The sequence below is a fragment of the Sciurus carolinensis genome, chromosome 16, assembly GCF_902686445.1.
Source record: "Sciurus carolinensis chromosome 16, mSciCar1.2, whole genome shotgun sequence".
Taxonomy (NCBI): domain Eukaryota; kingdom Metazoa; phylum Chordata; class Mammalia; order Rodentia; family Sciuridae; genus Sciurus; species Sciurus carolinensis.
In genome coordinates this window covers 36,199,236-36,262,699 of record NC_062228.1, presented here as the reverse complement: position 1 = coordinate 36,262,699, position 63,464 = coordinate 36,199,236, and the positions used below count along the sequence as shown (strand labels likewise).

Below are 63,464 nucleotides of genomic sequence, written 5' to 3'. Positions count from 1 at the left end.
GAGATGGATATAGGTGGCAAGTTGACAAGTAGTGGATTATAATGCATATATCAACTTGAATAGGCTATTATCTCCAGTTATTCAAACACTAATCTAGGTATTTTTTTTTAACTGTAAACAAATGGGATAAATGTTGTTTCTCTGTTTGTACATGGCGTAAAGGCATACCATTTGTGTAATCATACATTTACATAGGATAATGTTGTTTGATTCATTCTGTTATTTTTTCCCTTTCCCCCCACCCCTCCCACCCCAATCTGGGTATTATTGTGAAGATATTTTATAGATGTGATTAAAGCCCATGATTAGACTTCTAGTTTCAACTCTGACATATAAAGAGCTTAGAATTCAGCACTTCTATTCTTGTAGGAAAGAGCTAAACAACTGAAAAAATCCCATCCCTTTTCGTGGGCCTATCAGAGAACTGCAGTACTAAGTCATCTGAAATCTGGAGATAGAGGCACATTCAGAAAATCACAGTCCAGATCTGCTTTCCTGAGGCAGAAACTTCTGGGGCCATAAATAAATAGAATACTTAAATGGTAATTTGGATCAATGCTGGATGCTGGGACTAGTATGACTGTGAGAAACTTCCAGAAACTGGAGTCTTGAAAGGAGGGAGGCACACTTATGTAGTTACTCCAATAATATCATTAGGTTCTAAAGATTAAGAACCAAGGATAAAAAACCTTCATATATCTGATAAGGGGAGGAAAAAAATAACTGTTTTGAAATACACCTAGATCATTTTCTATAACAAAGGCCTACTATTCAGAGGAAAACCCTTTACCAGATTCTCATTCACTAGAGGATAGGCTACTTATCGAACATCTCCCCTCTAAAGCCTTCCTATCTTAAGTAAAGGGGGGTGGGGATAGCCAAGAAACACTTAAGAAGGTAATGCAAGGGGCACTGTCCCTCTACTAAGATTGAGATTTAGTCTGAAGATTTTAGAAAGTTTCCTTTTCCCTACACCTTATCACATCAACAGGATTCTAGTATGATAATAGCAGATTACAGCTGAAAGAACTCAAGGTTTAAGCTCTATTTAAGGAGGAGTTCTCAGGGAAATCTAATTGTGGAGATAAAAATAAGAATACAACTACAGCAAACATTAAACAGCCCAATTCCTAATAAAATTTTAAAAAGAAAGAACACCTCATATTTAAGAACGCTTATAGGAAAAAGTTACAAAACATGCTATAAAGCAAGAAAAGGCAGTTTGAAGAGACAATGGAAGCATTCAGAATAAACTCAGATATGACAAACTTTAGAATTACCAAACAGGGAAATAAGTATAGCTATTATTTTAAAGCCTTTAATGGAAAATGTACACAATATGCAAGAAAAGATGGGTAACATAAGTGCAAATATGGAAATTCTAAGAAAGAATCCAAAGGGGATTTTACATAATTCAAAAAACAGTATAACACAAGTGAAAAATGACTTTGATAGGCTCGTCATTAGATGGGACAAAACTGGCCCTAGGAAATCATCGCTGAATTTAAAAAGTCTGTCAACAGGAACTCCCAAAATTGTTATGCAAAGATGGGAGGGGAGGTAGAGAACTATTTAGTTCTGAGTACTGAGGAATATTTCATAAAGGTAACAAAAAAGTATAATTGGAATACCTGCCAAGAAATGGGGATGGGGATGAAGATCAGTAAGTCTGTGTGTATATGTATGTATGTATTTAGTAAAAATGACTGAGAATTTTCCAAAACTAGTGACAGGCACCAAGATACAGGAAGGTTGGAGAACACCAAGCAGAATAAATATCAAAAAATTTAGCCCCCTTGGAAAGAGCAAAAGAAAAAAAAACAAACACAAAATCTTGAAATAAACCATGGGGGCGGATGGGGGGAAACACACCTTACCTATAAAGGAACAAAGGTAAGAATTATAGCAGATTGTCAGAAAATAAGGAACAAGAGTGTGGAGTGAAATATGTAAGTATTACAATTAAAAATAACAACTAGAATTCTATACCAGTCAAGTTAGCCCTCACTAGTGAAGGAGAAATACTTTTCCAAACAAAAACTGTAGGAATTCACTACCAAGAGACATGCCTAGCAAGAAATGTTAAAAGTTCTTCAGGGAGAAGAAATATGACATAGGTCAGAAACCTGAATATATAAAGACAATAAGCACTTTGGAAAAGGAATAAATGAAAGTAAAATAAAATGTTTTATTTTTCTTATTCTTAATTGATCAAAAATGTATCTACTTAAGTAACAATATACTGTGTGATTAAAGCATATAAATAAATGAGACAAGTCAAAGTTACAAAGGTACAAGAAGGAAGAATTGGGAATACTGCTATATCTGTACCACACATGAACTGGTAGAGTATTATTTAAAAATGGACTCAGAATACTGTGAATTTATACTGCAAACTCTAGGGTAACCACTAAAATTATTAGTAATATTATTGGAGATAAAGACTCACTATGCTGCCCAGGCTGGCCTTAAACTTCCAGGATCAAACAATCATCCTGCCTCAGACTCCCAAGTAGTTGGGACTACAGGCATGTGCCACCATGCTCAGTCACTAAAATTAATTAAAATTAAGTTTAAATGAAGTATAATTGATATGCTAAGAGAGGAAAGAAAACAGTCACATAAAATAATCAGAGAGACTTACTGTGACTTTGGGAGGTCATCAAACCATGCTCTAAAGAGAGCATGGCAGGGCTAAATTCTCTGACTTTCCTTCCTTGGGGACCTTTGGGAGCTCTCCTGGTAAAATCTGACCACATCATTCAGCATACTGAGCAAAACTCTTCCTTCTAGTAAGCCTAGTGCTTTTAAAATCATAGACTTGGGTTTCAAGATGGTGGACTAGGGGGCGGCTGCATTTCACGTTGCTCCAGGACGCAAGATTCAAAAGAGGAGATAGTGAGAGACTTGGGACCAACTCAAAGCCGCTGGGTGAGTCTCTCCCATTGGGGAGGTGTCCCAGATGGGGCGGTAGCCCTGGAATGCAGGGAACTTTGTGAAGTAGAGTTGCCCGGCAAGACGCCCCTCCCCCCGCTGGAGCTGTAAACACGGACAACTGGGATCATCGTAGAGGACGCGGCTCAGCACAGCGCTTGGACTTGGAGCAACCACTGGGGCTCCGGGCGGCTGCCTGAGGAGGAGCTGCGTGGCGAGCTGTTTAGACCCACAACGACCGCTTCTGAACACCGGGGGGTTGCCCGGAGGAAGAGGAGGAGCGCGGCGGGTCACTTGACCTAGGAGTGACTGCATCAGAGCCACAGGAAGTTGCCAGAGGAGGAGCTGCGTGGCGAGCTGTTTGAACTCAGAACGACCGCTCCTGAACACCGGGGAGTTGCCCGGAGGAAGAGGAGAAGTGCGGCGGGTCTCTTGGTCTAGGAGTGACTGCATCAGAGCCACAGGCGGTTGCCAGAAGAGGAGGCGAGTGGTGAGTTGATTGGACTAAAAGCAACCGCTCCTGAACACCAGTGGCCTGCCTGGAGGAGGAGAGTGGTGGGTCACTTGGTCTCGGAGCCACCGCTCCTGAACACCCGGGGGCTACCCCAAGGAGGAGGAGGAGGAACAGGGCGGGTCACATGGACTCGGAGTGACTGCCTAGGGCTACGGGCGGTTGGCGGGAGGAGGAGACGCGAAGTGAATTCCTTGGACTCCTAGTAACTGCATCGGAAACCCGGCCGCTGTCCGGAGGAGGAGGTGTGTGCCGGGTCTCTGGGTATCAGAGCTATTGTACGGGGCTCCAGGTGGCGGCTCAGAGGAGGGGCCGCATAGCCAGGCAATTAGGTGCAGAGCATGGTCCCAGGAGCTAGGTGGCTTCTTGCTGGAAGAGCCGCACAGAGACATGCCTAGGGGCAGAGTGAAGTTTCCAGGACTGCGGGCAGATTCTCTGGGAGAGGCAGCCTAAGGAGACTCGCCTGCGAAGGGTGAGGCTCCCAGGCCCAGGAGGTAGGTCCGGGCCCCTGGGAACGTTGCAGAGGAAGACAGCCCAGCCCAGGTGGTAGATGTAGATTGAGGGGAACCTCTAGGAGGGGAACTGATCAGCAAGACGTCCCCACCGAGTGAGTCTTCCCTGCCGGGTGAGGTTTTCCCACAGGGATGGTAAAACCAGAGACATAGGCACAAACAGGCCTTGCCCCAGACTGCAGCCTAGTTCCCCATTGGATGACCATTGGTCAACAAGTGGAGGCACCTCTGCCCACTAGCAGGGAATATACGCCACCTGAGGGTCACCACCCCTAGAGAGGCAGCTTCTTCGTGGAGCTCTGCAGGCTACTGAAGGATAAGAGGGGATATACTAGCAATCTTCAGAGACATTATAAGTCGATAGAGGAAATCTGCAATATCTTAATGACCCACTGATTCCTGAACAATATGAGAAAACAAGGGAAGAAAATGCCCCAAACAAATCTAGATGTTACATCAATAAAATCCAATGACAGCATGGCAGAAGAAATGACAGAAAGGGAGTTCAGAATGTACATAATTAAAATGATTAGGGAAGCAAACGATGACATGAAAGAGCAAATGCAGGCATTCAATGATGAGATGAAAGAGCAAATGCAGGCATTGAATGATGAGATGAAAGAGCAAATGCAGGCATTGAATGATAGCACCAATCGACAGTTAAAAGAGCAAATACACGAAGCAAAAGATCATTTCAATAAAGAGTTAGAGATATTGAAAAAAAAACAAACAAATCCTTGAAATGAAGGAAACAATAAACCAAATTAAGAACTCCATAGAAAGCATAACCAATAGGATAGAACACCTGGAAGACAGAACTTCAGATATTGAAGACAAAATATTTAACCTCAAAAGCAAAGTTGAACAAACAGAGAAGATGGTAAGAAATCATGAACAGAATCTGCAAGAACTATGGGATATCATGAAAAGGCCAAATTTGAGAATTACTGGGATTGAGGAAGGCTTAGAGAAACAAACCAAAGGAATGAATAATCTATCCAATGAAACAATATCAGAAAATTTACCAAATCTGAAGAATGAAATGGAAAATCAAGTCCAAGAGGCTTATAGGACTCCAAATACACAAAATTACAACAGACCCACACCAAGGCACATTATAATGAAAATACCTAACATACAAAATAAAGACAGAATTTTAAAGGCTGTGAGAGAAAAGAACCAAATTACATTCAGGGGGAAACCAATACAGATATCAGCAGATTTTTCAATCCAGACCCTAAAAGCTAGAAGGGCCTGGAACAACATTTTTCAAGCTCTGAAAGAAAATGGATGCCAACCAAGAATCTTATACCCAGCAAAACTTACCTTCAAATTTGACGATGAAATAAAATCATTCCATGATAAACAAAAGTTAAAAGAATTTACAAAAAGAAAGCCAGTATTACAGAACATTCTCAGCAAAATATTTCATGAGGAAGAGATAAAAAACAAAGAAGCATATCAGCAAAGGGAGGAATTACCCTAAAGGAACTGTCAAATAAAGGAGGAACCAAGATGTGTCAAAAAATAAATAAATAAATAAATAAAATTTTAGATATGAACCAAATGACCGGGAATACAAATCATATCTCAATAATAACCCTGAATGTTAATGGCCTGAATTCATCAATCAAAACACATAGACTGGCAGATTGGATTAAAAAGAAAGATCCAACAATATGTTGCCTGCAAGAGACTCACCTCATAGAAAGAGATACCCATAGACTAAAGGTGAAAGGATGGGGAAAAACATACCATGCACATGGACTCAGCAAAAAAGCTGGAGTATCCATCCTCATTTCAGATAATGTGGACTTCAAGCCAATGTTAGTCAGAAGGGATAAAGAAGGACATTTCATAGTGCTTAAGGGAAGCATAAATCAGCAAGATATAACAATCATAAACATCTATGCCCCAAACAGTGGCTCATCCATGTATGTTAAACAAATCCTTCTCAATTTTAGAAACCAAATAGACCATAACACAATAATACTAGGTGATTTTAACACGCCTCTCTCACCACTGGACAGATCTTCCAAACAAAAATTGAACAAAGAAACCATAGATCTCAATAACACAATCAATAATTTAGACTTAACAGACATTTATAGAATATACCATCCAACCAAGAGCGAATACACTTTCTTCTCAGCAGCACATGGATCCTTCTCTAAAATAGACCATATATTATGCCACAAAGCTAATGTCAGCAAATACAAGAAGATAGAGACACTACCTTGTATTCTATCAGATCATAATGGATTGAAGTTACAAATTAATGAAAGAGTAAAAAACAGAAACTACTCCAACACCTGGAGATTAAACAATATGCTATTATATGATGAATGGATAACAGAAGATATTAGGAAGGAAATTAAAAAATTCTTAGAGGTAAACGAGAACAAAGAAACATCATATCAAAATCTCTGGGGCACTATGAAAGCAGTACTTAGAGGAAGATTTATTTCATGGAGTGCATTTAATAAAAGAAGTAAAACTCAAAAAATAAACGACCTAACACTACAGCTCAAAGCCCTAGAAAAAGAAGAACAGACCAACACCAAAAGTAGTAGAAGACAGGAAATAGTTAAACTCAGAGCTGAAATCAACGAAATTGAAACAAAAGAAACAATACAAAAAATTGACAAAATAAATAGTTGGTTCTTCGAAAAAATAAACAAAATTGATAAACCTTTAGCCACACTAACAAAGAGAAGACGAGAGAAAACCCAAATCACTAAAATTCGGAATGAACAAGGAAATATCACAACAGACACGACTGAAATACAAAACATAATTAGAAGCTATTTTGAAAATCTATACTCCAACAAAATAGAAAATTTCGAAGACATCAACAGGTTTCTAGAGACATATGAATTGCCTAAACTGAACGAGGAGGACATACACAATTTAAATAGACCAATTTCAAGTAATGAAATAGATGAAGTCATCAATAGCGTACCAACAAAGAAAAGTCCAGGACCAGATGGGTTCTCAGCCGAGTTCTACAAAACCTTTAAAGAAGAGCTCATTCCAATACTTCTCAAAGTATTCCATAAAATAGAAGAGGAGGGAACCCTCCCAAACTCATTCTATGAAGCCAATATCACCCTGATACCTAAACCAGACAGAGACACATCGAGGAAAGAAAATTTCAGACCAATATCCTTAATGAACATCGACGCAAAAATTCTCAACAAAATTTTAGCAAATCGCATACAAAAACATATTAAAAAGATAGTGCACCATGATCAAGTGGGTTTCATCCCAGGGATGCAAGGTTGGTTCAACATCAGGAAATCAATAAATGTCATTCACCATATCAATAGACTTAAAGTCAAGAATCACATGATTATTTCGATAGATGCAGAAAAAGCATTTGATAAAATACAGCACCCCTTCATGCTCAAAACACTAGAAAAAATAGGGATAGTGGGAACATTCCTTAACATTGTAAAGGCCATCTATGCTAAGCCCATGGCTAATATCATTCTAAATAGTGAAAAACTGAAAGCATTCCCCCTTAAAACTGGAACAAGGCAGGGATGCCCTCTTTCACCACTTCTTTTCAATATCATCCTTGAAACTCTAGCCAGAGCAATTAGACAGACCAAAGAAATTAAAGGGATACGAATAGGAAAAGAAGAACTCAAACTATCCCTATTTGCTGATGATATGATTGTATACTTAGAGGAACCAGGAAATTCCACCAGAAAACTTTTAGATCTCATAAGTGAATTCAGTAAAGTAGTGGGATATAAGATCAATGCACATAAATCTAAGGCATTTTTATACATAAGCGATGAATCTTCAGAAAGAGAAATTAGGAAAACTACCCCATTCACAATAGCATAGAAAAAAATAAAATACTGGGGAATCAATCTCACAAAAGAGGTGAAAGACCTCTACAATGAGAACTACAGAACACTAAAGAAAGAAATTAAAGAAAACCTCAGAAGATGGAAAGATCTCCCATGTTCTTGGATAGGAAGAATTAATATTGTCAAAATGGCCATACTACCAAAAGTGCTATACAGATTCAATGCAATTCCAATTAAAATCCCAATGATGTACCTTACAGAAATAGAGCAAGCAATTATGAAATTCATCTGGAAGAATAAAAAACCCAGAATAGCTAAAGCAATCCTCAGTAGAAAGAGTGAAGCAGGGGGTATCGCAATACCAGATCTTCAACTCTACTACAAAGCAATAGTAACAAAAATGGCATGGTATTGGTACCAAAATAGAAAGGTGGATCAAAGGTACAGAACAGAGGACATGGACACAAACCCAAATAAATACAATTTTCTCATACTAGACAAAGGGGCCAAAAATATGCAATGGAGAAAAGATAGCCTCTTCAACAAATGGTGCTGGGAGAATTGGAAATCCATATGCAACAGAATGAAACTAAACCCATATCTCTCACCATGCACGAAACTAAACTCAAAATGGATTAAGGATCTCGGAATCAGACCAGAGACTTTGCATCTTATAGAAGAAAAAGTAGGTCCAGAGCTTCAACATGTCGGCTTAGGACCAGACTTCCTCAACAGGACTCCCATAGCACAAGAAATAAAAGCAAGAATCAATAACTGGGATAGATTCAAACTAAAAAGCTTTCTCTCAGCAAAGGAAACTATCAGCAATGCGAAGAGCGAGCCTACAGAGTGGGAGAAAATCTTTGCCAATCATACTTCAGATAGAGCACTAATCTCCAGAATCTATAAAGAACTCAAAAAACTCTACACCAAGAATGCAAATAATCCAGTCGACAAATGGGCTAAGGAAATGAATAGACACTTCACAGAAGAAGATCTACAAGCAATCAACAAACATATGGAAAAATGTTCAACATCTCTAGTAATAAGATAAATGCAAATCAAAACCACCCTAAGATTCCATCTCACCCCAATTAGAATGGCGATTATCAAGAATACAAGCAACAACAGGTGTTGGCGAGGATGTGGCAAAGGTACACTCTTACATTGCTGGTGGGGTTGCAAATTAGTGCAGCCACTCTGGAAAGCAGTGTGGAGACTCCTTAGAAAACTTGGAATGGAACCACCATTTGATCCAGCTATCCCACTCCTTGGCCTATACCCAAAGGACTTAAAATCAGCATACTACAGATACAGCCACATCAATGTTCATAGCTGCTCAGTTCACAATAGCCAGATTGTGGAACCAACCTAGATGTCCTTCAATTGATGAATAGATAAAGAAACTGTGGTATATATATATAGAATGGAATATTACTCAGCCATAAAGAATGATAAATTTATGGCATTTGCAGCAAATGGATGAAATTGGAGAATATCATGCTAAGTGAGATAAGCCAATCTCAAAAAAAACCAAAGGACAAATGATCTTGCTAAGCGGATGATGACACATAATGGGGGGTGGGAAGGGGGCAAGAATGGAGGAAGGAGGGAATATATAGAGGGAAAAGAGGGGTGGGGGGAAGGAAAAAATAACAGAATTAATCAAACATCATCACCCTATGTAAATGTATGATTTCGCAAACGGTATGCTGTTACTCCATGTACAAACAGAAACAACATGTATCCCATTTGTTTACAATAAAAATAAATTAAAATTAAAAAAAAGAAAGAAGATAATAATTCCTTGAGATGCAATCTACTCCTGGTGAAGAATGCTATGTTCATTGTTGAAATGGCAATAAAGGACTTAGTAATGTTACATAAACTCAGTTAATAAAATGGTCACAATAATTGGAGGATTGACTCCAATTTTGAGGGAAGTTCTGTTAGGGGTAAAGTGCTATCAAACAGCATCACATGCTATGGAGACTTCTTTTGTGAAAGGAAGAGTCAAAAGACAAAGCAAACTGTGTTGTCTTAAGAAAATGTTACAGCCATTCCAGCCTTCAGCAGACACCAACATCAAGAAAAGACCCTCCAACAACAAAAAGACTATGACTCGATGAAGGCTTAGATGATCATTAGCATTTATTAGCAAAATTTTTAGATCAAGGTATTACTACAATTTTTAGACAATGCCATTACAGTAAAGACTATGATATAATGTCAACATAATTTTTATAAGCACCGGGAAACCAAAAAATATTAGATTAACTTTATTGCAAAATTAATTTTATTATAGTGGTCTGGAACCAAATCTGCAACACCTCTGAGGTATGCCTATAATTTTCAACAAGAACACTAAGAAGACACAACAGAGAGAGTTTCTTCCAGAAATAGGGCTGGGAAAATTAGATAATCAGCATGCAAATTAAACTGACCCCTTTTGTCATATACAAAAATCAACTCAAAATGGATTAATAACATTAATGTAAGACTAAAATTATTAGAAGAAAAGTGGGAACAAGCTCCTTTATATTTCAAGGCTTTGGCAATGATTGGGTACCACAGGCAACAAAATCACTTACAATAAGTGGCACTATGTCAAACTAAAGAGTTTCTGCAAAGGAAGCAACAACAAAATGAAAATGCAACCCACAGAAAGGGAAAAAAATATTTGCAAGACATCTATGTAAGGGGTTAATATTCAAAATACATATGGAACTCATCTTAAGATGAGAAATAATTCAGTTTTTAAATGGGCAAAGAAATTGAGCCCAGTGGTACACACCTGTAACCCCAGTGACTTAGGAGGCTGAAGCAGGAGATTGCAAGTTCAAGGCCACCCTCAACAACTTGAGACCTGGTCTCAAAATTTGACAAGGTAAAAAATAAAGTGTCCTACACAGACACTTCTCAAAAGAAGATACTAATAGACAACAGGTATATGAAAAGATGCTCAATATCACTAATCATCAGGGAAATGAAAATCAAAACCGCAATCATCTCACACCTGTTATGATTGCTATTACCAAAAAAAAAAAACAAAAAACAAAAAACCTGAAGATAACAAGTGTTGGCAAAGATATGGAAAAATGGGAACCCTGTACACTGTAATGGGAATATGAATTAGCCCAATCATTTTGGAAAACAAGGTTACTCAAAAAGCTAAAAATAGAACTACCATGGGATTCAGAAATCCCACTTCTGCATATACATCCAATAAAAATGAAGTCAGTATGTTGAGGAAATATCTACACTTCCATGTTTATTGTAGAACTATTCACAGTAGCCAGTTATGGAATCAGCCTATGTGTTCAACAATGAATAAAGTGTGGAATGTGAAAAGAAGGGAATACTATTCATTCCTTAAAAAGAAGGCAATCCTGGGCTGGGGATATAGCTAAGTTGGTAGAGTGCTTGCTTCACAAGCTTAAGGCCCTGGGTTCAATCCCCAGCACTGGGGGAAAAAAAAAAAAAAGAAAAAGCTATCCAGCCCTTTCTCTTCCTGGTTTCCCCCTCAGCCTGCAGATACCTTGTGGTGGCTGCTTCTGGTAGGAATGCAGTGCAAGGCGAGCTGGTTTCAGTTCCTTGTCATGTCCTACAGTCCCTCAGACATGTACCAGAACCTGGGGTACTCCGGGACTTCAACAGCGTCATGCAGACATGCAAGCAGCAACATTCAGTGGATCAGCCAACCCAAAATTCAGATAAAGAAATTTGATGAGCCAACTAGGAACTAAGTAGGACTCAAGCAAGCAACAGGGAAATCTGCAACAGTTGCAGCACTCAACTAATCAGCTTGCCACAGAAACAAATGAATTGCTGAAGGAATTAGGGTCCTTGCCCCTTGTCTTATCTACTTCATAATAGTGCCAGCAGAAACTTCAGAAAGAATGCCTCATGAATGACTTCTCTGCAGCCTTAAATAATTTCCAGGCTGTGCAGAGAAGGGTATCTGAAAAGGAAAAGGAGAGTATTGCCAGAGCAAGAGTTGGACCTCGTCTTTCTGCAGAAGAGAGGCAAAGAGAGGAGCAGCTCATTTCATTTGACAGGAAAACAAAGCAGCCATCACTGAGCAGGATCTGGAACTCATTAAAGAGAAGGAAACAGCTATTCAGCAGCTGGAGACTGACATTTTGGATGTTAATCAGATATTTAAAGATTTGGCCATGATGATCCATGACCAAGGTGATCTGACTGATAGCATAGAAGCCAATGTGGAAAGCTCAGAGGTGCAAGTTAAAAGCCTCTGATCAGTTACAGCGAGCTGCTTACTATCAAAAACAGTCTTGCAAAAAGATGTGTATCCTGGTACTTGTCCTGTCAATGATTATTACAGTCTTGGCATTTTTTATCTAGCTATTTTCTAAATGAAGAGCCTTTGCCTGCTGAGTTGTTTTCAAGGGCAAGAGCTTGTTGTAGTCTTGCCAGAACAAACTGATCACAAGAGCGCATACATCAGAATGTCCTATAATAATTTAGTTAGAAACTAATTACTAACTAGTCCTTGGAATTAGTGACCTACAGAGACAGATTTATCAATTTATGTATACAATTTATTGATTTCTCAAATTAGGAATTAACTTATATGAATTTTGCTTTCTCTTATATTCTGATTGCCCTTCATTCCAAGTGTTTACTGAAAATTCCATTCTACATATTTTTTTGACAGGTGACACTTAGTCTCATAATATTGTCTTTTTAATGTGTAAATAAAATTTATCTTTTTACCAGTAACTGAGATGAATTACTTTCTGGCACCCATATATATACTGGAGTCTGTCAAAAAAACTACAATATGTCAGCAATTTTTATTTAACATTTTAATTTGAATTTATATGAAGTCTTGTTTTGTTTTGCAGGATTTTGGCACTATATTTAACTGGAAAGTAACAAAATACACCTGTGTTTTAAACTAAATGAGAAAAAAAGATGAGAAACATCTATTTGAACTGGCTGGTTGCTGGGTATGTATTATAATCTGGTTTTGAAGTTTACATTATCTAGTTTATATGCCAGTGTCATCCACAGAAGTTCATCCTCATATACACTAAGTCATCTTGCTCCCTTTTCAAAGAGGTTAATTCAATCAATAATACTATACTCTATGGGTCCTTCTCCCACTTGTCTGCAAAGAGAGGGAGAATTAGCAAACAGGAATTGTTTGGAATGATTTAATCTTTCTGTTTTTTTTTTTTTTTTTTTTAACTTGTGGCTTTACATTCCTGGTGAATGATGAATTTGCTGTCAAAAGGCTGCCCCTACCCTGTAGGGGTTTCTGGGCACTTTATAGCAGGAAGATTTTAAAAATCGAACTGAAGTTGGGTTTAAAACTTAGTCCTGTGAACCTGGTGATAACGCAGAGGTTCGTTTTTATAAATAATACTGGTTTGGTATAGTGATGTTAGACTCATCCTAATTTATGAATAAGAGGTTAATCTCTCCACTCATAGTTTTAGACAAAAAAGATTCAATAAAAGATTGCTGTCCTGTAATATAAATGTTGTCCACTTCCCTTTTTCACAGGTCCCAAGCAGTTAATTAAAGGGAAAATAAATGTGAACAGAGCCAACAATTTTAGTTCATCCTTTAGTAAATTCAAAGATTTGGCTACTTGGTATATATTTATGTTCATTTCTTTGATTGTCCTTAATATTACTTAATTTCTTGTACTAAATTAATGTGAAAAAGCAGGGAAACACGATCCCAAATGCATAATTTTCTTACTATTGCACCATTCTACCTACTTAATACAAATAAAAATTTGAAAAGAAAAAAAAAAAAAAAAGCAATCCTACAAGTTGTGGCAATAGGGACAGAATATTAGGTGAAATAAACCAGGCACAGACAGACAAATACTCTAATCTCATTAAAATGTGAAATCTAAAAAAAGCTGAACTTACAGAATCAGACAGCAGAATGGTAGTTATGGAGGTGGGGCTAGATCAGGGAAACATTGATGGAAGTATATAAAATTTCAGTTATCTAAGAGGAATAACTTCAAGGAATCTATTGTACATCCTGGTGCCTGTAGTTAGTAACAATAGATACATGCAAATTGCTAAGATAGTACATTTTAAGTGTTATATATTCACTAAAAATAAGTGTATGTGGTAGAATACATGTTCATTATCTTGATTTTAGCCATTTCACAATGTACACATATATCAAAACATGTTACCTACTACAAATACAATTTTTATGTCAATTTAAATACTTAAAAATGAAAGAAATCGATAGCACCTCTAAGAGAAAATAACAAAAGTCTAACATTTTGTGTCACTGGACTCTCAGAAGAGAGAAAGTGGAACAGAAAAAAATACCTAAATGGTTGAAAACTTCACATATTAGGTCAAAGACATGAACATTAAGTTCAATTAGCCCCAAACAGGATAAATCCAAAGAAAGCCTATATACAGGCACATCATAATCAAACCAATAAAAACAAAAGACAAAGTCTCCTGAAAACAGAGAAAAATAAGGTTTCATGTAAGGGAAGAATTATTTGAATGGATGTACATTTCTCATCAGAAATCACTAGACGCTAGAAGGACATGAAAGAACTTTTTTAATGTGTTGAAAGAACACAAAGTTAATGGTCAGCCAAAATACCTTACATGAGGTAAAGTAAAATAAGGATATTCTCAGATACAGGAAAATTAAGATAATTAACAATCAGCATACCAGCTCTAAAAGAAATGCTGAAAGAAGTTTTCCAGATGGAAAGATCGTGACACCAATGCAAACTTGGAACATCAGGAATTTAGGAAGAATAAGAGAAATAATAAATATCTGGGTAAAAATGATGGGAGTGTTCTCTTGAATTTAAAAAATCTGTAATAGATGAAAGCAAAACTTACAATATTGCTAATTCTACTTAAACTTGTAAAATACTGATTTTAAGTAAATTGTAAACATTAAGCTTCTTTATGGTAATCTCCAGAGCAAACACTAAAAAAATTATAGATACATTTAAAAATCACAATAAATTAATATACTATGAAATGTTCAAAAAACTCCAGAAGACAAAAGGAGGAAGGAGAAAAACAAAAGAACAAAGAAGAGAAGGATCATACAAAAACATAAAGTGGGCATATTTAAATCGAAGTGCATAAACTGATTAAATACAAATGGTCTAAATAACCAATACCAGAGGTTGCCAGAAGTAAAAAAATGAACTACTATACACTAGACAGTACTATACACTAGACAAGAAATTCACTTTAAATATGATGATATAGGTAGTTTTAATGATGATTGGAGCTGGGGTTGTGGCTCAGTGGCAGAGCACCTGCCTAGCACATGCAAGGCACTGGGTTCGAGTCTCAGTACTGCATATAAATAAATAAATAAAGGTATATTGCCAATTAGAAAATATTAAAAATAAAGAAAAAACACACCAAGAAAATACCAATGAAAAGGAAAAAATGGGTCAGGCATGGTGCATGTCTATAATCCCAGTGGTTTGGGAGGCTGAAGCAGGAGAAGTGTAAGTTCAAAGCCAGCCTCAGCAACTGAGCAAGGTCCTGTCTCAAAATTTTAAAAAAAGAGCTAGGGATGTGACTCGGTAGTTAACCTGGTACCAAACAATAAAAAAAGAAAATGGACTGGTTCTAAGGTATTAATATCAGACAAAGTACTATAGAGCAAAGAAAATTAGCAGGAAGAAGGACATTATATAAAAACAAAAGGTTCATCAAGAAGACATACCAAAAAAAAAAAAAAAAAAAAAAAAAGACATACCAAGGATATTTATGTACCCAACAACAGAGTTCAAAATATATATAGCAAAAATAGAACTAAAGGGAGAAAAAGATTCATATAGTTGGGAGATGTCAATACTCCTCTTCCACAAAGGAATAATAATAGAAAGGCATTAAGGAAACAGAACTAAACAATATCAGTAGTATCTTAATTTTTTTTCAAGTGTACATGGAACACTTACTAAAACCAATCTATATCCTAGGTCCTAACTAACAATTTTAAAAGAACTGGGATCATATTAAATATGTTCTCTAAACATAATAAAACAAACAAAAAAAATCACTGACAGCAAGATATATTGAATCATCTCTAAGAAATTGGAAATTCAGTTATCAATGGAAGTTAGAAAATATTTGGAATTTAACAAAAATAAAACTGCAACACCAAAAAATTGGGGGAATAAAGCAAACAAAAGTGCTTAAAGACAAATTTATACCATTAAGTGTTTTTGTTAGAAAACCATGAAATCAACAATCTAAGCTTCTACCACAAGAAACTAGAAAAACAGGAGCATATAAAATCAAGGCAAGTAGAAAAGAAGAAACAATAAAGATAAGAAATCAATGAAACTTAAAACAGAAAAACAACAGATTGTATCAAGAAACTACAGGATGGTTCTTAGAAAAGAGCCATTCAATTAACAAACCTCTAATAAACTGACAAAAAGAGAGACATAAAAATTCAACCATTCATATGAAATGGATCAACTCCTTGATTATCACAGAACTCAACCAAAGAGAAATACATGACTAAAACTGTTCAATAACTATTAAAAATAAATTTAATTCAGGAGCTGGGCACAGTAGCACATGACTATAATCCCAGTAACTCAAGAGGCCAGCCTCAGCAACTGAGCAAGGTCCTAAGCAACTTATTGAGGCCCTATCTCAAAATAAAAAATAAAAAGGGCTGCCCAGTTCCAAAATAATAATATTTAATTCATAATAAAATCCTTCTCAAATAGAAATCTCTAGGACCTGATGGTTTCACTGGCAAATTCTACCAAAAATTAAAAAAAAAATTCTAGTCTTTTCCACAAAATAAAATGGAGGAACTACTTTCCAACTCATTATATGAAATTAGTATCACCTAATTTTGAAACCAAAAATATGAAAACATTACAGTCCAGTATCTGTCACAAACAAAAATCATAAAATTTCTCAAGAAAATATTAGCAAGTTGAATCTATTACATAAAAATCCTAATACAATACAATCAAGTGATGTTTAGGCTGGTTTCAATAACCAAAAATCAATGTGAACTACCCATATTAACACGCTAAAGGATTCAAAGGTTGTTATGATTATGTAGAACAAAAGCATCTGACAAAAATTCAGCATATGTTCATGATAAAAACCTACAATGAGAAGACATAGAAGAGAATTTTCTCAATCTAAAGAGTTCCTTCAAAAATGAACAGAACAATGATACTTAACAGTATATTTAATGGTGTAGGACTAAAAGTTTTATCCTCCACAAATGGAATCAAGACAAATGATCTCTCTCACCAACGTTTTTCAATACTACTGGAAGTTCTAGCCAGTGCATTAAGGCAAGAAAAAGAAAAAGTACACAGATTGTAGACAAAATATCAAAATAACAAAAACAGCAAACCAAAACAAACTGTTCAATTAGAAGATAAGATATTTAAGATTCCTTAAAACACAAAAGGAAGTTTTAACTATGGTGAAAAGAATTATTTAAGTCCATCCTAAAGTCTTTTAATTACAGAATATTAGATACTCTTTATTACAACTGTATTCTTTAAGAATAAACACGAATATTCAAACTATAAAATTGAGTTGAGGGCTGGGAACGTAGCTCAGGGGCATAGTGCTTGACTAGCGTGTCCAAGGTCCTGGGTTCAAGCCTCAGTTTTACAATGAATAAATAAATATATTTTTTTTAAAAATTGAGTTAGAATAGCATAGAATTAGAAAAAGATAGTAAATTAAATATGTAAGACACACACACACACACAAATGTAAAAATAAAGCTTGTAAACTAATAGTAAAAGGAAAAAAAATAAACCAGCTGCACTGGGCATGATGGTGCACACCTATCATCCCACCAACTCAGGAGGCTGAGGCAGGATTACAAGTCGAGACCAGCCTGAGTAATTTAGCAAGGCCCTAAGCAATTTAGTGAGATTCTATCAAAAGAAAAAAAATTTTAAATGGGGGAGGGGGCAATATGGCTCAGTGGTTAAGTGCCTTGGGCTCAATCTCTGGTACCAAAACAAAAAAGAGTTGCAAAGAAAAAATATTATACATTTTTTTGTTTTAAAAAAAAATCTAAGTTTTAAAGGCTAAAAAGATAGAAAACACTGAAAATTTTTTAAATTAGCAAGAATACAAGGCACCAAACCAAAACTAGGCATTAAACCAGGAGTTAAAATATTTTAGGGAAAAACACACTAAATTTGGCAATGTGGGGAAAAAAAGCTTCATGCTATTAGATTTCACAATAATGTCATATATGACAACAAAAACACAAGCAACAAAATAAATTGGAATTAAATAAAAATTTAAAATTTCTGTGTATCAGAAGAATCAACAGAGTGAAAAGGTAACTCACAGAATAAATATTTGCAAATCATGTATTTGGGCAAGGGGTTAATATTTAGCCCAAAAGAACTCCTATAACTCAACAACAACAAAAAACAAACAATCCATTAAAAAATGGCAAAAGGCTGGGTAGCTCAGTGGTAAAGTTCATGCTTTGTGGTCCTGGGGTAGGGGAGTGGGGACTGGCAGTGAGACTTCTTGCATTTAGAATGCTCTTTGAAAGAGGTATCAAATTTGATCAATGTTTTTATAATAAAGACACAAAACACTTAAGTTCTTCAAATTTAAATATGCGGGTTAAAACAAGTCAAAAATCAAATATAAAGTCATTTTTATAATCAGATTTGGAGAATCAAGAACAATGACTAGAATTTAGGAAATCAAATTCTTAGGAAAAAGCATTTAAATACCTTTAGGAAGCAACACAGATGTTGACTTTTCTTAAATATTTCTGAAATTTGGGCTGGGGAGATAGCTCAGCTGGTAGAGTGCTTGCCTTGCAAGCACAAGGTCCTGAGTTCGATCCCCAGTACCACAAAGAAATTTAATGTGAATTTACTTGCACTAATTTTTTGTCATTGTAAATTTTTTTTATTATTACTATTTTTGGTGCTGAGGCTCTGAACCCAGGACCTCACATATGCTAAGGAAGTCCTCTACTACTAAGGTACATCCCCAGCCTTACAGTTGTAATTTTTATCTCATTAGAACATAAACTGCCTCAAGCTGCTTATTCACTTCCAATGATTACTACTTTAGAAATAATTTGCAATATTTCCCTTATTTTTAGATAATTTAAATATAACCCAAGGTTTCCTTGCCCATAAAAATGTAAAAAATACTCATATTTAAAACTAATAAACAACGAAGTCAAACTTCAATCTTTAAGTTGCTAAACTGCTACCCTAAACACTCTAGAATACCATGGAGTTAAGAGTTTGGGGGTTAACATACAAATTTTTTGGTTTAGCCTACCCTCCAAATTCTCCCATATTACTTTTATTCTTGCTCACATTTAAAAATAAACGTATTTTCAACAGATCTTATCTAATCATGGAACCATCAGGCATTCTGAATAATCATACAGATATTACAGAAGAACAAATTTTCTATCAAGTAATGACAGAAATTTTCTATCAAGTAATAATTTTGCTCTAAGGATATCTGCTCACATGAGAGTTTTCTTCTAACACCAGGGACAAAGTAATATTTTCCAGGGCCATTACAACACATCTAAATAAATTAAATCTTTTAGCTTTATAACAAACAGCTTATAAATACATCTACCAGAGAACACAATTTTCAGAAAAACTGGTTGAATGACATGTCACTAACAGGGAAACCCTAGTTTGTTTCTTTGCCAAAGGTATTTTTAAATAAGGCTTATTTTTAAATAACCTTATGAGCATCTGAAATAAAATAATTACTTTGCTAATTATTTGCAAGCTCAGGTATCTTCCTTTACCTTTCAATAGTATTTTAACACGACTTTCCTCTAATAGTGGTCATTTTTAAATGAATACGCTGACATTGATAATTCTTTAAAGAAATACCTCTCCACAAGCTGTTGTTTTTCTGAGGCCATACTAATATTCACAAGGAATCTTAATCACTTTTAAGCTTTCTTGCTCAAAATAAAAATAATTTTCATATAGTATGTTTCAAAGGTAAAAATCACACTACACTCTTCAGAAACCTTTATTACTAGTAGTTTAAAATGCATACAAGATAAATGCAGTAGTACCTGCAGGTATATATGTGCATTAAGAGAAAAGAATTTAGGAAAATTTACAGTTCATCTAGAGTATCTCTTAAGCTCCCTCTGCTGGCTATCAATTTAAATAGAGAAAAAAATGTAGACCTTTTCCTTTGAGGAAAGGAACCTTTGAGGAGGTGACAGGAGATACAAGATGAAGAATAAAACTGACAATGCTATTGTTGAAAGGGAAAGGGAACTACAATTAACAATAATTATATATCTCAAAATAGCTAGAAGAAAGGATTTTGAATGTTCACTACACAAAGAAATGATAGGTTTGAGGTGATGAATATGCTGATTACCCTGTGCCCCATAAATATGTAACTGTTAAATAAAAAATATGTATTTATATGTGTATGTGTACATATGTTTATGTATGCACATGTATATGTGTGTGTGTGTGTGTGTGTGTGCATACACACATATATAGGGGAATTCTCTTTAATAGGGACCAAGTCTAACTGGTAAACAGACTGGGTGAGGAGGAACTGAAAAGAAGGGGAGTTACTGCCAACTTTGAATACATTAGTCATTAAACTGCCAAAATGCAAAGCATTTAGTATAAAATAAATCAATAAAAACTTAAGATTTAACACTAGAAAAATTAAGAACTGAAATAAATTTCACAAACTTCACTAAGACAAAAAGATTATACCACACTGTTTAAACTACTTAGTTTCAATATTAAGGTTTATTTTTTTCTTCCAGAAGGAGGTTAAGTAACAATTTAAATAATCATCAGGATGTATGAATGAACATCCACTCAGATAAAACATTACTGCTTAAAAGTGGCTATCTAAGAAATATTTTGCATGTAATAAATATATTTTATGTTTAGGTTAACAGGCACCATCTTGAGAGCAGAAAAGTTTTTTTTAAACCAATAAATAAATTACATTCAAGAAAAAGAGGTTTTTATATCTGAAGTATGATATATCCTTAAATGTTTTTCTTTATATTAGCACCCAAACTTCCAAACTGTCTGGAAAGTATCTCCTAAAATATAACTCATACCTTAAGTCATAAAAATAATGGTCAAGAAAAAAAATCAATTTAAGACAAAATTTAGTTTATATTCTTAATTTCCCATTCAATAAAATATCAATTGCCAATTTATTAAAAGTAAATGAACTGTATATATGCAGTCCGTTAGTGCTGAAAATCTGAAATATATATATTTAAAAGTCACTCTTTCTGACAGTATTCAAAATATTTCATCTCTGGTGGCACACCTGAAAACTATCAAGCATTTTATTTCCCTAGTTTTCATACTTCAGCAGTTAGTCCTACCCCTTTTTATTCTTTTAACATCCATCCAGCACTTTTGTTTCATTTTGCTTTGTAAATACACTTACTTATATGCCAACACAAAACACTGACAATTCTCCTTGGTAAACAAGGAAATCCCAAAATAGTCCAAGCCTACAGCTTTGTTCCCAAAGTGTGGCACAGGCTAAATGATAGAAAGGGGGGGAAGAAGAAAAAAAAAAATCAATGGCCCTTATTGATGCAGTCAGAAAGCTCCTGAGAGTCCACAACTGTTTGAGAATTTGCTGATGTAATCCTGAAGAAAGTTTCAACAGATTGTGCAGACAAGTATCAGAGAATAAGTCTTTGATTGATAATCTTTCTATTTATTTCTGCCAAGGCGACTGAAAACACGAAAGCCTTTTCATCAGAGAGGTTAGCATAGATGTCAATTTCCTTTTCCTGTTTCTCTGTTAAAAGAAAAAGGGAAAGCTTAATATAAATGCAGCAATTTTTAAAAAAATATAAAGCTTTCAAGTATTTCTTCAAATGACAATAAATATTATGCATAATGGTATAATATATATTATGCTACTGAATTTTTTGAAATTACACAAAGGAGGTATTGAAATGGAGAGTATATTTCTATACATACATAGTCCAATAGCTACATTGTTTCTGTAAGAATCTCATCTGTTTCTTTTTCCTCACTACTATGAGTTCGATCAAAACTTCTAACCCTAGATGCTCCTTTCTGAACATCAATAACTTAATATATTAACATTGTCACCTTATAGCTCTGCCACAGGAAACAAGAACAACATATATTTCCACCTTTCCCCTCCTCGATACAGATGAAATCCAAGTTCACAGTAGAAAATTTCAAAAATAAGGTGGGCACGGGTGGATCATGCCTGTAATCCCAGTGACTCAGGATGTTGAGACAGGAAGACTGCCAAATTCAAGGTCAACTTCAGCTATTTAGTGAGACCCTAACTCAAAACAAAATAATAAGGGTTGGGAACGTAGCTCAGGGGCAGAGCATTCCTGGGTTCAATCCCTAATACCACACACAAAAAAAAAAAAAAAATTTATTTTTTCAATTTTATTGTTGAAAATTTGAAAAATAAAGCTAAAGAAAAAAAAGAGAATAAAAATTCCCTATTAAAATTATGAGCCAGTTGAAACTACGATAAACATCTCGGTGGATACTTTTTCCAAGTGCCTTGTTCAGTTTCTACTATTTTATTCTGTCATTATTTTTTGACATTTCAATCAAAATTAAACATGCAAATAAGTTAGTCAAATAATTTTCACAAAACTTTTTACAAAAAACAGTCTCCAAATGCAACTACTCTTTTTTTTTTTTTTTGGTACTGGGGATTGAACCCAGGGGCACTTAACCACTGAGTCACATCCTCAGTCCATTTTTTTTACTATTTTATTTCAAGACAGGGTCTTGCTGAGTTGCTTAGGATCTTGCTAATATGCTGAGGCTGGCTTTGAACTCAAGATCCTCCTGCCTCAGTCTCCTGAGCCTCAGTTGCTTCCTTTTGTTTTTACAAAAATAAATCTAAGTAACATTTTTAGAAGATGCTAATTCAATTCTTGGTTTAGGCATTACATATTCACTTTCTACCATGGAAAATTAGGATTTTTTTGTTTTGCACCTCCTGTTCCCACCACAAACTCTCTGCTTTTATGCACTCATCTTCTCATTATAAATTGCAATTTCAGTAACATCGGTGTTCAATGTTTATATTGACTATGGTAATGATTTCACTCTTCCTGCACATTGTTTTCCCTGAATTGACTCTTTTTACTTTCTCAATTTTCATTTCTAATTCAACTCAAACTCTCTCCTAGTTTGTATACATTGCCTTTCAGGTTGTTTATACACATTAGGTATTTTAATAATTTTATCTTCTTGAAGAAATCTCTCCAAGTCTTCTGACCTGCTCCAACCTGAAATGGTTGCTCTCTAGGCCTACTGCACTACTGTCATCTTGTAATCCTTCTTCAACAACATGCTAAAAGATTCTTATCTCTCTTGTACTGGATCCTTTTTTATTCTGGATCCCCACTCCTGGTTTAGGTTGACTTCATTTTGGTGGCATGTAACATGCTGTAGCACATTGGGTAGGAAAATTTTGAGACCCTGAATATCAGAAAGTATCATTAGTCTATCTTCACATTAATTCACAGTTGACTGGATAAAGATTTGGAGATTTCCCCTTAGAATTGTTAAGGCAATAAATTGTCTCCTGACTAATGGTGCCACTGTTGGAAAAAAATGAAAACTTTTTAAAAGTTATTTTTAAATTATCACTAAATTTACATACAGTGAAACACACAAATTCTTTAAGGGGACAACTAAATGAGTTCTGACAAATGCATACACTCAACCCACACAATGAAGATACAAAAAATTTCCTTTACACCAGAAAATTCCTCATACTCCTTTCTACTCAGTCCCTTCCTACCCTCACCAGTAACCACTGCACTGATCTCCATAGATTCCCTTCTTAAACTTTATATAAACAGCATCACGTAATACATTCTCTTGGGTCTAGCTTATTTCACTCAATGTTTTAAAAAATCATCAATGGTGTTAATATAGCAGTAATTTGTTCCTTGCAAGGCAATATTTCATTATATTCCAATATAATTTTGATTTTTCCTTCTCTTTCTGAAAACCTAAATGATTTTTCTCTTTAACCAGAAATATACAATATGAAAAAACACTTTGGTATCATTTCTATTTTTAACCATCCTTTAGACTGGGAATTTCACAGGTTCTCAATATAGAAACTCAAACTCCTTCAGGTTTGGGAACATTTCTTGAATTATTTCATCAAAGACTTCCTTCTCCTCCATCTTCTGCGTTTTTGTTTTTTTCTTTTTGATGTTAGATCTCAGACTGGTCCTCTAAATTTATTATCTTTTCCATCCTTTTTTTTTTTTAAACCTCTTTTCCTATTACTATCCATTCTGGAACTTTTCTTCAATTTTATCTTCGAACTTTCTATTAAGGTTTTTCATTTCTGTGAATCATATATGCTTTGCATGCTTTTGAATATTCTGAAGTTTATATTTTGAAGTTCCTTTTACAGGTGCCTTTTTGACTTCTGCAATTGCCTTTCAAATATTGTTTGATCTAGTTTCATGATATCTTCTTTTGCTAAAGATATTAAGGACAGTTTTGATTTTTTTCTTCTCTCTGCAAAAATTTGTTTTCTCTAAGTTTTCTTTTCATACCTTTTGATTTAGTCTTAGCTTTTCACATACTAGATACTTTCTTCCTGATAACTGGGCTATTCCTGGTAATGTGTTCATATTTAAAAGTATGAGCAAAAAAGGTGATTAGAAGTATGTATATATATGTGGAACTTGACTGTGGTTATCAAATCAGGGGGAATCTAATTAGGCAGTGTCTTTGTGAAATAATGAATGACAGTATTTTTATTTTAGGCCTTTTCTCTTGGGCTCTTCAGATTCCCTAGAGAAGATTATTTCCAATCTCTTTTATCTGGAACTCTCAATAGTTACCCAGTTCAATTTTCACCTGATGTTCCTAAGTTTAATATAGTATCCCTCCTTCAACTATGTCTGATGCTCCCTAGTCTAGAGACTTTGTTTTAACTTCCACTTTTCAAAGATAAACTTGGTAGGGGGCAGAGGGAGTAAGGGTACTTTCCTTTTTCCTTCTTCCTATTCTTTTTCAAAATAGAAAAGGATATTTTTAAAGTTCTGGTTTTTTAGGCACATTGTAAGAGTTTCATACATTTAAAATAAGAGTTAAAGCTTGCTTCAAAAATTGCAATTGTCTTTTAAAAGTAGGGACTCAACAAAAACAGAATTAAACTAGCTATTTAGCCCTAAAAAGCATTACCAAAGAGTCTATTCCAAAATATACAGACATTTCAAAAGTTTGTAGTTTCTATCCATATATTTAGAGAATAACGGTCTACATTAACAAGCGGAAAACTACAGTCTGGGTGCCATATTTCACCCATCTGTTTTTATAGCTAATTTCCAGCTAAAATGACAAAGCAAAGTAGTTGTGATATTCACTATCTACCTCTTTACAGAAAAAGTTTGCTGAACTGCAGTCTACATTAAAAAATTCCAGATTATGCTGTGCAAATTCCTTTGAGCATTTTCCTGCAATGTGTATCAAAAAGTAAATAAATTTAAAAAGCAGACATTACTCTTGAATTAGTTTCCTTAAAAGTTTTCTATAATACACTAAAACCACCTGGAAAGTATTTACAGCCAAATAAATGCTTCTTTTTTCAAGTTATCATGAAATAAAAGTTCAGGCCTGCATATATAAAGTCTTAGCAAAACTATTCAGGCTTTATTTCCCTAACTAAAAGACTGTCATTATGTTTTCTTTTCTCTTCTTACCACCAGAAGCCTTCCTTCTCTATTCTTTCGGTTACACTCCCTTTACATCAACTGAAAAGTTATGGTGTTTTCCGGACCAAGCAGTATTTCCGTTTTTTCTTCTCTGTTGACTTTTCTTTACCCAGTTTCCTTTCTAAAATAGCCTTTGACACAGATTTTCAGATGATCCCACTATTAAATAAGCACATTCAAATTAAGCAAATAACTTAAACTCTCTGGAAAAACATAATGGAAAAAGGAAAGAGGAAAAAAAACAGTAAAATTATCCAAGGAATTAAAGAGCACCCAAGTACAGTCTTCATGGAATATAGTCAATTATGATATAAACCTCATTCCTTTAGTCACACAATCTTAAGACACGTTTAACTTTGATACAAATTAGGGACAGCTATACCAATGAAGTTATTTTCCTCAACAGTACTAACTTCATTCAAATAAAAATATATAAAGCATAGAGAAATGGTAAACGGGTAGAATATCTTCAGTGTTTCAAATAACAGCAATATATATTTATGCAGAAAGCACTTGTGTATTTAACATTGAGAATCTGAAAAAGCGAAGCATAATTCACAAATAATGTTAAGAAACTATAAATGCATTTCACTAAAGATGAAATCATTTTGACAGGGGTTTTTAAAGAATTATAAAGAGTTATTATCCCTTTTTTCATTAATTATTGGCTTTGAAAGTCTCAATTTTAAAAAGACCTATGTATATAGGAGGTATTCATTATACTAGTCTCCCTATTCTTGAATATGTGAAATTTTCCATGGTAAAAAGTTTTTTAAATGACATATACATCAAAGAAAAAAGAAGCTCAAGTTTTTAGTTCAAGTTATTTGTAGACATGCTACTTATGAAAAGAAAGGAGAAACAGAAATACATTTTGGATCAAAAAGAATGCATCTAATTTTAACAAAAGCTGCCACAATGCAGGGAGCACATTAATCTTCCAATAAACAATTTCAAAATTAATACCAAAACCACTTCAAATAGTAAATGTTTAAAATTCATAAAATAACAGTTTGAAATAAGTCATAACAGCACTCTGATTTGTCTTTAAAAAAAAAAAGTACAATGATTTTAATATGTTTCTCAAGGATGTTATATATAGATTATTATCTCTGGTTGGGCACAGTGGCACACAACTGTATTTCCAGCAACTTGGGAGGCTGAGGCAGGAGGATCACAAGTTAGAGGCCAGCTTGGGCAACTTAGGCCTTTTCTCAAAATAAAAATTTTTTAAAGGACTAGGGGTGTATATAGCTCAGTGGTTGAGTGTCCCTGGATTCAATCCCCAAAACAAAAACAAAAACAAAAACAAAAACAAAAAATTATCTCTGAATTCTATTACCACTAGTTTATAGCAAAGTGGATTTTACCTAATCTAAGCCTTTCCAATAAGAATTTGTGTGAGTTTTTTAACTAAGCATCTACCATTGAAGAAATATTTTCAAACTAAAATATAGATGTGATTTGAAGTTCAGAAGCTCAAGCCTCCACTTTCTTCACTACTATCTAAGATCTCTGACCAAATTAATACTGGGAAAAAAAACTGCTTCAATTTATTCATACCTCTTTCTTCCTCATGTTTTTTGGCAGATGCACTTTTAGGTCTTCCTCTTCCTCGTCTGATATGATCTGAATGGCTGTTACTTCGAGACCTCTTTCTGTTTTCTAAATCTTTATTTACTGTAGAATTTATCTTCTCTCTCCTAACTCTCTCTGTTCGCCTCCTCTTGGCCTCATGCTTGTTTTCTGTATGGGTGAATAAAAGTGATATATTTTAGGGCTTAGCAAGACCTGTTTGCACGAGACCTCTTTAGTGTCCCTTTTCTTTCTAAATAGCACTAGAATATGCTTCCTGGCATATTTTATAAAATGATAACAATATATGTCCCACTAACCCACACAGGAAAAGAGTAGATCAATAGAATTCAGATCCACATAACACATGAGAGGTAGGAGAAATTTTGAAAAAAGAAAACAAGTTTCATTTGACAGCTTCAATTTCAGCCCCTAAAGTTTGAACAATTCCACAGCAACCTTTCTGCCTTTCCCTCCTGTTTCCAAACTAAAAATGGTGACAGGAAAAAAAAGAACTCCATTCCCTTTCCACCTACCTGAATGACAGACTGAAATATGTCAAATATGCAGAAGCAAAACTAACCTTATGTATAACATACTAAAAATAAGATCACAATAAAAATCAAATAGAAGCACTCATAGAAAATCTTTTTAAAACATAAAAGTGAGTAGTTTCCACTTAAGCCACAAAGAGGCAATTACTGAAATAAGAGACTGTTGCTCCATAAATGTAATAGCAATAGAGGAACTTTACTAAATATAGTGATTTAATTAATTCCAGAAGCCACCTAACCCACTCCAAACAAATCAAAATGCTGGATAAAAACTGATTTTAAAAAACAAAAAATAAAATGAACAGAACTTCCTTTAATACATACCTGAATTCAAAAGCAAAAAAGAGAATTCCACAAATGCCTAAGATCACAATGGTAAGAGGGCAAAAAAAAAAAAAAAAAAAGGAAAATTTCATATCCCAAGAACTAAAGGAAAACAATTTGAAAGACTATACAGTAAGTTTAAAAGGCTATTGTTAAAAATAAAATAATAATTATTATCTCTTAGTACTATACCCTTAGAAATTAGTAAATTCTAGGTCAGAGATTCAACACATAATGGATGAAAAAATAACATTTAATTATTCTATATGGAAAGAAAGTTATTAATCAGGGTTGTTTAGACTCAGGGCCTAATTTGAAAAGGCTCCCATTGACTATGATAGGACAATATGAGCATCAATAAAAACAGACTTAAACATACCAAATATACTTAAAGCCCTGACATTAAAAGTAAAAATTATTTGGCCACTATAGGAAGATACTGTAAGAACCAATTCATTATTTTGGGATATGAAGTTTTGATTCGTTCTTAGAACAATTATACTTTGTATATGTCTGTTTTAGATCATCAAATGTGGGTTTCTTTTTTTTTTTTTTTTTGCGGTGCTGGGGATTGCAATTCATTATTTTGAAAATTTAAATAAAGGGAAAGAATAAGGAATGACAGGATTAGTCTCACCATTTTTCAATCTGCAATGAACTAAAAGATCTAAGCATTAAACATTAACAACTGCTAACATCACTCAAAGAGAAATAAGCAGACTTTAAGTGCCTACTAACAAGAATACACATCACTACCTACTAAGTAAGTATTTACAAAACAGAAAAAAATCCAGTCTTATCAACCCTTAGATTCAACTTACAATGTAAAAAGCCCAAAGAACCCATACCGTGGGGATAAAAGCAACACATGGAAGGGACAGATGAAACAGCTATTTAGCATAAAACTTCTGAGGGGAAAAAAAAAGATAATAATAGATCAAAAGAGAGCTAAAAAAGACATCACCCATATGCAATTTGTGGAACTTACTTGGAATCTTTATTTTTTTAAAATTCTAAAATCATTAATGGGTAAAGTGAAAATCTGACACAAGCTGAATACCTGATATTAAAAAATGATTGTTAATTTTTTATGTTATGATGATATTATGGTAGTTTTTAAAGGTGTTATTTTTTAGAAACCTATGAAATATAACTGAAATTGTATGAGGTTTGCTTCAAAACAATAATCAAGAGAATGGGTTGCAGGTATGGATAAGGCAGGGTTGGTTACTGTCTACTTTTTTGTATGCTTAGAATTTCTCAAAAAAAAGGGGAGGGCGTTAAAAGAAAAGTGATAAGTAATACTTTACACAGTATGTCTCTTAAGGTTTAACAATGAATTCAAGTTTGTTTCTTTAGTTACCTACCCATCTCTGCATATTTCTTCACAACCAAATTCTCACCTCCCATTAACTCTTCAATCCATGCTAGTAAACACTTCTCAATTCAATGACAATGATCATCAAGAACAACAAAAACCTCTATTATCAAATCAAGGAGAAACTTCACTTTTTATCATTTTACACCATCTTTCAAAAATTCAACAAAGATGACCACTCCACTCCTTGAAATTATTTCTTCACTGGATTTTCAGGCTCTCTAGACTTCCCAGTCATTCCTCTTTATTACTTTTGCTGTGTTCCCTTCCCCTAGGTGCTTTCTCAATCTAATGTTAAAGCCCCAGGACCTGTTCTAAGCTTTTTTTCCTTTATCATTTTATTTGAACCTCTACAGACCCATAGTTAAACTCTATTGTTATGATACGTCAAAGTTTACACCTCCTGCTCTAATTTCTTCCCTAAACTGCCTGACAACTTCAATTGAATGTCTCAGAAGTATTTTAAATGTATCAAAAAATAATTTGATTCCTGTCCCCAATTTGCTTCTCCAACCTGCATCATATTAGTAAAAAGCACCAACTAGTTGCACAAGCCAGTAACCTGTCATTTCTGATTCATCTTACTTCTTACACCACCACAAAGATTCATTCATACTCTTTGCAAAATATATCCATAAGGACTGGGATTGTGGCTCAGTGGTAGGGTACTCGCCTAGCACATATTGAGGCACTGGGTCTGATCCTCAGCACCACATAAAAATAAATAAATAAATAAAATAAAGGTTTTAAATATATACGTGTGTGCATACGTGTAATCTTCATTTCCCACTACCTCTATGTGCAACATCCTAATCAAACTTATACTCTACATAGCAGCCAACATTTTCCTTAAAAAAACATAAATTCTATATCTCCCCTTCATCATAGTAATGAAAAGGCTTTCACTAGTTTCCACCATATTTAGAATTAAGTCAAGATTCCTAACCACAAATTCCCATAAGATTCAACATTCATCTTTCTCTCCAATTCTATCACACACTACACAACATCATTCACTACTCTCCAGACATGCCTTTCTTTTAATAAAACAAAGTCCTCCTTCTGCCTGAGTCTATGTATTTGCTAATCCTCCTGCCTAGAGTTCTCCCCAGAGAGCTCTCCATGAGACTGGCTTTCTTTCTCCCTTTAGATGTTCATCTATATGTTCCTAAATGTTGTTTTTTTTTTTTTTTTTTTTTTTTTTGGGGGGGGGGGTTCATTTGTTTTCCGTGGTGCTAGGGATTGAATACAGGGCCTTACACACACTAAGCAAGCATTCTACCACTGAGCTACATCTCCAGCTCTGCCATCAATTTGTCACTCCCTCTGAGTCTCCCAATCATCTTAACTTTCTATCATCTCCTACTGCAATCTGTAATTTATTTACTTATATGCTTAATATGTCTCCCCCATCAAAACAGAAACTTTATGAAAGGTGGGACTCCTCTATCTTTTTCACAGACTCTAGAACATAAACTACACATATTAAGTATTACTGAATAAATAAAATCAGACTGAGTACATGCATTTTCCTAACCACTATCTCAAAATCCCACTGAAATGAAGGTAAACATGAGAAAAGGAGAAAAGGAAAATAAATCTACTGCTGGAAACAAGGAAAAGGTGCTATTAATGATCCAAAAATCACATAATTTCAGCAAAGTGGAAAGTCAATGGTTCTGATTAAGAAACCAGAATAGAGGGCTGGTGCTGAAGAACACTTGACTAGCACATGTGAGGCACTGGTTTTGATCTTTAGCACTACATAAAAATAAAGTAAAGGCATTCTGTCCATCTACAACTACAAAAAAGGAAAGAAAAAAAAAAAAACAGAATAGAAATAGAAATAGAATCCAAAATAGGAATAAGTGATGGCTCCTATAGAAGGGAGAGAGAGAATCTTAGATATTCCCAGAACAAAATAAAAAGTACAGAAAGGGGAAACAGGCCATGCATGATCATCAGAAAAACCATAGGACTACTGCACAATAATTGAGTCTATATAGAGAGCAAATAACATAAGGAAGTAAAATTCAGGAAATGTGCAAGAAAACAAAAAAAGGCAACCCCTCATAGAAATGAAATACTGTATGAGATCATATTCTGTCCCAGAATGAAGCCTTGCTTATTTTAGTAAGCAAGTACCCTGCGTGCTCACCTAATGTACATCAAAAACCTGCTGCTAAACTCCTCCCAATTATACACTTAAAAACTCTTATTAAAACAGATCTTTAAAAGTGTTGAATTTTTTATGCAGTTATCCATAATGAAAAACCATCCTTCATATATAAATATTAGGTAAACAGGTGATCAAGAATTACCAATAACTTGAGGAAAATTAAAAGCATGAGAGAAGGATCGAGGAAACAATAAAATTTTAAAACATTCTATTGGGGCCTGGGGAGACAGCTCAGCTGGTAAAGTGCTTGCCTCGCAAGCACAAGGCCCTGAGTTTGATCCCCAGTACCGCCAAAAAAAAAAAAAAAAAAAAAAAAAAAATTCTATTGTATACCTTCGGAAAGATATGAAAAGAGATTACATCGTTAAGAGTAAGATTCTATTGCATAAACAGAAAAATCTATCCTAAAGTTCGTATGAAATTAACCTTGAAAATGTATAAGTGTAGATATCGCACACTCTTCTTTTAAAAACTTACTGCAAGCTAGAGTAATCAAAATAGTTTAGTACTAACAAAAAAAAAAAAACATACAGACAGACCAAAGGAAAACAAAGAGAGCTCACAAACACATTTATGGTCAAATGACACTTAGTAAAAGTTCAAGAATCCTTCAATGAGGAAAGGACAATATTTTCAATTGGTTATGATAGGAAAACTGAAAATCCACATGCAAAAGAATGAAGCTGGACCCTTGCCTTACACCATATACAAAACTCAAAATGAGTCAAAGACCTAAACATAAAAGTATACAAATCTTAGAAAAAAATATAATGGAAGAGTTTCATGACATTGAATTTTGGCAATAATTTCTTGGACATGATGCCAAAAACATAAGCAAGACAAAAAGGACTTCATCAAAATTAAAAAGGTTTGGGGCTGAGTATGTGGTTCAGTGACTGAGCACTTACCTAGCATGCACAAGTCCCTGGGCTCAATCCCCAGCACCAATAAACAAACAAAACAAAAACTGGCAGTGGTGTAAGCCTGTAATCCCAAAAGCTCAGGAGACTGAGGCAGGAGGATCACCTGTCTCAAGACAAAAAATAAAAAGGACTGGGGAAGTGGCTCAGTGGTTAAGCACCCCTGGGTTCAATCCCTGGTACCCCATTCCCCCTCGAAAAAAAAAAAAAAAAAAAAAAAAAAAAAACTAAAAGTTTTTGTGCATCAACAGACACTACTGACAATGAAAAGGAAAAGGAAAGGAACAGGAAAAAATATTTGCAAATCACTATTAACAGATAAGGGATTAGGGCTGGGGTTGTAGTTCGGTGGTAGAGCACTTGCCTAGTATGTGTGAGGCACTGGGTTTAAATCTCAGCACCCCACATAAGTAAATAAATAAAATAAAGGTCTAGCAACATCTAAAACATTTTTTTTAAAAAACAGATAAGGGATTAATATCAAGAATATATATAAAATTCCTACAACTCAATAATAACAAAAATAATAATAAATGATTTAAGAATGGGCAGAGGACTTAAATAATCATTTCTCCAAAGAGGTATACAAATGGCCAACAAGCAAACTAAAAGATATTCAACGATACTTATCATAAGAAAAATGCAGCTTTCCCAGTTCAATGAACCTGAACACATGTTCAAAATGCCCATGGAGAAGGGTTATTTCTCTTCAGGGTCTACCTACACCAGCCACAACATAATGTTCATCCTCAAGGATTGCAAGGTATTCAGATTCTATAAATCCAAATGTCATAAAAACTTTTAAAAAGAAGCATAATTCTCACAAAGTCAAGTAGACTAAAGCATTCAGAAAGCTTTAGTTGTAAGGAACTGAATAACTTATTTGAATTTCAAAAACAGACATAACCTGTCAAATACCAGCAAGAACTACGGAACAAAACTAATAACGTAGCAAAGAGAATTAAAGATATTAAACAGAAATGGCAAGCTAAATTTATAAGGAACAGACTAAAGACAAGTAAAGAACTACAGAAAGTTCAGGACATCAACGAAGTCAAGGCAAAACATCATCTTATCCAGGCCTCTCTTGTAGGCAAGGTAAAACAGCTAGAACAAAATATGGTATAGCAGTTACAAAAGCATGCAAACAGGCAGGATGGTTTTTAAAAATCTCACTGTGCCATTTCTATAGGCACACTTGAAAATCTCCTTTGGAGACTTAGAATTTCTAAATTATAGATTTTTACATAAGGTCTTTCAAATGAAAAGTGATTAAAAATCCTTTTCTCCTACACTATCTGCAAAGCATCAGATTATGGATAATTAGATCACATCTCAGTGCTAAATCTTCACTGGTAGATGTGCTTACATAAATCATGAAAACTATGTTTGTAAATGCAGAAGTGAATTATGGACAAAATGATCATGCAAACTGGATAATGGAAGTAGGAAGTACTTATGTAATAACTAGTTATAAAAATTCATAGTCAGTGATACATAAAATACAATTTTCTTTCCAGTAAAATGTTCCCTTCATTAATGTTATAGAAGAGGAGGTACAACAAGGAACTAACAATTTTTAATGACAACCTCAGTATCTTGATTTTAATATTTGTTTTGGTTTATTAGCTTCTTAAAAGAGCCTAATGACCTCATACAGAAAGAGAAATAAAAAGAAAGAAGGAAAAATACAAAAAAAAATCTAAAACATGTAACAAATTGCTAATTATCTATTATACATTATCAAGACACTCCTACAGATAAGGTAGCCAGGAAATCTAGTTCTGATCAATAAGATGTAAGAGGAACTGGGTTAGGTTTCCAGAAAGAATTTTTTTTTTCAAAGGTATAAGCATGGCTAGTATGCCCCTTAGTCCTTCTGCCCTCTCTCCTCTTCCTGCATAGAAAGTTTATGGGATGCCTGGAGGTGCAACAGTTAACTTATAACAAAGATATGAAAGTCACACTTCTCAGGACATAAGAAAATAACCTATATACTTGATTATCCTGTACAGCTTGGCTTCATCCGTCACTGAACAGGAAAAATAAACTGTATGTCCAACCCAGTTATCAATTTCTATGGCCTATAATATGGTGTATCACCCAATAAGCATGCCATGAGAAGAGAACAAGGAAAAAGAAATAAAGGATTAAATATGCCTTAATAGGAAGATTTTAGCCTTCAAGTGAAAAGAACCCACTTTCTTCCCTTTTTTTTTGGAATGTGTGTGTGTGTTGCTGTGAATGGAACCTGAGACCTTTTCACATGCTAAGCAAGCAGGCATTCTACCACTAAGTTACAGGCCCAACCCCAGAGAGGACTCACTGAGTACCAAGGAAGAACAAGAATAACATAAAAGTAAATGCAAAATATTCACAATGGGGTTGGGGCTGTGGCTCAGTGGTAGAGCACTTGCCTGGCATGTGTGAGGCACTGGATTCAATCCTCAGCACCAATCACTTAAAAATAAATAAATAAAGTAACAGTATTGTGTCCATCTACAACTAAAAAAAAATTTTTTTAAATATTCACAATGGAAGATAGAAAGTATACCATCACATGCCTTTTCTAAAAGCTTTTTCCCATATATAAAAAAATTACTGAGAAATTTATTCCAGAAATAAAACTATATAGGGTAAGAAAAACAAACACATATATATGAGAAAAAGCAGAACTATCTTGGGAGTATGGTGGGAAGAAATCCTAAGCTCACAGCTGTGAAGCAGACCTAAAACTCATCAGTTTTAATTACAAGTCAGAAGATAGTGCCCTTTTGCTGAGGCTGGCTTTGAACTTATGATCCTCCTGTCTCTGCCTCCTTAACTGCTGGGATTACAGATGTGCACCACTGCACCAGGTTCAAGGTTATTTTTTAAACTCTCAACCATTCAATTTAGAAATTCAATTCTAAGTGAAAGAGAAAGTTAATTTCAGAAACTTACCTCAATTTCATACCAAAATAAAGAAAAAAAAAAAAAAAAGAAATGAACTGTCATATATTTAACTCACTTGGAAAGGCATCAAAGAATAATTAACTGCCTGAAGTTCTAGGTATTTTTACAGAACACTGCCTTTTTTTTTTTTTTTTTTTTTTTGATGGTAGGCACTTTACCACTGAGCTGCATCCCCCAGCCCTTTTTTGTTTTTTATTTTCATTTTATTTTATTTTATTTTATTTTTTGCGGTCCTGGGGATCGAACTCAGGGCCTTGTGCTTGCAAGGCAAGCACTCTACCAGCTGAACTATCTCCCCAGTCCTTGTGTTTTATTTTGAGACAGGGTCTCACTAGTTGCTTAGGACCTTACTAAATGGCTGAGGAGGGCCTCAAACTTGTGATCCTCCTGCCTCAGAGCTCAGTCACTGGGATTACGGACATGCTCCACTAAGCTGAAAACACTGTGCACTTCTTAACACAATTTTATTTGTAACACTCATTTCTCCCTTTCACCAAAATTAATTTTGAACTTTTAAAAAGTCTTAGTTTCTACAATAGATGATTTACCATTTTTTTGGTTAGATTAAGCTCTGTAGTTTTTTTTCCTACCTCCCCTTTATTTATGTGTTATGAAGGTATAGAGATAATTGGTATATTTCAAAAACAGGAGTTCTGAACAATTCATATACCTAAATAAATCTATATAACCTATCAGATTCTTTTCCTCCTGAACACCATAAAAAATGTGTATGATAATAGTTAGGTGGAGAGGTTTCAACCACTGAAATTTAAAGTATCTTTTATAGCTTTAATTTTATTTTTAGAATGAGTAATTAAAATTTAAGTGTTAGTAATGATTCAATTTCACTGACTAATATTACATACAGAAATCATTTTGTGGGGCTAGAGGTATAGCTCACTGGTAGAGTACTTGCCTAGCATGTGTGAATCTCTGGGTTTTATAGCCAATACTAAAAAGAAATTTTTTAGTGGGGTTTTAAAATCAAATGAGCTCACACTACCAGTAGTGTTTGGCACTTTTTTCTTAAATTGACAGTGCTTAGAGGTTTTTCCTTATCGGTACATAAAAATTTATATCATTCTTTCTAATTAGCACATACTGTTCCCTGAAAAATATATCCTACTTTATTTAACCATTCTCCTACTGATGACATCTGGTTTATTAATAATTTTTGCTATTATGTTTTGCCTTAAAAATCCTAATACATACTTCTTTCAGTATATAAAAATTATGCTAAGTGATAGGCCTATTCATAAAAAAAAACCTCAGATTCTAGGTTATGTGCATTTAAAACTTTACTACTTTAAGAATGCTCTCCAAACAGAATTATGGTGCATTTGTGTAATCCCAGTAACTGAGAAGCTGAAGCAGGAAGATTCCAAGTTCAAGGACAGCCTCAGCACCTTAGCCAGGGACCCTACGCAAATCAGTGAGACGTTTCTCAAAATAAAAAATGAGAGTCTGAGAATGTAGCACTACTGTAGGGTTCAATCCCCAGTACCTCTCCCACACCACAAAAAAGACTGCTCTCCGGTTTGCCAAGTTATGCCCCCACTAATAATGAAAGCACTCAGACTTGCCATGTTCATAAAGACACTTAAAATTCTTTACATTTTTGTCAGACTGTGGTTGAAAAGAGGTATTTAATTTCAACCACACTTCCCTGATTATTGGTGAAGTTGATTATCTTCAGATATACATTAGGGATTTTTCTTTCTTCTATAAATTGATTTTCCTTATAACTGAAGTGTTCTAGATCCAATTTACAACATTCATTAAGCACTTGATAAACTGCAGAGACCTTAATATTACACCATTCTCATTCAAGATTCCTTCAAGAGGGAACAAAAATTAAGCTACCATGGCTAACATCATACAGAATGGTAGAAAACTAAAAATGTTTCCTCTAAGGTCTGGAACAAAACAAGGTCATCCAAAAACACTATTCTTAGCAAGAGCAATTAGTCATGAGAAAGAAATAAAGGGCATCTACATCAGAAAGGAGGAAGTCAAATTATCCCTGTTAGGAGATGACAAGATTTTATATGGAGAAAAACTTACACCCCACCATAAAACTTTTAAAACTGGTAACAAATTCAGTAAAATTGCATGATACAACAAACAAAAAACAGTAGCATTTTATGTACTTATAGCATACTTGAAAAAGAAATTAGAAAAACAACCCCATTCATAATAGCTACCAAAAAAGCAAAATGAAACGACAAAAAAAACCTAGAAATAAATTAAACCAAGGAAAAGAAAGAGCTCTAAAATTACAAAACATTGAGGAAAGAAATTGAAGACACAAAGAATGAAAAGATACCCCTTGTGTTCACATATTAGAAAAATTAATAGTTTTCAAATATCACGATGATCAAAAGTGATCTACAGATTCAATGCAATCCCCGTTAAAATGCCAATGACATTCTTTATAAATAGAGAGGAAAATATCATAAAATTCATATGGAACCATAAAAACACCCTCAATAGCCAAGGCAATCATGAGCAAAAGGAACAAAGCTGGAGGGAGGCATTACCATACCTAACTTCAAAACACACTACAAAGCTACAGTAACCAAAACAGCACCTGTACTGCGGCACAAAACTAAGAGACCAATGGAACAACAGAAAACCCAGAAATTAATCCACATACACATAGTCACCTGATTTTCAACAAAGGTTGCCAGGTACATAGTAGGAAGGATAGTCTCTTCAATAAATTGTGCTGGGAAATGTGTGTGTGTGTGTGTGTGTGTGTGTGTGTGTATGCGCACGTGCGCGCAGAAGAATGAAACTAGATCCCTAAATCATTGCCTCTGTCAGTATCTTAAAATGTTTCCCCTCTTTTCTAGTAGTTTCTTAGTTTCAGGTCTTAAACTTAGTTCTTTGATCCATTTTGAGTCAATGATTTTTTTTGAGGGGGGTTGGGGGTGGTGGATAAGATCCCAGAAACATAGGTTAACAAAAATAAAAATGGACAAATGGAATTATATCAAACTAAGATGCTTCAGCACAGGGGGGAAAAAAAAAGAATAAAGAGAAAACCTGAAGAATGCAATAAAATACTTCCAAATTATTTATCCAACAAGGGATTGATATCCAAAATATTTAAGAAACTCAGTTCAACAGCTAGAAAATCACCTGATGGCACACATCTGTAATCTCAGCAGCTCAGGAGGCTAAGGCAGGAAGATCACAAGTTCAAGGCCAGCTCAACTATTTATTGAGGCCCTAAGAAACTTAGTGACACCCTGTTTCAAAATAAAAAAACAAAAAAAGGAGCTGGAATGTGACTCAGTGCCCTGGGTTCAATTCCTGGTACCAAACAAAAAGGGGGGAGAATCTAAATAAGTGTTTCTCAAAAGAAGCTATACAAATGGCCAATAAGTATATGAAATGCTCAATATCACTAATTATCAACTAAATGCAAATCAAAACCAGTGAGATCATTTCACCCATGCTAGAAAGGCTAATATCAAAACAAAACAAAACAAAAAAATTTAACAAATGCTGGTATGGGTGCAGAGAAAGGAGAACTCTTAAACCCTGTTGGTGGAAATGTAAATTAGTACAGCCACTATGGAAAACACTACTGAGATTCTAAACTAAAACTAGAACTACCATATATGATCCAGCAACCCTACTACTGGGTATATATCTATAGGAAATAAAATCAATATATCAAAGAGATACATGCACTCCCATATTTACTGCAGCACTATTCACAACAGTTAATATCCATATCTTGGAAATAAACTTAAGTGTTCATCAGTGTACAAAGGGTAGAGCAAATATGGTATATACACAATGGAATAAAAAGAAAGTCATGGCCAGATATGGTGGCACACACCCGTTGGGGAGGCTGAGGCAGGAGGATTGAGAGTTCTAAGCCAGCCTCAGCAAAAGCAAGGCACAACAAGCAACTCAGTGAGACCCTGTCTCTAAATGAAATTCAAAATAGGGCTGGGGATGTGGCTCAGTAGACATATGCCCCTGAGTTCAATCCCTGGTACCCTCTCCCTCCAAAAAAGTCATTTGTAATAACATGGATACAATTAGAGGGCAACAGGTTAAGTGAAGTAAGTCAGACACGGAAAAGACAATACTGCATATTTTCACTCATGTGAAAGCTAAAAAGTCAATCTCACAAAAGAGGATAAAACACTAGTCATGAAAGACTAGGAAGGGTAAAAGCAGGAAGAGAACAGACAGAAGGCTGGATAAAGGGTGTCAAAATACAATTACATAGGAGGAATTAATTCTAGTAATCTATAACACAGTAGGGAAACTACAGTCTACAATAATTTATGATATATTTCAAAATAATTAGTAGTCCAAAAGTTCCCAAAACAGAGAAATGATAAATGCTAGAAGAGATAGAAATGTTATTAATCCAGATTAAGTCATTATACATTATACACATTATTGTTTAAATTTTTTTTTTGAAATTATACTTTTTAGGGGCTGGGGATATAGCTCAGTGGTTAGAGTGCTTGCCTTGCAAGCACAAGGCCCTGGGTTCAATCCTCAGCATGGCAAAAAAAAAAAAAAAAAAGAAATTACAGTTTTTAGGACTGGAGACTTAGGTCAGTGCTTGCCTAGCCATGCTTAAGGACCTGGGTTCAATTCCCAATACTGCACATAAATAAAAAATAAATAAACAAATAAATTTTTCATATATACTATGAGTTATCCAAGGTAAATCTTACTTTTAAGAAATTTAATACTAAATTAAATCCAGTTTCTCCTCACCTTTTACAAACAAAAGTCAATGTATTACTCCAGTTTACAAAACTCTACACAATATGGCTTCTGCCTGCCTATCCCTCTGAACTCTTTTCCCAGTCTCCTTATCTTACTGTCTGGGATATAACCACATGGGGCATTTTTGTTCTTAAAATTTAAAAACTTTATCCAGCCTTAGAATTATGCATTTGCTATTTCCATCTGTTAGGAATGTTCCTCTCCCTGATCTTATCATAGCCCACCTCATCTTCCTATTCAAGCTCAACTAAATATCACCTCCACAGAGATTCCATCCAATCAAAAGTAGTCTTGTAGTCAGATGCTTGTATGGCACCCTATTTTAATTTCCTACAAAAAAGCATTTATCACAAGGTGATACTGCCCATTTATCTGCTCATTATCTTCCTCTCATATGAATATAAACTCCATGATAGCAGTGAACCAGCCTTTAGAGTAAATTCACTGCTTTTTAACCAAGGCTCACAACAGCACCCAGCATAAAGTAAGTACTCAATATATCTTTGTAATCAGTCTACTCTTATTTTGAGACCAGTGTATGAAGCTATGATTTTATCAAAGAATGCTTAACAAACTTTTGCCTTTTACTGAATAAATCCTTTGTCTAAATTAACAGAAAAGTAACATTCAAATAAAATTATTTTTAGATAGTCTCAGAATTGTGAATAAATAAGAAAAATTATATTTACACAAAACCAAGTTGTATTTTTCCAGTCATTAAATTAAAAAAAAAAAAATAGCAACAACAGTCAAAAAAACCACTTTATAGAGACGTTGAAAATTTTACAGGCACTGCGTGAGGAAAAAAAACCAAACAGATGAATGGATAAACAAATGGTGACATGTCTACACAAATGTTACTACTAAGCAATAAAAAGGAATTAAAGCTTACTGATACATAAAACTTGGGTTGAATCTTAAATAATTATGCTCAGTGAAAGTAACCAGGTTAAGAAAAGAGTATTGTACACAGTATATGCTTCCATTTAGATGAACAGTGACAGAAAGCAGCAGTAGTTACTTGGGATGGGGAAGCAGGAAGGAGGAATTTCAGAGGGAACTAAGATATGTCCAATTACTTAATATCGATAACTGCTTAACTTTAAAAAAATTAATAAAATTTAAAATAAATTAAAAAATTTACAAACCTTACCAGCATTATAAGGGAGTTACCATTTAAAAATAAAATGAACCAACCACAAGCTAATTTCTAACAACAGATCAAACCCAAAGCCTCAATATATTAAGGCACTTTACCACTGAGTTACATCCCTCTAATAGTTAATATTTTAATATTAAACTCTATTACCTGTAGAAGATGGTGATTTCTCTGAGTGTTTTGCATTTAAAAGTTTTCTGCTAATAAATATGTAACCACAGGGACATGATTTACATGCAACAGGAACCTGTAGGAAAAAAAGAAAAATATATTACTTTTTCTAGTAGATTTTCAGTGTATACTGTGTCCACAAATGAATGATAAGTGGAAATCTGATTTATTTAAATCCTGCCTCCTTACAACAAATTATTTGAGATCGTATATATATTCACATTCACCTAGTGCTTATCATACCATGAAGACCATACTACACTAATACCATAACAGTAAATGCATGACAAATATGTGCAGATATGAGTGATCAAGAAAAAAAACTTTCGAAGGTCAGAAGCAGGGGAGATACACAGGGGAAAAAGTAGCATTTCCTAAAATGTTAATTTGATAGCAGTTTATGGTACAGAACAAATTGTAATTCCAGCATAAGATTACGAGGGCTCCTTCAACAGATGAATGGATAAACTGTGGAATATATATACACAATGGAGTATTTACTCAGCCTTAAAGAAGAATGAAATTATGGCACTTACCAGCAAATGGATAGAAATGGAGAATATTATGCTAAGCAAAATAAACCAATCCCAAAGAACCAAAGGAGGAATGTTTTCTCTGATATGAGGATGCTACTTCACAATAAGAGAGCAGGGAGAACAGAGGCATTTTGGACTAGACAGAGGGGAGTGAAGAGAGGGGAGGGGCATGGGGACAGGAATGATAGTAGAATGAACTGGACATTATTACCCTATGTGCATATATGATTACATAACTTTTTTAACTCTACATCATGTACAACCAGACTAATGAGAAGTTATTCTCCATTTACATATAAATGTATCAAAATGCATTCTACTGCCATGTGTAACTAATGAAAACAAACAAAATATATTAAAAATAAAGTAAAAGATTACCAGGGCTCAACTGGAATGGTAAAAACGAAAATGGAGAAAAGGCAGATTTACCAGATGCTTCAAAAAACAGGAAAAACAAGACTTAGAACCAAATTGACAACAGTGGGAAGAACCAAAAATAACTCAGTGTTCTAGTAAGAGAGAGGACTCTAACATTTTATAACTAGTTTAGCGGTGGGGGGAGTATAGAATAAACAAAAGAGAATGTAGGAGTTGAGAAGATCTTACAGTTTCAACTCCAGGAACGATCTTACACAAAACACTTCAGTTCTTTAGGTTTTTGTTGCCAAATGTGCAAAATACTTATGATTCCTTTCTCTATTTCATGCCTGTAAATTTTTTAATAGGTATATGTTACTAAAAATCATTTAAATTTTTTTAGTTTTCCCACATAAGCATTTCACTAATATTTAAGTTAAAAATCCTTGGAATCACAATTTCACCAAAAGTCAGAAAATAATGTTAACAAAAAGGTACTCTCTGAGTAATTACAGCCAGAAAACTGCAATTCTCTGGGTAAGATAAATTCTATTTGCCAGTTGTTCTGCTCAAGTTATAATTGTAAAGCTTTTTATCCATTTATGTACAAAATGCCTCAGATTCTAGAATATACTCCATCTAATTAGGCTGAATTGAAATTCGGGCAGAAGAGTTATTTCTATTTGCATAAAAATAACAAAGGATCCCTAATTTGCATTTAAGAGACATAAATGAATCCTACAAAAAGATGTGTCTAACAGCTTACTTTTATTAAGAATATGATGAAAGTTCTTCAAACCATGATGAAAAATGTAATGTTACGTTTTTAATAGTGTAAAATCTGCCAAAATTTATCACTTTTAAAATTCACATTAAGTGTAATTTCCCTGAATAATATGATAATAATAATAAGGCAGCACTGACTTATTTCCTTTATACTTAAACAAGGGTCTCCACAATAATGTAAACTATTTAATGCTATCCAAAAAACACAGAAGCATGATATTCCTATTCAACGGCTCCTTTGCTAATGAGCAAGCATTTTCTTCCAGCTACTAGAACCCAATAAATTTAGGTCTCTGTCATACACAAGAAAATAACATCAACCTATATGCAGAATTAAGAGAACGCTGCAGTTAGATGAGAAATATACATGTGGCTTTGGGATCCAGATGCATACAGACTAACTCAATTGATTTTCATCTCTGAATGAGTTCTGATCAAGAAAAATTTATGTGTCTGGGCTAATTTATTCTAAAGTCCTATTTAAAAATGGAAAGTCCCTCCCAACGCCTGCCCTGGAGGAAAAAAAAAAAAAAACCACCACCATTCATCACCACACCCCAGATTCTATTAAAAAACAACTATGAAACAGGTTAGGCAACTTGAGCAATATTAATCTCATTAGATTAACTAAAATATAATTTGGATCTTATACAAATATCCAAAATTTCCCTTAGTTGATAATACTGAAGATAATAGTAATAAAAGAGCTAATGTTATACTTTCAGAATTTTAAAATAAAAAAGATCAAAGTATTGTTTACTGATGATTTATTATTTATCAATTCATTCCTTCAAAAGTACATTTACTTTTTTTTTTTTAAAGTAAAACAGTTTTTTAAGTGTTGGGGGAAAAAAAAGACCCTGGTCCTACATTGTTTTACTGATATTTTAAAATTTCTAAAATAACCATATTACACAGCATTTATTTACAGTAGTTCCACCTTATCCAGTTTCACTTTCTGGGGTTTCAATTATGCAAAGTCAAAAAAGAAGGGTGAACACAGTATAATCACATAGAACAGTACAGTAAGTTATCCTGAAATTCAGATAAACCACATTCACATAATTTTTATAATATATTGTTATGATTGTAGTTTATTATTATTGATCTCTTACTATGCCTAATTTATAAATTAAATTTTATCAGAGGTATGTTTGTATGTATAGGAAAAAACAGTGCATTCAGAGTTTCCTACTACCTGAGGTTTCAGGCATCTGCTAGGTTATCTTGGAATATATCTCTCCACAAATAAGAGTAGACTACTACAATTATTTTTTCTTGCAGTACTGGGGATTGAACTCAGGGACACTCTACCACTAAGCTACAACCCCAGCCCTTTCTGTATTTTTCATTTTGAAAAATGGTCTGGTTCAATTGTCCAGGCTGAACTATAATTTCGCAGTCCTCCTGTATCAGCTTCCCAAGTAGTCAGGATTACAGATGTGCACCACCACCCACAGCTAAACTGTATTCTTTACTGCTAAAAGAACCAAAGTTACTCAGAGCAGCCACATTTGAAAGTCTCTATAAATGGGAAAAAGTTGAAGGCATAAACATATACAAAAGATACCAAAAAACTGGCAAGAATCTTGAAGAATAATACACACAAAATGGCTTAGTAATTTTGAGTGGTCAGTGGATGTGAAACCCCACTGAAAACTTAAAGCAATGTGGTTTAGATGTTTTAGGACTATATTTTTAAGAGGTCAATGAAAGAGATATTATAAAGCAGCAGAAAATCTAGCTCTTTCCTGTTTGCTTCTCTGTAAACTTGAACACAGGATATGCAAAACTAGTCAAACTGGGAAATCTCAAACTTTAAAGATTTTACATTTATGTTTATAAACTAAATTCAAATTTAACGTTCATCAGGTAACTTAAAATAATAAAAGTAACAGCAATATTCTAATGTTGTTTAGACAATGGCTTTCTTGAATATAATTTTTTCCAGTTTATAACTAAAAGAAGCTTATACTTTAAATTGGGGAGGCATTGCTGGGGATTAAACCCAGGGGCACCTTACCACTGAGCTATATTCCCAGTCTTTTAAATTTTTTTAAATTTTGAGACAGAGTCTCACTAAGTTGCTGAGGCTGGTCTCAAGTTGCAATCCTCCTGCCTTAGCCTCCTGAGTTGCTGGAATTACAGGCATGCACCACCACACCCAGCTTGGTGATTCTTCAAAGTGATTTTTCTTTTAGTAGAAGTAATTTAAATTTAGCCTTCTGCTTAGTTAAAAAGACATGCTTCTTTTGCACATGTGTGTAATCCCAGGAACTCAGGAGATTGAGGTAGAGGGCTGTTAAGTTTGAGGGCAGCCTCAACATTTAGTGACACCTATCTCAAAGTTGAAAATAAACAGGGCTGGGGGTATGGTTCACTGGTAAAGCACCCCTGGTCAATCCCCAATACCAACAACAACAACAAAAAAATCACTGAAAATTTGAGTTTGTCATCATGTATGTTATACTCTTTTAAGTGATTAGAATAAAGAATAAAACAAACCAAACACCAACATATTATGCAACAGCTTGCTTGCTATGACCAAATTTTGTCCATCCCACCATTCACTCAAAAATTCATATACTAAAACCCTACCTTCCAATGAGATGGGTTTTGGAGAAAAAGTCTTAAAAGAAATAGTAAGGTTTAGATGAGGTCAGGAGATAGTGTCTTCATATCAGGGTTAGTGACCTTAAAATAGAGAGTTTGCCCTGTCCTTGTCACTCAGAAGACTGCCAGCCAAGCCAGATGCAGTGGCACATGCCTGTAATCCCAGTTTATCTGGAGGCTGAGGTAAGAGGATCACAAATTTAAGGGCAGTCTCAACAATTTAGTAGACTCTCAAAATAAAAGCTGAATTAAAAAAAAAAAAAAAAAAAAAAAAAAAAAAAAAAAGTCATCTGCAGACCAAGAAAGCTTTCACCAGAACACTGATCTTGGAATTCCAGGTTCCAGATCTTTGAGAAAATAATTTCTTTTGTGGATTAAGCCACCGCATCATGATGTTTTGTTATAGCAGTCACAGCAAACCAAGATATAGCTAATTTTATACAAGAAAATATACATGTATAAAGAAATTAATGTGATCTTTCCAAATAAAACACTTCATGTTTTGCTGAACAGTTTCAGGGACTCCTGCAAGTATATTATCTTTTGCTCTTTCTTTACAGAACATTAAAAACAGGTTATTTTTCCCAAAAGATAACTTTTTGCCAAGTAAAACAAGGACAGGATTTGCAATGACTTGTGCCCTACAGAAACTGGAATGCATAAATGGATATCATGTAAATCTCATACTTTTAACAATTAACTGGAGTAAACACACTTAAATCACCATGTCCAATTTTGTTAAAATTTAACAAATTTAGTTCAATGGTAAGTGAAAGTAACTATTTTAGAAAACATGACCAAACTGTTTTGATGCCGTATACTGGTAGAGTTCAACAAAATGTATTCTTGAACAACCTTTCTCTCATCACATTTTTATCACTACCCATAAATGATACTAAAACATTTAATGTGTTTTCTGTTACAATATTTGGTCAACCTACAAGACCGTTCCTAAAAGAATGCATTTAAAATCAGCTTTTAAAAATGTCTCCAGCCATTTCACATTACTGTTGATTTTTTTTTAAGGGGGAGGAGAAAGAGGTAGTCATTTTGAAAAAATTTACTCTGGAAAAGGAAAAACACACCCATATCTGCATGTTGGCATGAAATGTGGGTCTTACGAATGGTTTTAATTGATGAAGTTTTAACTCATTAGATGGAAAGGTTTAGAAGAACGTTTGTTATTCTAGTAAAGAATGAAGCACGCTTAAATGAGGTTTTTTTAAAAATTACAATCAATGGAACAAGAAATTGGTTCAGACAAGAACCATTTCAAATTTATGAACCCACATAAAAAGATCTGAAACGAACACGTCAAATTTATAAGTGAATATCGCGATGGGTAGAGAAGCTTCCAGGAGAGAAAGGCTTCAACGTGGACGTTGTTCAATCATGTTCCATTAAAAACAGTGTAAATAAAGAACCACAGATTACACAACATTAAAAATATAGTAAACAAATCTAGGAGAAAAAATTCCCAATTCCCAAAAACTTAATATTACATCGCTGCCCCTTTTGTCGTGTTAAAGCGTCCGCCCAGGACGCGGTGGTGGCAATTTTGGGAGATCACCGCACACAACCGAAACGGGAACAAAGCAACCCTGTGTGGCAGGACACAGCTTTCGGAGCCAGGGGCCTGGACTCGGAGTCGGGCAGCACACTGGGCATTCTCGCCGGCCCAAAGGGAGCAAGAAGGGGCCGGGCTCGTCCACTGGGGCCGCCGTCCCCAAGGTCCCACCGCTGTCACCCGCGGCCGACGAGGCGACTCGGTGGGGTCCCAACAGGCTCCCCGCCCGCCCACCACAAACCCACGCCCCGTCCCGCGCAGCCGGGTCAGACCACCCGGGGTCCACCCGTCTGGCCACCGCCTGGCGCAAACCCGCCGGTCACCGGCCCCTGGCGTTTCCCCGGCAACCCCTCGGCTCCGCCCGACCGGTCCGGGGCTCCTGCCACAGCCACCGAGCCTCGGGCCGCCCACCCGCCCGACCGCTCCGACCCCGGCGAGGCGGCCTCTGCCCAGCCAACGGCCGCCAAGCAACGGCCGCCGCCTGCGCACACCAGCCCCGCCCGCTCGCGCGCCCGGCCCCCAGCGCCCACCTGTTGGTCACACTCGGGGCATGATTTGGTGGCCATCTTCACTTTCTTGGCTCGAGTTGCAGACATGCTCCTCTCCTTTGGCAGCGGCGGCTCGGGCTCCTCCCCCAGTACCTCAGCAGCCCGGCCTCCGCCCGCGGGGTTCCCACTCTCGCTAGTCCGACCGAGGCTCCGGCGGCGCGCGCGCACGTGCGCGAGCTCGCGCCGGGCCTGCGTGCCGAGGGGCGGGGCGCGGCGTTGGCCGGCGGCGGGCTGCGGGTCCTCGGCGCCCGCTCCTCGGGACTGCGGCTCACCTCCCCACCGTGGCTCTGCCTGTGCCACGCACCCCGCCCGCCCTGGAGCTCGCCCCGAGTCTCACCAGGAGATCGCCTGGGCAGCCTGGCTTGGCAATGGCCAACACTTCCCGGCCCGACTACGTGGGGCGTGGCTCGGGGTAACGGGCGTCGAGCTGGACCAACAAATGCCGGGGCAGGGCAGGCCTTGGTGCTAGGCACGCCCACTCCCTGGCAGAAGATTGGGGTGTAAGAGGCTTAGCACAGGGCCGGTATTTAATACACTTAAGTTAGCAAAGCGAATCGGTAAGGAATTATTAAGTGTGCTATCTGCCAAGTCCTGGGCTTGGCACTACATAATATAAAATTTATTTTTAAAAAATTTTTATTTTGGTACTGGGGATTGAACTCAGTGTCACTTGACTATTGAGCCATATCCCCCGCCCTATTTTGTATTTTATTTAGAGAGAGGGTCTCACTGAGTTGCTTAGCGCCTTGCCTTTGCTGAGGCTGGCTTTGAACTCGTGATCCTCCTGCCTCAGCCTACCCAGCGGCTGGAAATACAGGCGTGCGCTCCCGCGCCCGGCAATTTAAATATTTTGAGGGTCAATTCGATCAGGCAAATGTGAAAACTACGGGTGCCTGCTCTCAAAAGAACATGCAATCTAATGGTGTAAATGGCCTAACATTCGAATACTGTTAAGTTGGGTATTATTGAGAAAAGAAAATAGGTCACTATTAAAAGCCAATTAGACTTTGACCTAGCAACACATCTTGAGGAATATGAAGAAATATTCCCCACCCGAGCTCACATTTATTTGTGCAAAGATAATTGCACTTTATAACACTCATGATTAGAACAAAATTTTGGAAATAACCCGTGTCCATAAGTTGCGTTAGGCATACAACATTGTTGCAGTTCTTCAGAAAAGATCTTATGGAGTGCTCACCAAAACACTGTTAATTAGAAAAAATTGTTTAAAATGTAACTCTGGGGGAAAATATTTATTCTTGCAGATGTATTAAGAAACTGGTGGACAGTAGTGGGAGACAGACTTTACTTTATTCAGATTTGGGCAGTATGAGCAAAGGCAAGGAAGTCAGTAGTTCTGTGTTGTAGTATTTATACCAAGGAAAGGGCAGAGGTAAGGTTGGAGGATTAGGTTATATTACTCTAAGGGAACTTAGGTTTAATTCTTAGGGCACTGAGGCAATAAGGGTTGAAACTTATTTTTAGGTTTGAAGTTGAGAATGATTATCTAGCAAATGACTCAGGTATCAAGCCTGAGGCAGGGATAGCAGGGACAGTAGGGAAGAATAGAGACAGGACTGAAAAAAATGTGAGATCATAATATTAGTAAAACTGGGAGTGGGGGCCTGAAAAGGTCATTTCTTGGATGACTCAAATCTGTATGAAAAGAACTGGGGGGAAGAGATAATAGAGGAAGGTAGCACTTCAATTTTCCTCTGATGAGAATGGTGTAGGCATAAATCAGAAAACAAGGCCCTGAAGACAGTTTTCTGAAAGTCTTATATGAATGTGTTGCCGTAAATTTCCTAGAAAGGCAACTTGGCTGCAGTGGGTGTTAAGGAAGAGGTCTTTAACTCTGTGGAGTTTCTGTTATGATTAAACCAAATACACACATGGCCTATGACCCAGTATTCCCACTTCTAAGTATTTATCAAAGGGAAATGAAAACATGTTCACAAAAAGATTTCTGCAAGAATATTCACAGCAGTTTTATTAATAACACACAAACTGGGGAGGGACAATGAATATCAAACAGGTAAACAAGTTGTGGTATTCATGGAATACTAACCAGCTTTAAAAAGGAGCAAATTTTTTGATACACATAACAAAATGGATAAACATAAAAAGTACCCACAGTAGTAGCCAGGCACGGTGGTGCATACCTGTAATCCCAGCAACTCAGGAGGCTGAGGCAGGAGAATCGCCAGTTCAAAGCTAGCCTCAGAACCTTAGGAAGGCCCTAAGCGACTCAGTGAGATCCTGTCTCAGAAAAAAATGTATTGGGGATGTAGCTCAGGGTTAAAAGCACCTCTGGGTTCAATACCCAGTATAAAAAAAAAAGTATGTGTACTAAAAGTCTTATACATACTGTATGATTCCATTTATATGGAAAACTATTTTATGGTAGGAAGAAGTCAGAGGGAAATTTCTAGACTGATGATAATAGTCTATCTTAATAGCAGTTTGTGTTACAGAAGTATATGCATTTCTCAGTACCTACAGAATGGTACACCTAAGACTTTATTAAGCTAAACTTTACCTCAAATGAGAACCCTAAGGAAATATTAAACATTAAGTAATGATATGTATGCTTCAGTATTTAGTTACTTCATATATACTTTCACCTTAAGGTGAAATGTGCTGATGCACAATTTATGTTAATGCATTAAATAAGATGAATCAATTAGATAAAGGGAGGGCTGTGTGGGTAAATAATAAAGCAACTATAGTAAAATCTGGGTACAATAGTAAAATGCTACAGTCGACATTTAGGATTTACTATAAATTTCAAATATTATGCATATCAAAGTTTCCATAAACTATAGGAATCAAAACCTACTTGTTTAAGTTATTGTTCATTAGATTTTTAATTATTTGCTTTGGAATATAATCCTTACACTGACACCAATACAAGTTTTCTACTAAGTGAATGAATTTGCCTTTACATTTATTCATTCATTTAACAAATATTAAATAAGTATATAGTATGTGCTGGACAGTATGTTCTTGATAAGGATATGATCCTATAAACAAAATAAAGTCCCTGTGCTGTGAATATTATAATCTAGTGAGAAAAGATAGACAAAAACACATAATTATTAGGATGAGAATTATGAAGAAAGCAGATCCAGGCTTTAGGGCAGGACCAAACTTGCGGTGGCTAAAGGAAATCAGTGAAGACTTCCTTGAGGAAATTTGCAATGATGGGTAGTTAATGAGATGTAGAGGGATACCAAATATTCAGACAGAAGAGTAAAAGGAAGTGAGAGAAGTCTCTGTGGCTGTAGCACCAACAGAAAGAGGACAAGAGAACCCACCATGCTGAGGATGGGTGCTGGAAAAATTCACTTTTCACTAGCTTTTGATGTTTCATTAGCTTTTGATGTTATTACTTTGCTCAAGATCTTGCATGTACAACACTGCTAACGGGGCTATAGTTGTTCTAGTCTCACAAAATCCAATTAGACTAGGCAGGAACTTTAATAACAGGGATTAAATACTTGATAAAACAAAATGGCCATTAAATGCCACTTTTTATTCTCTTTTGCAATTAGGACTCAAGACACTGCAGGGAGAAGGCAAAAAGCCTCGTCTTCACTCCTTATTTTGACATTTGAAACAAATTTTCCATCAAGGACTCTTTTTAAAGCATTTCTTTCTTTTTTGGGAAAGGAGAATGAGAACATTGGGATAAGTCTACACAGATATAAATTTTCTCCTTTGTCTTGGAAATTCAACATAACTATTAAATTAAAGAATTATAAATTTAAATCCCTACTCTTCCAAGGCAATCAATGGAGAGGGTTATCACAATGACGAAAATCTAGTCATTTTGTGTTGATTCTGTTCACATGTACCCTCCATACTCTTAAAATGGAAGTCTACAATAAAAAAAATTTTAAAGTCAAAGTCAAAGGCATAAGAAGCCTCCACAGGGTCCTGACAGCTTTTCTTTTCCTCCTACAGGGCTAATAAAGCACTGGGTAGGAACGTTCATTGGAGAAAAGCCACACAGTCTAAGCAACTCAAGGGTCCACCACTCCTTCAGAGTTGGGTAGTTTGTCCAAGCCAGGCATCAGCCTTCACTGGGCACTGAACAGTCAACTGGCCTTCCCTGGTTGCCAGAGGGGCCTCTTGAAGTCCCACACCTTACTTCACCTCCATTGTTTTTTCTTTCATATTACTAAATACTGGGATAGTGTAATACCCTATATCTGCTCCTTTTTCTGTCTCATGTTTCACTGCTTCTGTTTTGGGTTTCCTACCTATCCATAAACCACTATATTAAACTGGATAAGGATATCCACTGATGTTTTTAGACCAAAGCCTGCCCCTCTGCTCTGCAGTTTAAGAGGTAAAGGGGAAAGACAGATGGCCATAAAATAACAAATGCCATCTACTCTAGAAAAACTAAGTAACTATATAACATCACATTTTTTCACATTGGCCAAGCTACTTTTATGCTCTGTGACCACTAAGCCTCAACCTTATGATTATTTGAAATAAAGTCCTTCCCACACTTCTGGTCTCAGCTCTGTACCCTACTGCCCTGATTTAACAGAGGCTTAATTCTCTTGGCAGCAAGGCAGAGTCCACCAAAACAATGGATATTCTTTGATAAACCCAAGGATGAAGTAGTAAATGGGCAGGTGACTATCAGAGCACCAGCCAAGTAGGTAAATTAGACTGTAAGCAGCCTAGGCTCTGCTCACCAAAGCTTGTGTCACTACATGGCACTGATTCAACCCAAAAGAAGTGAAACTTTTGCTTTTTAATTTGCACTAAAGTATCTGTGATTCTTACAGTTTTACTTTAGGCGATCTTCATTTCATCTCTCCCGCCATTGCCTCTCTCCAGGTAAAACCCATTCCAGATGTCCTTCCCTCATCCTTTAGGCTTCTGACTCTCCTCTCTCATGGAAGAGAAGACTTCAGCAGGTTGTTGAGGGACAGGCAGGAAGACCAATTCAGATTCTTTAAATCTCTAGATGCCACAAAGAGTAAACAATCTAGATAGCCATGTCTCCACTGTATGAATGGCTTTCACTGTTAGTAATATGATTTTCATTTCTTCAAAAAATGTTTTATGAGAGTCTGGGGACATCTGCATAGGCTTTTCATCTCCCTGGATCCCTTTTCACACCCATATCTTTCCATGGTTGACTCCTAACTATCTGTTGCACATATACAATCAAAGTTGACCCACATTCCTCCCATGAAGAATCCCAAAAACTCAACAGCAAATCTTAATTTTCTAGCATCTCAGGTACCTTTCAGTCTTCATGTTCTGTCAGAGGCTGGAAAGGTATCAGGCTGAAGTACATGAAAGTGCCTTTTTGTATGTCAAAATGAAAATGTTCTACTTTGAGAGAAATACTTCAGTCTGAATGTGTGATATGTGTGTGTATGTGCATGCACACATGCTAGGGCTCAAACCCAGGGACTGAACATGCAAAGCAAATGCTCTTATCATTGAGTTATACCCCCAACAAAAATAAATATTCAACCAAAATATGGATCCTTAGCATTAACTGTTGTCACCAAGTGATTAGTATTACCCAAATGATAAATTTCTCAAAATAATGTCTTAAAATATTAAATGACATATACCACGTTCATAAAATTCAGCATTGTTAAAATTTATTTAAATCCTCTGAAAATACCTGAGTAAAAATGAATGTGACACAATTTCTCAACCCAATTTCTCAACACAATTTCTCTGTTAACTTTACTATGGTAGGTTGTGCTGTCTGTGGCTGAATGCTGTCCCAGAAGAGTACAGATCCAAGTCTGCTAGCCAAATGCAGAATGCTTCTTCTAGATCAATTTTTATGCATATTTTCAACTTCTTCACAATACAATGCTAATTAGATTTACCCAGGTTAAAGAAGCAGTAATGAAATACCCTTTTTGCAGACCATCATAGTTACCAAATTTTTTTTGGGTTGCAATGATGGCTTTAACAAATGTTTGGAAACTTCACCAACATCCAATCACTGATCAGATCACTTTCAAATGCCAAGTATAGTATCCGTTTTTTCATCAAAGCTGATGATCCTCTCCAAAATAGGTCTCTGCACTTTCAAATTTTAACCATCTCAGCCTGTGATCGTCCATCAATTGGTGTGGTACCTACCCACTTGTCCAATTTTTTTACCTTCTCTATTGCAGCCAGGTGACGAGCAACTGTCATAGCAGAAACTCCTAAGTCTGCAGCAAGGCCTCGAATTGCTGTTTGGGGGTTAGCCTCCACCAGGGCTCTCAGCTGATCTTCATCTAAAACAGATTTGGGTCTCCCTCAAGGCTCATTTTTCAGACTCAGATCCCCAGAATGAAATTTTTCAAACCACCAACGGATGGTTCTTTCACTAACAGAGCCTTCTCCAAAGACAGAATGTTCCTACTTGCCTTGGCTGCACTATGTCCTAGTTTAAATTCATATAAAAAAAGTATTCGCATATCTTTCAAAGATATGGTATTTTTCACTTCTGTGGAGAAAATAAACCATACAACTCAATCAAAGAAAACTGAAGAATACAGTACTATTATAAATACTAAAGAACACATGTAAAAATAGACCTGATATCAACTTTACCAATTTTGGTAAAGTTTCAACTGATCAAACATCAGCAATTTCACTTGGAGGATACAACTTTTTGTCATTGTATTCAGCTGCTATCAGTTCATATTAGATGGTTATTTCTTTTAAGCCTTTTGGCTTTCTCTGACATGAATATAATTTCCCATAATTTTATAATCATCTACCATAGAAGAAAATGCTTTCAAACTAAAAGTTGTGCTTTTAAATCCAAAAACTCAATGCCTACCAAACAATTGTTTTTAGTATTAGGGATCTAATACTCAGATCAATTTAAAAGTTCCGGGGGAAAAAATCTCCCACAGTGCATTGATAAAAATGCCTATTTCTCTTTTTGCAGGAAAGCCTGCTTCTGTGCTGACTTGCAAGATTTTGCGTTTGTTCAGGCCAAAACTGGTCAAAACGGTTAATATGTGATTTGTTCCCCAAGGTTTGAAACATTCAGTGAAACTTTTTAAAAACTTTGATTGCATATATTTTTAGAAAGTTATTGTTTGGGAATAATGTCTTTTTATACCAGGAAATAGTTATCCTGAATGACGTTGAAAACTTCCCCTTCCCTTTATTTTTTTTTTTAATCAATACATGTTAAAGTAACGAAAAAAAAAATGCCTATTTCTTATGCTTTTTGAAAAAAAGTCATTTTTACATCTCCCTCTCCCCCATTTAAGTCTGAATGACTGCTACTTCACAACATTTTTATGTTCTCTAAATCTTTATGTAGAATTTATTGTCTTTAACCTACTTCTCTATTTGACATATTTGGGCTTAGTTCTTAATTTTGGTATAGATGAATAAAAGTAGTATTTTAGGGGAATGAAAGGATTAATTGCCCAAGTTCACATTTTCCCCCAGCAGGCACATATGGCACTAGAATTCACTGTTTAGGGTGAATTCCCCAAGTCCACCAAAGGATTTTTTAAAGTATAAAGTGATTCAGCAGAATTTAAATCTGGTCAACATTTGAGTTGAGAGGAATCGTGGTAGGATGAAAGAATGTTTACTTTTCAGCAGCTTTAATTCCAGCCCCTTATAAGTACATATCCCTTCATGGCAATTTTTCTGTCTCCACTGGAGAAGTAGATAAAGGAAAGATTTTGTCCTCACTTAAACTCCAGAGTAAACTTTGAAATAAACTGATAATCTTTTATTACTAAGGCAGGGGGAAAAAAATCTGACCTCAACCATAGTATATTGTTATTAAAAACAAACAAAAAATATATATATTGCAACTGTAAGAAAAGTAAGGAAGTGAACAACTTTAGTCTTCAATATAAGGAAAGCAAGTACTCTGTTGTTACTGAATAGAACAAAAGTAGGAGAACAAAATTTTAATATAGATTTAACTGATACAAGATGCTACCTCTCCCACTCCAAACAAACACACTAGTTAAGATAAAAACAAAAAGCAAAACTTCGTATCTCAAAACTACATAAAATAATGGATCTGAAACAGGGATTATTTAAACAAATATGCTTAAAATGTTCAAAGGGAAAACTCTGACTTCATTAGGCAAAACCAGCCACTGTTAAAAAAAATTTAAATCTCACTGTATACTTAGTTGTCATGTCTCTTTAGTCTCATCCATTCCATGACAATTCCTCAGTTTTTTCTTTTTCTTTTCCATTTTTGAGTGCTAGGGAATGAACCCAGTAGAATGCTCCCACTGCATTACATCCTCAGTTCTTTTTATTTTTATTTGAGACAAAGTCTTCCTCTGTTGCCAAGGCTTGTCTCAAACTTGTGATCCTCCTACCTCAGTATCCCAAGTAGCTGGAGTTATAGACATGCACCACTGTATTTAGGCTTTTTCTTATCTAATGACTCTGACTGAGTCTTCTGAAGAGTTATTTTGCCAATTGTATCTCATTTGGGTTAGGGTGATATTTTCTAATGACTGGCATGGAGGCTATGCAGGCTATGCATTTTTGGCAAGAATGTACAAACATGCAGTAAACTTTTCAGTGCCTCGCATCGTTATCAATATGTCTTACTGTGATAATGACTTTATTTTTTTAATGTTTTTTAGTTGTTAATGAATCTTTTCTTTTATTTACTTATATGTGGTGCTGAGTATTGAACCCAGGGCCTCACACATGCCGGGCAAGCACTCTACCACTGAGCCACAACTCCAGCCCCTGCGATAATGACTTTGATCATTTGATTAAATTAATTTTTGTCAGATGTCATCACTATAAAGTTACTCTTTCCTTTTGTGGTTAATGAAAATCTTGAGGGAGATACTTAAAGATCACATAATTTTGTTTCTCCTCAAATTTTCACCCACTAATTTTATGATTCATCAGTGAATCATATTTGCACATATTAATGTGTTCAGTTAATGCTGATTTCCTATTTCCTGTATTCCTTCTACATTTATTAATTGGAATTCTCCTATAAGGAAGAACTGTCCATTCAATCACATTTATATATTTATGTAAGCAAGGATAGACTTATGGATATTTACTTTATTCTGTGGATTATGATCCAATGGTAACTTTATTTATTAAGGTGGGGGGTACTGGGGATTGAATTCAGGGGCACTAGACCACTGAGCCACATCCCCAGCACTATTATGTATTTTATTTACAGACAGGGTCTCACTGAGTTGCTTAGAGCCTCATAGTTGCTGAGGCTGGCTTTGAACTCACAATCCTCCTGTCTCAGCCTCCCAAACCACTGGAATTACAGGTGTGCACCACCACTGACAGTGAACATTATTTATTTTGCTCAGGTTGTTCCAACTTTGGATGTTAGAAGAGTCTTCACTTGGCTCCCCTATTCTTTCCACAATATCCCCCCTGAAATGTTTTCTTTTTTAATCTATGTATTTTTTAGTTGTAGGTGCACCAAATACCTTTATTTTATTTTTATGTGGTACTGAGGATCGAACCCAGGGCCTCACATGTGCCCAGGGCCTCACGAGTGCAAGGTGGGCTCTCTAACACTGAGCCACAACCCAAGCCCCCTGAAATGTTTTTTTTAAAGCATTTCATTATTTTCAAGCAGCACTTCAAAATATTTCAGCTTTCCCTAGGATTTTCCCTGTCCCAGTCCTAGAATTGACCACTTCCCCAAATAGTTCTGGTTCCTTTTATTGGAGAATTGTGTTTAGAAATAAAAGTCTGCTCAGGTCACTGAGAGGCAAGAAAATTCTTGAGCCCAGGAAGCCAGCCTGGGCAACATAGTTGGGACCTCTGTCTCAAAAAAAAAAAAAAAGAAAAGAAAAGAAAAAGAGCAGACAGACTGACCTGGATGCTAGGATTCTTCATTAGTACTGGGGTGTTAATTAATGCTTCTAGTCCCTCTCAGTGGACATGTATTCATATATACAGACTATCTCAGATTCCAGTCCAATATAGTTTATTTTAGCTATCCTTTTCATTATTTGTGAGAAACACAGTTCTTATCTAAAATATTTTCACCCTGTGCAATTTTAGTACACAAAGTTTCAGACTCTCTAATTCATACCCTTATGAGAAATATATTTGCTGACTATATGAGAAATATATCTGCTGACTAATATATTAGTATTAAATATTATTTATAATAATTTAATAACATTATTAAATATTATTTATTTATTGAGTCTCTGGGTTCAATCCCCAGTACAGAAAAAAGGGAAATAACACATGTTGGGATATGAAAAATTGGAACTGTCATATATTACTTGCAGGATTATAAAATGGTACATTTACATTTACAGTTTGATGGCCTCCTCAAAAAGTTTGAACATAGAATACCATATGATCCAGCAATTCCTCTCCAACTGTATATATAAAAAGAATTGAAAGCAGGGACTCAAACAGAAATTTGTATACTGATGTTCACAGCAGCAGAAGCATTCACAATGTGTGTAGACAATAGAAAATTATTTGGCCATTAAAATATGAAATTCTGATGTATGCTACAGTAGATGAACCTTAGGAACAAAATGCATAGTGAATAAGTCAGACACAGACAAATATTGTACGATTCCACTTATGTTAAGTTCCTAGAGTAGCCAAATTCAGAGAAAGAAGAACAGAGATTACCAGGGGAAAGGGGAGACTGAGTACAGGGTACAGAAATTATGTTGAGAATGATGAAAAAGCTCTGAGTATAAACAGTGGTGATGGGTACAAAACAATAAAAATGTATTCAATGTCATGGAATTATACACTTAGAAATGGTTAAAAGGATAAAATACTATGTTATAACTATATTACCCCAATAAGAAAAAAGAAGAAAAAGAAAAGGTCTTCTTTTGCCTTAGTGATTTCTCATATGTAGCTTTCCACAGAAATTTGGGTCTAATCCTGTACTTTGCAGGGGGTATGTACTGGGGATTTAACCCAGGGGCACTTAACTACTGAGCCTCATCCTTAGAACTTTTTATTTTTTATACTGAGACAGGGTCTTACTAAGTGACTAAGGTTAGTCTGAATTTACAATTCTGCCTCAGCCTCCGCAGTCTCTGAGATTATAGGCATGTGCCACCACACCTGGTTAATTCTGTACTTTTCAGTCTTTTCCTTTATTTGTCTATATGCCAACACCACAATGTTTTTATTTAGTACTTCATATAGTATTTTAATGACTGGTAGAACTGGTCAGTTCTTATGATTTTCTTAAGTATCTTCCTGACTTTTTTTTTTAATACTTTTACTGAGATATAATTCATCCACTTAAAGTATAAAATTTAACAGTTTTTAGTATATTCCACAAGGATGAAAATCTGTATTTTTTACAGAAAGGTTTTCAGAGTTACAGTGTCTTGTACATAAGCTCTGTACCCACTGGCAGTTATTTCCTATTCACCCTCACCCCTTTCCCAGAACCCTAAGCCTAATTTCTAAAAATTTGTAATTTCTATAAATTTGCCTATGTAGACATTTCATTAAATTGGAGTCCTACAGTACAAGTTCTTTTATAATTGGCTTTTTTCATATAGCTTGTTAAGTGTCATCCATGTTGTACTTTCTTTGTTTTTATTGTCAAGAGTGTTCCATCATATGGATGTAGTTCGATTATTATCAGTTGATGGATATGTGAGATATTCCCCATTTTGGGGCTATTTATGAGTAAAGCTGCTAATGAACAATGGTGTACAAGTACATGTTAAGAGTCTCCGTTTTCAATTCTTCTGAGTGTATACCTACGAGAAAATAGCTATATAATATGGTAACTCAATGGTTAAATTTTTGAGGAACTGCCTGACTCTTTCAAAATGTCTGATCTTTTTCTACATTTCCCCCAATATATATAGGGTGCCAATTCTTCTACATTCTTACCAACATGTCACTTTATGTCTTTTTTATTACTGCAGTACTAACAGGTATGAAGTATATTACTATGGCTCTGATCTGCACATTCTAAGAACTAATATGCAGCCACTTTTCGTGGGGGAGGGCAGGGGGTACCAGGGATTGAACTCAAGGGCACTCAACCACTGAGCCACATCCCCAGCCCTATTTTGTATTTTATTTAGAATCAGGGACTCACTGAGCTGCTTAGCACCTCATGGTTGCTGAGGCTGGCTTTGAACTCACGATCCTCCTGTCTCACCCTCCTGAGCTGCTGGGATTATAGGCATGTGGCACTGCACCCGGCCCTAAGGACTAATAAGTGAATCTTCTCATAAACTTTTTAATATCTTCTTTGGATAAATTTATTTTCCCATTTTTTCAGTTGGGTTTTTTCTCATTTTACTATTGAGATGTAAGAGTTCTTTATATATTTTGGATGCAAGTCTCAGATAAGTAATTTGCAAATATTATTTTTCCCATCTTGTGGCTCATCTTTTCACTTTCAAGGATAGTATTGTTTGGAATATAAAGTTTCATTTTGGTGATTTTTTTTTTTTTTTTTTTTTTTTTTGGTACTGGGGTACTGGGGCTTGAACTCAGGGGTGCTTTATCACAGAGCTACATTCCCAAGCTCTTTTTTAAATTTTTCATTTGGAGGCAGGGTCTCACTAACTTACTCAGGGCCTCACTAAATTGCTGAGGTAACTGAACTTGTAATCCTCCTGCCTCAGCCTCCAAGTTGCTGGGATTCCAGGTGTGAGTCACCATAATCATTTAAAGCTTTAAATTTTGATGCAGTCCAACTTATCTATTTTTCCTTTTGTCACCTGCACTTTTGGTGTCATATTAAGAAACCACTGTCTAACCTAAGGTAACAAAGATTTGCTGCTAGGATTTCTCTTGAAGAGTACTATTATTTTAGTTCCTAACTTTAGGTCTATGGTATTTTCTTTTTATGATCTATTTAGAGTTTATTCTTGAGCATTGTCTGAGGTAGAGGCCTAATACCATTTTTTCACATGTAGATATCCAGCATGTGTCCCAACACCATCTGCTGTAAATACTAGTCTTTCCCATTTAACTTCCTTGGCAAATTGGAATTTCTCATTAAAATTCTTTATAAGCTTAAAAAATAAGCTTTATCAGCATTGTGAGGGAGTTAGTACTTAAACCGGATAAAAAACAAACCAATGTCATAAACTGACTTATTGTATCTAACAAAAAGCAATAATATGTCCATAGACTAATATTTTAACCTTGCTAGCAAAAATAAACTTTTAACTCACAAAAATTAATCTTAAATTTATATAACTGAAATGAAAAAAAAAGTGGAAAGGTGGTAAACTCTCACAATTACCTGTAAAAGGTGATGATTTCTCTGAGTGTTTTATTTTTAGAAGTTTCCTATTAATAAATATGTAACCACAGGGACAAGATTTACATGCAACAGGAACCTAGAAAGGGGGAAAAAAGGAAAAAAATTTTACTATTTTGCTATTCATTAAATTTCTCAAGTGTTTACTATGTAGTCTCTTCAACTAAACAATATTACAGGTAGAAATCACATTTATATTTAAACTCCATTTCTTCATAAAAAATATTTGAGATGGGGCTGGGGAGATAGCTCAATGGTAGAGCACATGCTTATTAGTATTCTAGAGACCCTGGGTTCAATCCACAGCACACTAAATAAATAAATAAATAAATAATAAATATCATATCCTTTTTAGCTTCCCATTTTCCTATTCCTAATCCTTTGAGGTTTCATACACATAGCAAATGTTTAATAATGCTAACATTAGTGGCCAGATGAAAACTGTGAAGCACAACATTATTTTCCCATTAGTCTGAGAAGAGTCAAAAAATGGATTAGACTAGAAGATGACTAGATAAGAAATTATCACAGTAATCCATGAATGAAAGGTTTGTTGACCTGTTCTGTAATGATAGCAGAAGGTATTTAAAAAAGAGAGAGATAAAATTTGATGGAACTTTCAAAGTATGGAAAGGGAAAAGACTTAAAAAAACAGATTAAGTACTGATGATAAAGCAGAAACAAGTGAAAATGAGCCTGAGTTCAAGCATAACAGAAGCAAAGGATTATTTATTAGTTTGGAGGAAAGGCATAAGGAAACTACAAAAAATGCTTCTCCAAGTCTCTGCTCTAGGAAAGATCTAGAACAAATCCCATAAAATCTGCAGATTTTGGTTTCTTTTCTAAAGTTCCATTCTATCAAAAGCAGTTTGATTTTTAGAAATGAAATTATTTATTCTATTATTTAACAGCCTTATTAAGATATACTGAACATAAAGTAAACTACATATATTTAAAATACACAATTTGGTAAATTTAGGCATATGTCTGTACCTGTGAAACCATCACCTCAAGCAAAATAGGGAACACAGCAAGTATTCACAAGTTTTCTCACATCCTGAAATCATTCCCTCCTGCCTCTCTTTAACTCCCATTCTACCATCCTCAGACAAGTATTAACCTGCTTTATGTCACTATTGATTACTTTAAATGTTCCAGTTTTACCTGTTTTGTTGTTGTTCAGCTTCTTTCATTCAGCATAGTTATTTTGAGATTTGTCCATGTTGTTGCATATAACAAGTTCCTTTTTTTTAATTACTGAAAAGAATTCTATAAAAAGGTTATGATCCATTTATCCCTGTACATTTGTACTGTTTCCACTTTAGGGCACTACAAATAAAGCTTCTATGAACATTAACATACAAGTTTATGTGCAGACACAAGTGGTGTCGGTTCTGGTGGGTTTTTATGGTTTGGGGATTTTTTTGTTTTTGATAAATTAGCTAAAAGTAGAATGGTTAGATCATATGGTAAGCAAGTGTTTAAAATTTTAAGAAACTGTCAAACTTTTTTAAAGTAGTTGTACTATTCCACATCCTCATCAGCAGTGTTTGAGTGTTCCAATTCCCACACATCCTTAACAATACTTGGATGTCTGGTCTTTTCAACTTATCCAATAGAGAATAGTGAGATATCTTCATGGTATTTGCAGTCCCCTAATGATTAAGATGTTGAGCATCTTTTCATGTGCTTATCTGCCACTATCAACTTTGGTGAAATTATCTATGCAAACATTTCCCCGTTTTTTAATTAGAATGTTTACTTCCTTATTATTAAGTTTTGAGATATTTATTTATTTGTACTGGGTATTGAACCCAGAGGCACTTAGCCACTGAGCCACATCCCCAGCCCTTTTGACCTTTTATTTTGAGACAGGATCTAAGTTGCTTAGGGTCTTGCTAAATTGCTGAAGCTGGCCTTAACTTGTGATTCTCCTGCTTCAGCCTCCCAAATCACTGGGATTACAGGAATGCAACACAAGCCCTGGCTGAGATTCCTTTACATATTCCTGCTACAAGACCTCTATAAGATATCTGCTTTGCAAAAGTTTCCCCCAGTTTATGTCTTCTGTTCATTCTCTTATGAGTGAAGTTTTAATTTTGAAGAACTCCCAATTTACCATTTTTTCCTTTTAAAGCTCATACTTTTGGGGTCATAACTAAGAAATATTTGCCTACTAACTTTCAGTCACAAAAAAGTTCACTATATTTTAGAAGTTTTACAGTTTAGAAAGTTTTTCAGTTAGGCCTATAGTCCATTATTTGAAT

The 63,464-nt window shown here is 35.3% G+C and overlaps 1 protein-coding gene and 2 pseudogenes across 1 annotated transcript; 2 read left to right on the top strand and 1 right to left on the bottom strand.

Annotated features, from left to right (window-relative positions):
* The first annotated feature begins 11,377 nt into the window (after positions 1–11,377).
* On the top strand, positions 11,378–12,143 carry LOC124966063 (syntaxin-12-like; annotated as a pseudogene).
* A 6,432-nt stretch (positions 12,144–18,575) lies between these two features.
* Positions 18,576–48,255, bottom strand: C16H16orf87 (chromosome 16 C16orf87 homolog). The gene is made up of 4 exons (XM_047528486.1): positions 47,916–48,255; positions 41,506–41,602; positions 27,108–27,290; positions 18,576–21,592 (listed from the first exon to the last, which is right to left on the bottom strand). Exons 1-4 carry the CDS (start codon positions 47,979–47,981, stop codon positions 21,474–21,476), a joined length of 465 nt encoding a protein of 154 aa, XP_047384442.1. The 5' UTR covers positions 47,982–48,255; the 3' UTR covers positions 18,576–21,473.
* LOC124966970 (probable ribosome biogenesis protein RLP24) lies at positions 33,157–33,641 on the top strand (annotated as a pseudogene).
* Positions 48,256–63,464: the final 15,209 nt, after the last annotated feature.

Coding starts and splice junctions, on each gene's coding strand:
- C16H16orf87 (XM_047528486.1), bottom strand. CDS start 47,981: ATGTCTGCAACTCGAGCCAAGAAAGTGAAGATGGCCACCAAATCATGC. Junction 41,603..47,915: donor GCCCCGAGTGTGACCAACAG/GTGGGCGCTGGG, acceptor TTTTTCCTACAG/GTTCCTGTTGCATGTAAATC. Junction 27,291..41,505: donor GAAATCACCATCTTCTACAG/GTAATAGAGTTT, acceptor TCACCCATACAG/AAAACAAGCATGAGGCCAAG.